This window comes from Haliaeetus leucocephalus, unplaced genomic scaffold (genome assembly GCF_000737465.1).
Source record: "Haliaeetus leucocephalus isolate CR32 unplaced genomic scaffold, Haliaeetus_leucocephalus-4.0 Scaffold915, whole genome shotgun sequence".
Classification (NCBI taxonomy): Eukaryota; Metazoa; Chordata; class Aves; order Accipitriformes; family Accipitridae; genus Haliaeetus; species Haliaeetus leucocephalus.
Window position 1 is genome coordinate 1,469,077 of NW_010973351.1, and position 72,089 is coordinate 1,541,165.

Below are 72,089 nucleotides of genomic sequence, written 5' to 3' on the forward strand. Positions count from 1 at the left end.
TCCAAGAATAATTCTTATTTAATTTTTTTTTTTAATTGTGACTTTTCTTGATCAGGTTCCAGTTTTCTTTTTACTTCTGTTAAAAGAGAGAAGAAACGTGTGGGGAACATGTATCATGAGATCTTGTCTATTTCAAGAAGTTTGGTTGGGTTCAGACGGACGGTGCATTAAGATGTTGGTATTATATGTTAAATTGTGAGCTATGAGGTTAACATTCTCCTCTATTAGACCTATAAATGTGAGCCCAAGTGTTGGCTCTATGCATCAGTGTTTTTATCTTTGAAATAATATGAATAATCAAGAGTTACATCTATGGTTTCACGTATGCTTGCAGTTATGACTGCATAATGAAAAAATGCTAGCAAACTAGCCACAGGCAGAGTAGCTCATTGACATTTCCATACAATAACCTGGTGGTTTAGTTTTGGTTTTCAAAAGTGATGTAAATGTAACGTGTCATATTAGATGACTATATGAAGTACCTTACCCTTCCTTTGCATTGTAGCTTTCCACCTGCGTATAGGCTCTTTTTTAACAGATGTGTGTGTGTATGAATGCACATACACACAAACATTATAAAGCAATATACACCGGTATACTCTGATTATTCTACACAAGGTACAGCCATTCCCAGAGCAAGGTTAAATTTGAGGTAGTCTACAATGTGTAACCAGAGTCAAACACTATTCCAATCCTTCCAGAAGCTGTGATTAGCAGTACAAGCATTTTTAAGGTAAGTTGGTTTTAGGAAGTGTAAGACTTATTAATGGCCTGATCACACCATCACCAAAACGGTCACACCATTCTCAGGAATCTCGGGGAGGGCCAAGCTTTAGGATTAACTCTTCTCTCAGGCTGCCCAACCAATATATTTCACTCTCCTCTTTCCTGCCTTTCCTCTGGGAATGTTGCAATCCTTTAGGCTGTGAGCAGCCTGCCAGCCTTAGATCTTGTTATACCTATGAGTACTGACACAGTAATAGTGTTAAGCCTTGCTCTCAGGTTTCTTCTGTGCCATGCCCTTTGGGTGAGGGCTTGCCCTTTTACCTTTCTGCCCAGGTGCATAGCGACAGTGCTGTTATTCTGCCTTGCCTGACATTTTTTAATGTGGTGCTTTTTAAACCTTAACGCCATGTTTCCACAGTTAGGCAATAGCTTCAGATTTTGCCTCAGTTTAGCAACCCAAAGACAATATATCATTTTAAATATCTAAAATAGTTTCTGATTTTTATCCCGTGGCACCGTCTAGAGGTGTGACTTCTGATTTTCAAATGCTCAGAATAGGCAATACTGCAACCCAGCTCTAATTACCAAGAGGAGAGTGCTCCCTGTTTACACGCGTTTATATTTCTACATAAACATATTCCATAAAACATGCACCTTCTCAAATGAGAACCGTACTTTGCCACGCTCTTTTAGCTATATCTATATAGCTGTTTACAATTATTACAGCCTAAGCACATCAATCAATTCATTGTCAGACCAAACTCTTCAAGAAATCATACCAAATATTGTTTTAACCTCATTGCTTTAGAAATAACCATTGGCAGTGGAGTAATTTAGACCCCAGAAATGGCAGTGCAAAATAAAACACCCTCTAGCTCTGATACAAGAGCACTCTGTCATGTCTACAGCTTCACTCTATTAAAATAATACATCCTCCAAAGCACTTGTTTTGGCCTTCTCCTGCCTTATCTTATATCCTTTAATGACGGAAAATGGAAAGCACTTAATTTCTCTTCCAGGTTTGCATTAATTCATTATGAGTAATACCAGTTTTGTCTTTGCTGTGAGCAGGCCCCTGACGATAATGTAAAGATGAACCCTTTGCATGGAATTTGGAGAGGAAAAAAACAGATGCAGCGATGTGCCAGGTTTGTTTGTGATTCACTGTGCATTATGTTCTCTAAAAAACACAATGGCTGGCAGCTGGAGCAAGCTGCCTTTTACCTGGTCTTCACTAACTCTCAGAAATCAGAGGGAATGCTCTGGGACAAAGGACTCCCTACTGTGTCTTACCTGAGAGCAAGTGAGTGTCTGCAGCTGGGAAAAGCTTTTAATGAAATCTGTGGGGCAGGTAGTGTGAGAAACCCAACAAGCAGAGAGCCTGCAGCGGGAGCAGTGGTTCCTGAGGAGCTCAGGGACATAGATATAAGGGGACAGAAAAAAACCAAACAAAACACACAACCAAAAACCCAAAACAAAACAAAAAATCCCCACCTTTTTCTCAGGAGAGGATTGCATTGTGTTGGTTCAAGAAGCCCCTGAAAGCTGCTGGATTCAGAGCAAGGCTGGAAAGAAGCAAGGATACAGTGGGCAAGGGAAGATTTATTTTTGTATTCTCTTAGTTTTATTGTCTTACAAAGCAGGCCTTGCTTGTCTCTTTAAAAAGGTCCATTGTTTTAGTCTGAGCTAAAATAAACTATAACTTCAGAGTTACATTGGATGTTTTTGGTGTGCTTGCTGTAAGAACAATATCTACCTCAAAACTCTTGCTGACTCAGGGTCCCTTCCCTAAAAATACCGCTGCGTATCCTGAAAGCTGCAAGAAACAGCAAACTGGGAGACAATGAATGTGGATTCTAGCTATTTCACAACCAACTGCTATTAATCTAAACTTCACATGTAGAAGGGATGTAAATTAAGGGAAAAGAAAACTCAGAACAAAATTCTAGTCCTTAATATATAAAACCACAGTCTGCATCCTTAACACTGACTATTTATTCAAGTGAAGTGTCCTGCATTCTGTAAACCCTACTGGCACAAAATGGCTCTCTGTCACCTTTGGGCAGTCAGACTACTGGAAGGGGGGGTTATGATGTTGTTGCGGTAAGTATGATAAGAGGTGTGAAGCTTTATCTCAGGTGATCAGTGTCCTCTTCCGCAGGTCTCAGGCATAACACGGCTAGAAGTGGTTATTATTTTTATAAAAATACAATGTTTCTAGAGACAATGGCTCCCTAGATTCCTCCTGGGAGAGAAGGGAAAGAGAGGAAGAATATAGCAGTGTGCATCTTCCCAAGTTGACGCTAAAGCTAACGTAGAAGTAACTTTTCTGGATCTGTACTTAGACTTAAACTACAGCATACACCTGAAAGCTTAGAATAAAATGAGACACCAGTCTGCTTCCTTCACCCCCAGCTCTGACTGCTGTGTTGACATGCAGCAAGGTGAGGGGGACTTGAATATGGGAAGCAACAGGCAGTGCCAAAATGAATTTTTTTTACATGAGTTGCTTCACTGTGTTTGGGAGGCACACCTGCTAAAAAGGATGACATGCCATGAAGTGGGGGAGATGTTAGAACTGTAAACATATAAAAGTCTGGACCAACACTAAATGTGCCTGGGAGGAGGAGACACTCTAAACTGAAGGTAGTAGGATGCCAATTTGAAGCACAAGAGTTAAAGCCTCAGGAAAAAAGGAAACACAACTTCCATCAAAGAGTATTTTAGGAATGGCAATTATGTCTGCAAGTAACGCGTGTCTAGTGCCTGCATGCTACATGCTCTCAGTGACGAGTGAAAACAGCAAAGCTACAGAACATAGCTAAACCTAAAATGATGACATTCATTTGGGGAGTAGCAAAAATGGAGCACTAGAAAGTTCAGTTTCATTTCCCCTGGTTTCTGAATGAAGGTTCTGAATGAGATGGTGTTCATTAATTAAACCTAAGTTTTGAATTGGTTACTTGTTCCTGGCAGTCACATCCTGGCTAATACGAGGGAGAAGTGTATCACTGCTTATTAATATAGGCTGAGAGAAAAGTCTTCCAGCCACTAGGTATCTTTAAGTTTGCTGACTATATCTTTTCAGACTGAAAGTATCCATACAAATATTTGCTTCACACTGAATTATTTTGGACAGTTTCAGCCAAAACAATTTGGGGAATGATACAGGGCAAAATACAGAGTTTTGCCTGTGCTAGAGGAATTCTGATGACCTTTTATTTAGTCCAGTATGTATTCCAATAAATACAACCCTTTGGAAAGAAGGAATTTGATGGAAGGCAGACCACTTGGCAGACTGTTGGTTTACGCCAGGTTTTTTTTATAGAAACAAATAATTGTGATGTTAACATCTAATTGAAAACTGTATGATAATGTGCATAGAGTAGATAGCAGGACTAAGGTTATGAGTAAACATTGGCATTTTTGTACCTGTGGTAATTCTAAGTCTGTATTTGAAACAATATTCTCAAAAATATTTTGTGTGCTCATACATCAAATTTTGTGCAACTGCTCTGAAAGAGCTGCTGAAATAATTCCACATAGTAGAACATCATCCTTTGTTGCACAGGTAGATATAATGCTAAGACATTTGTTATATCACATACAATTACCTTTGGTTACTGGTTAACCCTTAGTAAGAAAATGCTTCAGGCTTAGCAAGTAGGAGATTTTGATATTTAGTAGAAGAACCTGCCTTTGTTACCGTTACAATATTCAAGGTATAAATGCGTAAAATAATCTCTTCAATAAGAATGTACAACTCTGAAAGGTTCAGTATTAAATCTTTTGGGGGATTAAGTGGCACGGTGGTGCTGCTACAGATCTAGGGAGTCATGCTCATGTGATGTCCCAGTCGTCAGCCTGTCCAGCTCTGCAGGAGTTAGGGATACTCTAATCTGTATGAGATGAACTTGGTGAGGATCATTTCCCACTGTCAATTGCAAACTTACTGTCATGCATTGCACTGAAGCACATCCTTTCTCAACTGTAATTCTTCAATTATCAGTTGCAGAAGGCCTGAATAATGGAGAATCTGATCTCAGCTGGGCTCTTTAAATCAGAATCCTCAGGAAGCACCAAATGAATCATATTACTCACTATAAACTAAAAACAACAACAACAACAAAACAACAAACAACCCCCCCCCCCAAATCCAAACCAAGAAAAAAAAAACCCAAACCTAGAAACACCATAATTCTTCTAGCTGCTTTGGGTAGCAGACAGTCAAAAATGAGGTGACTCCAAACCAAATAATTTTATTTTTATTATTTTTACTTTGACATCACCATTTTTGACCTCTCTCAGTAAGCCATGGAAGGGAAGAGAAGCTGTTACTCAACCCCAGCTTTCTCCTGCTCCGCAGGCATTCAGACAGCACAGGAAAAGGACTGAGCAGACCCTGCCATAGTAGTCTCAGAGGCAGCTGCAGGCCAGAGCCACAGCTGTGGCTTCCTCTCTGCCCAGCAGGTTGCTGGAGAAGCATCTCGAGGTGGATGGCTCCCACCGTGGGTTTCTGCAGCCCATGGATCTCAGCAGCTAAGCAGCTGATTGTTGGAGACAGCTTAACTATGTGTAAAGCACAGCCTTTGTAACGGCCTCAGATTCTTTCCTTTTCTTACTGCTCAAGCCTGGAAATTAAAAAAAAAAAAAAAAAATTAAAACCATGGAAAACCCTGTACACTGAAAACTAGGAGGTGATCTCTTCCAAACCCTTTTCAAAATTTGAGTTTTGCTGCTTGGGAACCACTTATTTAGCACTGTGTTGCTGCTTCAGGTGCTAGCATGGAAGACTGATGTAATTGTGTTCCAAATCTCATTCATAATAAAAATAGACTAGTTTACCAAAACTGTATGTAAGACAACCACGTGCGATACTATTCAGCAGTCAGCGGTCCACTTTGCAGCCCCTTTGTATATGCTTGCCTTGGGAATATCTAAGGTATTTTATGATATCCCTTTGCCACTGTTGGGTTCAGTAAATTAGAGCAACTTATTTCCAGCAAACTCACCTTAGAGCGAGTGATGTGCTTCCAAATGCTTTCTGTCAAAGTGCTTGAGATACGATGTTAGGAGACTTTTAATAAAATATTTGTTTTTTGTTAAAAATAGCAAAGGCAAACACACTGCTCATTAATAATAGGATATACTGTAAATGATAGCTTTCAACAGAGTAACAGAGCATAACAAACAAAGAAGAGCAGCAGAGGCAAGTAAAAAGGAAAATAACTTTGAAACTCTACTGATTAAGATGCTAAAGGAGTTTCCAGTGTTTATTACAAAAAAGCTAATTAAAGAGTTTACATTTTATCATGCACAGTAAAGAACTCCTGACAAGCATTGTTATAATATGAAATGCTGCAGTCTCCAGTAGAGTTTAATTTAGAGCAACAACAAAGAAGGGAAAAAGAAGAAATAAAACAATTGAAATGTTGCAAGCAGACTGCCTTAAGCTCAGGGGAGGCCTTTCAGAAAACCGTTTGGTAAAAGCAATGCAAACTCAGCTACTACCCTGGGAATAATATTTTTCCTGAAATTGTTTCAGGTTGAAGTGTTTATAGGAGGCAGTATATAGGTTGTGTAAGCCACCAGCTAAAAGATTGGGGAAATATAGCTTTTCATCAAAGGCTAATCACGCTGATTATGCGAGAAGATCCACAGATGCTGGTGTAAACCATTCACTGGAGAATTAGTGATTCCTGCATCATTACTGATCAGATCAACAGATGTCTATACTGTCACCAATTACCAACGTTAACTTGCTAATAAACAGCATCATGTTTACTAAACTTATTCAACTAGAGCAAAATTTGAGCATCTTGTACAGATGTGTTAATTTCTTCCAAACATATTTTTGGCCTGAGAGCGCTTTGGAAACAGTATTGATTTCACTCTTGCCCAATTGCTTGGTGACGAATAATGATAGACTATGCGTATCAATTATTTTAGGCCAGTCAACCACTGTTTGATTACTTTAACCACAACATTTTGTTGTCGTATCTGCAGACTTGAGGTTGAGAAGATAATTCTACTTTTGGCTAGTAATTTTTCTACAGGAGATATGAGAAGGCAACTTTTGTCTGTCATTAGCAGCCCTTGGGATCTTCATATTTTATTTCCCTGGCAGTCAGACGTATGAGCTGTTACAGAGGACGGAGTTGAGCTATAGGACACTGAATACACAGAAGACACACTGCTCTGTCTCATTTTCTGTCACCGATATGGCTGTATGATTTGCTTTCCTAATGTTTGACTTGGTGTCACGAGTTGGAGGAAAATTAATTGGCAGAGAACCAGCTCAGATAAGGTGGCAGCATGAGGGAGGACCACAAATACCTACTAGCAGTGTTTCTTGCTGCATGTGTTGAGGAGGGATTTCCCATCCCTTGTTCAGCACATCATAATGAGAGGAGTTCTGGGACACTAGACTTCTGCTGCAATCTCCTGGAGCCCAAAGAGTCCAAATATATATGATTATAGCCACATGATATATGGCCACAGACATATCATTCTTCCTTTCAGATTTTAAATTTTAAATTAGTAGAAATTAATCACTTCAGTATTGCGTGCAAGACACCAGTATGACTCACTGCCACAAGAGAGCATTCACACTTAGTACACATTTTATTTATGAAAAGGTTTCCTCATATAAATGGAAAATAAAACACCATCATTTTTACTAGGTAGACTTTCTTCTGTTTCTAAAGATGTTTTCTTCCCATAAACTTTTCTACTGTCTTTGCTAAAAAAGGCTTTCTTCTTTCAGAGAAGATCTTTCTCTGAATTATGGCTGGGCTGCTTGTTTCTGCTAGAAGACAGTACAGATCTCTGTGAATCACAGTATATATCTTTTTTTTAATCACCCAGACATTGCTGTTGTAACTTGCAGATTGAATTATCAAATGTATTCTACACTAAGACTGCTTGAAATAGCTGGGCTGTCATGTGGGTGCTTGGCTGTGGAGTGATATTAGTCACAACATACTGTCCCAGACCTCTGAAAATTTTTTTGTTTTCCAGACATAATTCACGGTTTTGGCTTTTCATCTGTAGTCTCATAAGTGGCATCTTTCCCTGCCTTCTTCATGTACTGTAGCAGTGTTGGGACACTCATGTTGATAAGATCCTCTGTTTACATTTCTATTGACTGTAGAACAAAATTTTTAATAAAATGAATTTGCTCCAATGAAGCTCAAGTCAGTAGATAGTCACGGCATGGCACAAAGTCAATTTGTTCACTCAGTCTTTTCAATGAATTGGATTTGAGATGGTTCCTTTTGTGTTTTTATCGGAAACTGAATGCTCTCCTTACAGCAAATACACTCATATCTCCCAACAGGTCTCCTTTATTCTTGGATAGTACATTATGCTGCCTTGCCATTCACGCCAGCTTGCACTGCGGATACCTTACATTACCCACTACCCAGTACGTACCAGCACTGCGATCAGCACTGATGTGTAGTGCTGTACACCAGCAAGCCCAGAGCTGATTGCTCCATTGGCTGTTTTTCCCCACGGTCGAACATGGGGTTTCATGCTCCTGTTTTTTTTTTATGGAGTACTCCAGTTTGTTGTTTAGGGCCTAATCCCAAATCCGTTAGAATCAACAGAAATTTGTTCCTGTTGTCCCAGTTCATTTCAGGATATTTTGTGTGTATTTACAAAGGTGTTCACGTTGCTTTTGAAAATTTGCCTTCTCCTTGGTGACTGTAGTCTATAAATAGCAACTTCTTATTCATTTATGTCTTTATTTTCCTAAGCTTACATATGAGGAAAATTAGATGAGTCTTCGTGCAACACTGGGCTTAAATATACCCATTGCAGGGCTGTATTTCAAACAACAGAATTTCCTTTACTCTTTTTCACTCTTGCTGTCTGTTTCCAGCCTTCCCCATTCACATTTACCATATCATCATTTTACATGAAACGGAGACTTTCTTTAGCACTGGGCTCATAAAAATAAAAGATAATACAATGAATGAATATCACTGAGAGCCAATTTTTCTCAGCTAAGCTTTAATGCAAGTTCAGGCTACCTAGAGTGAGCTGTGATAGAAGACAGAAATGAGACTTCAGGCAGCTTTGTAAAGAATGAAAATCATTCCTCTCTTGCTGTATTGTTTTTGCACAGGGCCAGCAGGTTAATGGCAGGGGAGCTTTATAGCACATAGAACTCACTGGCTGTGGAAGACTGAGCACCACATGACTGGGGATGTAGCCCATGGATTTGTGGGCTGGTGTTAAATATCCACAGGTGCCTTGCTCAGCAGCAGAGAGTAGCGGCAGTTGTTGGTACTAGACCATACTGGAACAGAACAGTATTTTGTCTCCAGCAATGGCTGTGGCCAGATGTGTATTTGCTTGGCTATTTTGGAGAGGAGTTTTGGTTGACTTTAATTTTTTTTCCTCATTTATAATACTGGATTACATTTAAAAAATAATATTAACCAAGCCCACTGCAGCTTTTCTGATTGATTTTTATATTAGATCCAAGCAATTTGGTTTTAGATTTTGCTAGACTGGTAAGAAATTCATAACTATTACCAACTTCCAAGAGGATATCTATGTCTCAGCGCAGAATTCATTCTATTTATTCCTATTTACTGGATGTCTTTCAGAAAGGAGGTGTCATTGCCAGTGACTCTTCACGTACAGACACTATTTGACTATGAATTGCAACCCCAGCCAATGCTATTTTGATTTTACTCTTATCTTTCATTTCAAGGAACATTCCCACAACCTTTACCCCTCCCCCTACATAGTCAGACACTCTGAGGCACAGTGTCAATCATTAGACACAAAAATATTTCAGTTATTTTAAAGCTGGAGTATTTGTCACAGGCTCAAAAGATAGAGATCTAATGACTTACCGGGGGCTTTGCTTATAAACACACACCTATGCTATTCTCAGAGCTCGGTATTATTATTATTTTTTTCTTATTCTTTCCATTCTCACACTTAAAACAGAAACACATTTTCTCCTAGAAAATGCTGACAGCGTGTCTTGGTATCTCAAGGCAGAAAGGTTGCTTTCCCCCAGGCAGTGTGCTGGCAACTTTCACATGGACACACATGACTGAGCTGCCTATAGGCACCCTTGCTTTCATTGTTTCCATAATTCAATATGTTTAAAAACAGCCATGCTAACAAACAGTAGAAAGAAGAGTGGGAAGTGAAACTCTATGGGATTGAACTTCAGAAATGTAGTACAGGTAGAAGAAGAAGGTGTTCAGAGTAAAAATACAGGAGGGATTTGTTATGCAAAAATAGGACCTCATCTGAAGCTGAAAAGTTACTACATGCAATCAAAGGGAAAAGCAGTGCTTAAAACAATAAAGCAGAGATTGTTCTAACACTCTTTAACATGCAGTTTGCAAGTAAATCTTTAATAAATTACATATTATCACAAATAATTCACTGATTACTACCTTTTGCTGCATCTTATTAGTTTATTCTGTACCACACACAAAAGCAATCCTGAGTGAGCTACAAGGATTTAAAGATTCTGAGTGTAAAATATTTAGCAAAATTATCTTGGTCTCTTAAACAATTTCAGATTATGGTAAAACCACGGTTAAAAGAATACATTTCCAAGCTGCCAAAGATAAAATTCAGGAAATACTGTGCACATTAGATGGTAAATCTAATAATGGTAAATCTCCCATACTCATGATGAGCAAGAATTTTGCCTTTGTGTAGCTGCAGGAGGAAAAAACTTAACATATATGGCAGAAAAAATTTTACTTCAGTTACTAACTACATCTTTATTACTAATTACAATCTTCTGAGAATTAGATCAGTTTATATTTAAGAAGTGCAGATTTTTAAGAGCAAGCCAGAGTCCTGTGAGATAAAAGGTATACAGGCACAAATCAGTATGATTCCTTAACCACTTAATGAACTGATAAAGGACATGACAACAGAATGATGAACTGAGATATAGAGAATTTGCTTCCCTTCCAGTATTGGACAAGAAATTATATCAATCCCTGAGGTAAGTCTGAAATATGGTTACTAATACAGTCTGTTAAGGAAAGCCATAAAAAAGACGTGATGCTCCCTCTCACCATATAGCTGGTGAAAGAGCAAAGAACATGAAGACCTGTAGGAGCTGTGAATTTCCACAAGCATTTCTAGCTCTGCAAGAATATTTCTTTCAAGACCTTTTGAATGCACATGTGCTCTGTATGGTGTAGATGACTTGCATCTGAACAGCTATATATCCAGCTTTCCTGTGTCAGTATTGTTTTGCTCTTGCACATACATATGACAGTACAATAGAACCACATCATGGTACAATTGCAAAATTTGAGCCCAACTTGAAAGCTGTGGCTGATGATTTATTTTATTACAAGAAGAGTTGCTCTCTTCTTTTATTGTTTGACTGTGCAGAACATGACACTAAGACTTGACAGCCTCTAAGAGAATTTTGTTCATCCACAGAGAAGCTGAAAGATCACCTGTGACTGTGGAATGTATTTTTCCAGCATTTATGTTATACAGAGTACTTGTTAATGCTTTGGAAAATGCTAGTGGAAAAGTTCTTGTGCGATGCTTTAGAACTAGCTTACCAAACAAATTCATTACAAATCGCTGCATTTTGTGAAGTAACATGAAAAATTGCTAGACAGAATAGGCACTAGTACAGTTTCACCAGGCATTCGGGACACTTGTTATGAAAAGCACTGGTTCAGTTATTTGCATTCTAATATACTGCATGAGCTTCCTGTAGTAGGTTTCATAAAAACCTTCATTATAACATTAAATCTGCTGTTAAACCCTAGCTACAATTATGCATTTTGATGAAAATCATTGTGTTTGTAGACCAAGAGTGCAAACTAGCTGTTGGCTTTTTTATTCATTATGTAGTGATTAAAAAATTTGTCAGTATTTCAAACCTTCTGCATCTCTGCTATCTCACCATGGCGATGCTGAGCAAGTCTTATTACTGACAATACTAGCCTTCATAAGAAGAATATGAATATCTTAGATGAAGCAAATCATTAAGAGTCTTTTCCAGTGTAAATGATTCTATGATTCTGTGATTATTGCCAATGGTGTACTGACATTATATGATTACAGTTTCATGGAGTTTTAATTTGCTCATGTGGAAAGAAAAAAAAAAAAGCTTAATCAAAATTAAGGTGATCTAGCACATACGGTTTTAAAAGTATCCACAGGAGATGATAGTATTTTATGGGAAATACAGTTGGGATAGTGCAAATACTGTACACCACCATATATCAGCTGCAAAACCAATGCTGGTCTTACTGTATCTTAGAATGACGGTTGAAAACAAGTCAGGTATGAAGTACCGAGCAGTAATTATGGTGTGTAAACTTGGAAGCAACTTATTTTTCCAGTGCAATAGCTCATCGTACTAGGAGAAGCTTTCAGTCATTAGATAAGCTCAAAATGTAACACTTACACACTGACTTTGCTCTGCCCTGCAATCAGATGTGTGCATATTATGTGTTTTGGTGTGTTTGCTTGGCACAGAATTTATCTAGCGATATACAGCCTTTATATATTACTAATATACTGTAGTATAACACCAGGAAAGCATGAGACAATACTCTGTCTAATTGTTTTGATCAAACATGACATAGACTTTGTACTCGCGCTAGACACATATTTCTGTAAGTTATAGCTTTCACAGTACTTGCTTTCATTTTTTTGTAATCCTGTCTGTTTCAGACCCTGAAGAATGCGGCACAACCGTTTCAGTTTTCAACCTGTCAAGACTTTGCACAAATGATTTGTCAAGAAAAAGTCTAATTATGTCTGGCTTAAGGCTTCCATGTTAAACAGGAACAATTGTGGTGACTGTGAAAGAACCGCCTCCTGGCACTTGAGCAAAATGTGAAAGCAGCATGATTGTCCTGCCTTGTTTCTTTCCATCAACACCCCGTGGTCAGAAAAAGAAACCACCAAATACTTCACTTCCATTTCTATCAGTTTCTTGTGACTGGCAGCAGCTTGGCATTTGCCTTGTACTGTATGTGAAGCATACTGCTAGGGCAACAAGAGAGCCTGTTGAATACAAAGTCTGAAACTAAGCAGACATCAAGCCAAGAGCTGCTACAGCAGCAATCAAGCAGATTAGCTTAAGTAATCCTGATGAGCATATTAAAGCTCAAAATGAATGAGAATGTTTGGAGGAAAAACTTAAATCAGGCCAAGTGTAAGTGACCTGGTGCTGTGAAACACTTTATATAATATACCTATTTTGCTATGGCTATTTTTTCAATATTCTGACATATCAGCAGCCACTTAACTTACTTTATTTGTCCGTTTCAAAAATATTACTTGACTTTCCTTTCCAACAGAGTCTATGAACAGCAACAAAACTTGTCTTCTTTATTGAGGATGTGATCCACATGATCATTCAGTGGTTTCATCACTATTATCAGTGGAAGACTTCCAGAGACACTGTGGCTGGGTGTTTTGAAGTAAAATCCTGTAAAAACAATACTGATACATACCAAGTAAGGAAATGCATGGCAAAAACAACAGAGCACAAATAGATCGCTTCTATGGAAATTTGGTCTACTTTCAAAAAATGACTGCAGCCTTGGGTGCCTTCATTTTACAGTGGCCATCTCAAGATGTCTGCTGAGTTTTTAGAAAGGACTCTTCACCTACACCCTGAAAACTGTTTTTAAAGTCTTTAAGATGTACTTAAACCAGCAAGACCACAAGCATCACTGGAGGCTATCCTGTCCAGAGGGAATGTTTGCCACAACTAAAATGCTAACAAAACCTAGAATCTCACTTTGCCACCTGCCTCATGAAAGTGCCCTGACATAGCAGAAGCTGTAAAGTTCAAAACTTGTAGGCAGCCACAGCTTACTTCCTACTCCTCCACATCTGTTGGTTACCAGGTCCTGCTAGTCTATAACTGGACAGGGCATAGGAGAAGACTGAAGGTCTTATCGACACTCTTTTGTCCTCTAGGACTGACAGCTAGGAGGATGAATTCTCCCCTTTTTATTATCAGAAACTCACTTCATCCTTTACCTGCAGAAAAACAGGGAGATACCAAAATACTGGAGAAAAAAAAATGTAGTGTTTTCATTTTGTGAAAAGGAAATAAAATTAGCTGAACATTCCATAAGAGCTAGAGCCTCATGAAAGCAGGCGTTAAAATTGAAATTTCATGATCTCAAATTTCAGAGTGGTGACAGGAATCTCTGTAGAATGGGAGATTAATAGATGCATGATGCCCACTTCACACTGTGCAAGGTAGTAGTTCCTGTATTTATGGGAAATCTTCTGGAGCTGGGTGTTGTAACTTCTTGTATAGACACGATATTGCTGATCTATACCATAGGCCATTTGTGATCAGCATCAACTTACAGAAATTTCCTTAGCGGGTCCCAAGGAGGACCTGCGGAATGAGTAGCTAACAAGTGATGCTTAGACAAGTTGTCACCAATTGGTAATGATATTAGTACTTGGCTTTTGCATGACTTGATCAGAACAATGAGGCTAATAGCGATTAAAAAGCTTATAAATATCTCTGTTAGTCTTTCAATATCATGAGCTGACACAAATGTATAGATTTCCATCCAAGCAAGTATATTGGCCCAAACGTTTAAAAACAGCCTTTATCACTGCAGCATTCTGGTGTGTTCCCTCAGAACAACCAACAGATAAGTTCGTGTCTCGCCAGACATATTCCTGTGTGTTTCTGCTGCTAGGTATCAGCTGATGTACTATGTCAATTATTATCCTATTCATCTAATTAGAACACGGGACAGAATATTCCCCTCAGTGGTTCAAATCATCCTATGTACAAAATGGTTTCGAAGGTGGCGGCTTAGGTCCTGCATTAGGCGATTGAGGTACAGGGTATGGAGGGACCTGAGTTATTGTCTGAGGGCTGATCTGGTGGGTGTACTCAAAGGGCTCAGCTGGAGCTCTTCTGCAGGTGGTATAGATTCAGATACATTAAGTCCACTCCCTTGCCTAGCTGCTCAACAGGAACCATTTCTAGTGTTTCTTTTAGGAACCAATGTGTAGTCAAGGATACCCGCTTATAGTGTACAAAATAGTCAACGTTTCAAAGTCAAGTATTTCCTGTGCAAAGTCCACACTGAGAGTCCATACAGTGAATTTAGTGTATTGTGCCTTCACATCCTGATGTGCTATGCACTAACTTCCCCATGCCACAAAAACCTTAGGGCAGGACGAGAGATAATTATCCGGCGTTAGGCCCACAGTGATATCTGAGAAAATTTCATACAGATTAACATAGTGAAGATAAAAAGCCTATGGTAGTGGCTCAGGAGACTGCTGGCTTCTTGGAGGAAAAAAAAACCCAAAACACAAAGCCAAGGATTCATTTCTTCAGTACTCATCTGGAGAGGGAAGGAAGGGTCAACAACGGTACAAGTATCACATAAAGTTGTTCTGCGCTCTTTGCAAGTTTGGCACTTTGGCCAGGAACACATGGAAGGATAATAGGAAACATTTTCTCTGTCTTCTGCAAAGGAAACTCGAAGCCACTGAGATCACAGAAGGAAACTACTATACCTTGTTAAAACAGATGAGCCACAGGACTGCTGAAACAAATGCGCTTACCACATTCAAGTAACAGTGTTTGACAGAATACCAAGATTTTAAGTTCTCAGGAAATGCTTTTCTGGCTCTTGCTCCCTTTCTAAATTTAAGTTGCAATTAGTATTGTGATTCTTAACAGAAAAAGAATTCTTCAATTTCCAGATGATTTTCAGCAAAAGTTATGTGGAAGAAGAAAGTCCCTTTTTTCCTACCAAATCCACAGACTGTTTTTTTGAATATCTGGTATTTTATCTACACACTTCAGTAAAAAGATTTATATTTTCAAGCACCATATTTTATAAAGGCCAGACATTTCTTCTCTGCAACACCTTACATGACCATCATAAAAGCAGATTTACATGATTTTGCTTTTTTCTTTCTTTACTAGAAGGTTTTTTAAAAATGTTGTCTCCATTTTGGCCACCTAATTCAGATTCATTTGGGCCAGTAATTGTATTTTTAAGAAGAGCATTTAGATGCTCCTGATTAGTTCAGGTTGTTTGGATTCTCTCTTCATATGTTTGAATAAGTAGGTGAAATAAACGATAGCACTCCCAGGAAAAAGGGCTTGCGGTTCTCAGAATCAAGTAACTGCCTTACTTACCCCAGTTACTTGCCTCTTCCTCTTCTCCTTCTACCCCGAAGTCTGGCAAAAGCCCCGTCATATTTCAGGTCGTAGTCATACAAGATAATTTGGAGGTCTGTGTTAGTAACAGAAAAGAGTGTTCAAGGATTCAACACTGCATAGAAGCTAGAAAGAATGAGAGACAAATGTCACAGGACGTAAAGCCTGATAATTGCTTTATGGGAAGAAAGCCACAGGACACTGTTTCTTTCAAATGATTCTGGGGAGCATGGGAATTTGCATAGTGTGTCTTATATAAGCAATGTTTATTATGAAGCATGGATTGGCTAATATGAAAAGGAAGAGAAAAAGAGGTTCATATTTATTTGTACTTGTTCTGTTTTTTAAAAAGTGAATCCTGATTTATGTCAAATTCCATGCTGAGTTTTTCCCCCCCCCACTGTTGTGTTATCTCTGGGACAGAAAGTTTGCATGCCTTTGGTGTATTATGGTGACTGTACAATGTCCAGTAAAGCTGACTACAGTAAAAAAACCTTATTCTAAAACTCAAAAAAAAGTTAAAATATATATTTGACTATAGTATATTTCATGAACTTGTTCTCATACAAGAAAATGTTATATATACAATTAGAGTTATTTAACTTAAATGAAACAATGAAGGGATAAAAGAGAAAATGCTATATTTGGTACTGTGAGTATAAATTATAATCTACACAGGAATCTCCTGGTATTATATGCCTAAATGCAACAATAAAGTTTCTGGTCCTGTCATTGCATGGTGGGACCCTCATCTTTGACTTAGTTATGTAAAATTTATAAAAGCAGTGGAGTAAACAATAGCAAAAAAGACTCTTAACAGAAATAGGCATAACAAGTTTCAAAGTGCAGATGTTTATCTTGGAAATATATATCTGAAAAGGCTCTTCTTAGCAACTGAAAAGATAAATGATGTTCCTTGAGAGCTTTCTAGCCATTTATCATTTAGATAATATTGATCACTTTTTTGAGTGAAACTGACTCATGAGCATATGGTACAGAGCCCTCAATTAAACAAGGAATTTAAGGACTTGCTGAGCTTTGGGGATGTGAACGAAGCAAAAGATAGAGGTGGCCTATTTGACAAAAACCACAGTTGGATCATCCTTATTTGTCCATGTGCATGATTTAAGCCATAAGCAGAGGAGGGTTTTTTAAGCTCTGAATCCAGTCTTACAGGTGTATCAACTGCAGACATGAGTTGCACACGTTAAGTGTAGGCTCTGAACATTCACTCCCTATGCAAAGTTTCTTCAAAGGTAAAAGCAGTCAGTGGAGTTATTGCAGATTTATATCAGATAGTAGTTCGATTTAGATATGATTCATCTAGAGAAATTTAAAAATCTGTATTTGGTTTTATCATTTATTTACAATTGTATTTATCAGAACAAGAGCTGGATATATAATATTTTAAATATGCTATGTTAGCTTGTTTAAAAATACATAATCATATTAACTGATAAATTGTCTTATTATTAAATAATTCAAAATCCAAACTGCCTATTGCTATAGTATTTCACTTTTCTTTTTATGTTGTAAAACAACTGAAAGCACTGCAAAGTATGTGCTTCAAAAATGTTCTTCTTGCTCCTCATAGGGAAGGGAAAGGAAGGGAAAGGAAGGGAAGGGAAGGGAAGGGAAGGGAAGGGAAGGGAAGGGAAGGGAAAAAGAATCCAGCATAAAAACGCTTTGGATGAGCAGTCCAGACTTGGTGTGCCGTTCCCAGTGGCAGCGCTGAAAGCTTACTATCTTGCAGAAAATGGTGTGGAATGTCCAACATTCTTAGCAACTGCAAGGCTGAAATCATCATGCGTAGTCTGCAACATTTTGTACCAAAAACATTGTCAGAGAACACAGTTACAGGACCCCATTTCTGTAGGGTGTGTACAGACTGGTCTATCGCTGCCTTAGAAACTGTTTAAGAAGCAGGAGAACCCAATGCACTCAGGTTGATCCTTGATCCCTCATCTTTTCTTTCTTATCACTCAAGGTACTCTGGTGAAGATGGAGACAGAAAGACTTTAGGCATCAAAAGATGCCTTCCCAAATATAAAGACTTTCCCTATCTATTCTCCCAAACCTGGCCTTGGTTAAGTGACTTACTGGAAAAAAAAAAAAAAAACCCAACAAAAAACCAACAATAAAAAACAAAACCACTCCAAAAAAAGCAAGATTGATGTACCCAGTAGTGCACTGGTGACAAATTTGTTCAAGTCTTAGAAATTCTAGGCTGCTGCTACCTGCTTCAAGTGATCCAATATCACTAGAGTAGCCTTGTCTACTGAAGGAGCAAGGGCTGCAGACAACTGAGAAGCCTCTAAACTTAGATAGAAATAGCTCAGCATAATTATATCTCACTCTCCGGCATAGCATGCTGACATGTAATTATAGCATTTTGATAGTGGGTTGCAATGATACAGTGTTTCAGATGGCAAAACACAACAGTGTCACAGATTTGTCCTTTGAAGAGTGCTAGGTCCTAAGAGTCCTGCAAATCTCAACTGCATTGATTTCATTTCTGTGTGCAGGCTAGCGAGTTTTGCCTGATGAAGCACTAAAATAAAACTGAGTAACCATGTGAGGATTTGAATATTTTTGTAATAATTACAGTTGGTATCACATAAGTTTACATGAAGCTTTGCGATGTTTTAAAGCAAAGTTTCAGCAAGTTCCATCCAGGATAACAAAATCTGTGAAAAGCTTTGTTAATATGCACCTCTTATTCAATGTTATAAAGCATTAAAGATGCAAAATTATTTGCAAGGGAAGCCAAAGCAATTCAGGCTCTAGAAATCAGTTTCTCCATATAACACTAACTGTGCATTTATATCTCAGACCGGTCGGTCTCCAACTGAAATAGGCTAAAGGAACTACTGTCTGCTGATAACCATGAAGAAATGCTAACAATGCTCTGCCAAGACTGGTACAACTGTGAAATAAATTTTCCTGTTATTCAGAAATCAGAGATACTCCATCAACTCTAAGTCATTACTGATTTTTAAAGTGAACTAAAAGGAATGTCATCTGTGACAACCACAACCCAGTAACCATTTACCTGCATAGACACTTGGGCTCTGAAGGAGAAACTTTTAGAGTCATATTAGATGGGTTTCAAGCTAATAAGGTAATCTGTGTGGGATGGTAAGATCTATTACTGTTACTGCGTATCACCATATGTTCCTCTCTCTCTAAGTTCTGAAATAAAATATTCTGGTGGGATTAAAGGTTGCCTGCCTACACAGTGATGTGTCTACATTCACTCTCTTTTTCTGAAAGGTAAGACTTCACCTATTCTACTGATTGTTCACTGTATCCAGTGATAGGACTCGTGGGAATGGTTCAGTGCTGCACCAGTGGAGGTTTAGACTGGACATTAGGAAGCATTTCTTTACCAAGAGGGTGGTCAAACACTGGAACGGGCTTCCTAGAGAGGTGGTTGATGCCCCAAGCCTGTCAGTGTTTAAGAGACATTTGGATAATGCCCTTAACAACATGCTTTAACTTTTGGTCAGCGCTGAATTAGTCAGGCAGTTAGACTAGATGATCATTGCAGGTCCCTTCCAATGGAAAGAGATCTATTATTCTATTCTATTCTATTCTACTGGCCTCTCTATTTAAAAATCCAGGACAGAACGACAGTTTTAAGACATATGACACTACATAATGACAGTCACACTTTTCAGGGACTGTCCCAACTCCATGACATGCGATGCAACACAGACTCTCCAATGTTGTACAGAAGAAAGAGAGAAAGTGTGGGATTAAGTGCAAGCTTTGGTCATCCTAGACTTTTAGACCTGGAAATACACCTTCATTTGCCAGGAAACTATTTTTGTACTAACTAATGGTGTATCACTCAGTGCAATACCTGCTTTCAGAAAAAAGGAGAGTTTAATAAGCTTTTAGACAAAGGAATGCCATTGAATATTTGTTTCATCCTATCTCTGGTCTCCAGGCCTCGTCTTAGCAGTCATTTGTTCATAGCATAGAAAACGCTTCAATTGCAGGTTAAACTAGGTCAAAAGCAGCCCTTGAGCAGCAGTCCTTGGGTGCTGGAGGCACATAAGGCTCCTTTTTTTATTACTCCTCCTTTTTTATTACTTATGGGCATCTTCAGTGCCAGGATGCTGTATATGTCTTTGGCACTAAGTCTTAGTCCCACTGGTATCCACACTGCTTGCAGAATGCTTTGCACATGGATTCTGCTTCTGTGTGAAACAGATACTTCCCACACTGGAAGAACTCAGCTATTGACAAACAGACCGTCTACTCTGTGGTCAAAAAAAAAAGTATAGTATGGATGTGGTCAGCACTGTGTTTGGTATTCCAAGAGGTTTAGACCTTTTCGGGTGAGGTGGGAATAAGGTGCACGCTGGAAGAGCACGTGCTGTCGGGAGCAATGATGAGGGAACTCTTGTCCCAGGGAGTGTTCCTGACTCTATACAATCTGAATACAGCCTGTCTGCCTTGGTGGATTCAGAATAAGAGTTGAACAGAATGGACGTGAATCAGTCTACATCGCCTGACCTAGGGATTCAGTGGACCTGAATGGCAGAGTTTCCAGAGATACTGTAAGGAAAAGTCTCAGTTTGCTGCAGATCTCATCAAAACAGCAACATTAACATTACTGGAAGGGTAACTGCATCATCTGAAATCTGCAAGTCCTCCTTGAAGCTGAATTTGGTCCTGCTTTCAGGACCAGTTCAAATGGAGGAAACAAAGAGAGTGAGGTTTGCTATCAACACTTTTCCTCAGAACCAACTGATGCAGCAGACTATTTCTTTCTCTACATCTTTCCATTATCCTCAAACCCAGAATTAATGCAAAGAAGAAATTCTTAGCTAGCATAATCAAAAATCATGGAAAAAACCCTTTTTTTTTCATATGTGTATATATATATATGCATAAAATACACTTAGACAAGAGGAGTGGAATGGAACTGGGACCTGACTATTTGATAACATTTTTTCGGTGAAAAATTCTTCTAGCTTTTATGGCTGTAAAATAGTGTTTGACATCTATAAATTCTTGAGTTGCAGGTAAGAAAATTTTGTTATTTCATATAAATTTTGTAACGGAATGAAAAGATCAAAATAATAATTCTGCAAAATATGTACTCCTGAGAAATGTGACATGGCAGCAAGCAAATAATAATGAAAAAAAGATTCAGAAACTGGGATTATATTTGAGTTATCTACATTCGAATTGTACTGAAGTTATATATACCTTATAAATATATAAAGCTCAGGTTCTCCCAGAATTATACTAGTTCCATGTTAACATTTTTCAGTGTAGGATAATGCATTTATAGAAAAAGGTATCACATTTGATTAGCACTGAAACAAATAACAAAAATAGGTGATAATTTTGGAAAGAGGTGCCAGCAAATTAGTAAATCAGAATTATAGATTGTAACAAACAGCTTTCCTTCTGATACATTGCTTAAAGCCCTTGTCCTAAAGATCTGCTTGATCTCATTTGAATTACTGGACCTTCACAAAGGTGCAGCAGATCTTCCACAAAGCACTGACTGCAGAAGCAGGATGTAAGTGCAATCCACCGAATCTCTACTATTTTTGTGATGAACTGTTCTCAACTTTCTTATTATTAATTTAGATAGCAATCTGAAAATAACCCTTTGGTACGTTTTAAAGGTGGATTAAAAATGAAAGTTAAACTTTTAATTGTGCTTCTCTGCTAGATTCATTCTCTGCCATATAATCTCACAAGTACATACTCAACACATTCCTGTGTGGCCTATTGATGTGAGCTAACCCTGATCTGGACTTACAGTAACTAAAGAACAATATGTTATGATAGGGATATACAATAATGTCATATGTATACGATAATGAATATCATCTTCTGTAGCACTCAAATTAAACTATTTTTCCAGTGTAGCCAGAACTTGATGTCATCATCTCCAAGAAGTAGCTCAAACCGTCAAAGTACAGTTGATCACTGAAGTTCCTGGAGCATATCCTTTTTTTTTCTTGAATTGGTGAGTAGCTGAAAGGTTAAATTGTCACTGGGTAACGGACAGCTGTTATGGAAAGGACTTATGGCAATTCTAGCATGATTACTGTGTTCTTTATGTTATTGCATAGATTTTGACTGAAATTCACTCAGGGACCCCGTAGCGGTCTGGAAGAATAACATCCTTCAGTGTTTTAGCCTACTCAGGACAAGTGCTGATGTTATTTTTATAACCATAGTTGTATAATTACGTTGCTCTGGTGAATGTGGTGATGCATGCATCCTCGAAGGATGTCAGACAGACCTGCTAGTCCAGAAATGTGTGCAGTGTAACATCTCCTTTCCTAGAGCCTAGTTCCCAACACACTTGTGACTGAGGGAAAACATGAGTAGATTTAAATGTGCAATTATCTTCAGTGACTTCAGAGGAATCAAAGCCAATTTATACAAGCTAAATCTCTGTTTCCACCACTGCCAGCATATATCATCTAACCGAGTTGTTCTTGGGTAGCCAAAGTGTCCTCTGTTGGTTTTGATCTAAAGAAATGCTGCTATTATTTCCCTGGCCTATTCACCATTCTTCAGGTAGATTCATTTTTTCCTCCTTATAGTTCATAGTCTCAGATTTATATGCTATCTTAACTCTCTTCTAAGTGTTCTCTAAATCTCACACTCCTTGGACATTACTTTTTATTTTAAATGTATTTCTGCTGTCCTACCAGAGCAAAAATCTGTGCTGATCCAGGGAAGGGCTGTTTTTACAGCAGGAAGAAAGGTGATTTTCATTTCAATATATATGAATTTAATAGTATTGCTCCTTTTAACATGACAGTTTTGGTTCTCCCAAGCTGACCTGTGGAGATTCGGAGCCTTGAGGTGTTGAAAACGGGTATTTATTATTGCGTATCTTTATGGAGATACAAGAGATTCACTTATCTGCACCCATCCTTCTGTGTAAGTGGGTGAGAAAGAAAGGCACTGTGCTTAAACCTCCTTTCTTCCTCCATCGGGGTACCACAAGCTACAATGAGAGCCAAGATAATACTGTCCCTGAACAATTAATTTTCAAAAAGATACAATTAGAAAGGCATATTCTATTTTGCATACTTTCTCACCAGGACCCCAAATTCCTTACGTATGTATCAGGCAGAACCTATGCTCTGTATTTGCTTTCTCTCTGCAGGGCAACATCCTGTCTACTTTTCTTTTTCCTTAATAGTTTAGCCCTTTGGTATCAACATCTTATGACAACATAAGAAGGAAAGAAAAGCTGATTTCTGCACAAGGCAAGCTTAGCTACAATCTCCTCACCTTTGTGTAGATGTCCCTGAAGACTGTTCCATATTTGAGATATAGATGTTGAAAGGAGGTTTCTCAGCACACTGCATGTAATCCAGTGTTTTTCAATCAGTGTTTTTCCTTGTCTTCTGTACTTTGTATTTCTCTCTCCTGGACATTTCAACTCACCGCTTTTCTATCAGGTTAAATCCTTCAAACTAGGGGGGGAGAAAAAAAAAAAAAGAAAAACACTTTAAATGCATATGGGAGTTTACAGAAATAAAGGTCAAATCAATGATAATTTTTATGTTAATTCATTCTTACAGGTCTTAGGTCCTACCTAACTTGCCCTTTCTGGATGACAAAGGAATTGCATACAACCCGTTTCTGAATATTAAGGAGAAAGTGGTGCTAAGCAGCAATATAGGATACCAGTTTGCAAAAACTTTCTTTGCACCACCTTTTTCCTTCATACATATTGGGTTCAAATTCTCCTGCTTTTTCTTTCTTTCAGTAATATTCTTTCTTATGAGTGTGTTCGCAATATCATACAGTAGCAATCATTTTGATCTTTTTCATACTTAGTCATTGTCTGTTTCATATGCTTTGAATTTCTGCACCATTTCCTCTGTCATCCTTTGTTGTAATTATCATGATGTATTTCTGAGGCTGGTTTGGTCTCCTAGGAAGAGAACCTTATTGTTTTGCTTATCAGGAAAGTAGGTGTTTAAAGAGTTTCTTTTCTTAAGAGCTGGGATCATACCTCTATCTTTACTTCTTGAACTCATCTTCATGTTAGTGGAGAGAAGTGTTAGCTTTGCCATCACTCACAGCTGACCCACAATTTGCAGATTGACTGCATCCCTGAGCTAGCGTGCATTATAATAGTTCTGGTCAGAATACTTTTGGGATTTGTTCCACCATGAGTTCATGTGAATTGTGCCATTGTTTCTACGCAACTTATTTCCCTGTTGGCACCTAGGAATCATGTGTGCACTGTCCAAATCCTCATCCCTGGGTTATCTGCTCTTTGTAGAAGGCTGTGTTCATACAAACAGTGATCTTTAGGCTGAGTTACTGGAGAGACTTTTCACTCTCATGCTAATTCAATTAAATTCCCTGAACTATTCTGAGTGTAATAGTTTTCACATAATGCCACCTGAAAACTTCTCATACTTTAGGAAATAATGGTAAAGTATGAGGAATTTGTGCCCTGACAATAATTCATTAAAAACATATGTATGCCTTCACATGGTAACTCACTGAGGAAACATAAGAACCATGGGGTCATTAATGCCACTATTTCATCAATCTCAGTATGCATCATCCTGGAAGACTTTGACCTTCCCAGTGTAGAATGGAAGAAATAATTCTTGTGTTGCCCCTGGCACAGCAGCTGATAGACATCCTCTTTAAAAAAACATTGAAAGAACAGGAAGAAATAATGAGATACAATTTTGTGATGTAGTCACAACGCAGTAGCATGTCCAGCCATGTTGGTCTATCTCAATAGTATGAAAGGCTTCAGAATGGTACTTGAAAGGAAGAATAATTAAAGACAGAAAGAAATAGAATATGAGATTAAATACAATAATAAATAAGATAAAATGCCAGATGGGTTTGCAAATACAGATTGTGCCAAACTGATTAGATGCCCCTCTTGGATAACTTTTTTTTTTTTTTTTTTTTTACACAAAGCAGATGCCATAGAATATTTCTAGTTAGATTTCAATAAAGAATTTAAGCAGGATTTGGAATATTGTAAATTAAGCTGTGAGGATTGGGATTAATTCATTTTTGGTCACTCATTTGTAAGAAAGAGGAATTAAAGTGAGAGGAGAGGCACAAACGATGAAGATGGTGTTGTGCATGTTGTATGACAGGATGCTACAAGAGCTTAGTTTGTTAGCATATCAAAACAAAATCTAGTGTGGGATGTTCTTGCTCTATCTCTATCCATACACCTCAGAAAAAAGTAGACACTTCAGAATAATCTGAGCAAAGGAACCACAAACCATCAACTCATCTGAGTCAGTACGATTCTGGAATGGTAGGAGTAATGAGGACAAGAAAAGCATAACAAATTTTAATCAAAGAACTATTGAGGTTGGAAGAGACCTCTTGAGATCATACAGTCCAACCCAACTACTCAACTCAGGGTCAGCTTGAGCAGGTTGCCAGGAACCTTGTCTAGTTGGGTTTTGAATGTCTTGAAGGACAAATACACCACAATCTCTCTGGACAATCTATTTCAGTGTTTGACTACCCTCACTTAGCATGAGAGTGAAAAGTCTCTCCAGTAACACAACAAAAAGATATAGAGGTTAAACTCATTATGAGAGAGAATTTAGGACATGACTGCCTGTCATGCCATAGAACTGGATTTACTGACCTAGAGTGTGATTTCCAGCCCTAACTTAATCTTTCTTTTTTATTATGTCCTCATTTCTGAAGCTAAAGACTTCTTGATCATAGTCTTCTTCTCCTACTGCCTTGCTAATCTTCCTTTTTGGATGCTTGGGCCTTTCCCTCTTCATTCACTCATGTTGTTCTTCCCTTTAATAGGTTTTTCATAGTTCCACTAGCATGCAGTGACTCCTCTTGCAACTTTCCTGCTGTAACTTCATGGCACCATGTCAGCCTTAATTTATCTGGGATTTCACTGATTAAATAGGTTTTGGGCTCTTGAACTGATCTTTTTCTAATGTTTATATCTTTCAGTGTTTAGATAAAAGGTAGAGGTGAATGAGTTCATAGTAAGAGAACTTTCCTGAATAAACTAGCTGTTAAACAGTTTCATCTGCACTCGGATGAAATAAATCTTACTCAAACTAGAGTAACAGCTGGGCTTCCAGTCTGCATCTGATAAGACAGAAAGAAAATCCGTGAGAAGTTACAAATTTCAGGACAACGTACATGGGGTGAGGTCTTTCACTTTAACTCACTTTTGCAGCTTTAATTTAGGATTCTGCTAAAACACAAAAGACTCTTCGATAACAAGTTGCGTATAGCTGCTATTTTAGTATTGCCAGTATATAAACCTTCCTGAGAGAGTTTAACATTTGCTGATAGGCCACCTTGAATGGGTGAAACTTAGATAGTGCTTTATTATCCTTTTTCCTATTTCTTGATCTTCCTCTTCACTTCTCTTCAACCTCCCTTTCTCTGCCCCAGTCTTCCCCAAACAACCCATCCCTAACTACCTTTTCCCTGTTGATCCCAGTTTTGCTACATCCATACCCAAATTTCTGATACTGTTATCTAGGGGATCTTGGCCTTATCCGGTACTACTGATGGGGTTACCTACAGATGGGATGTTGGCCTTGCAAGATTTTACTACCCAGAATGTCCCCAATACTCCAGTTTGGTTTTCTTTGGGGTTTGGCCCTTTCTCACATAACTCCCTATAACCCATGAAATCCAGCCATCTGTAACTTCTGTTATCTTCTAACACTGTAATGCATTATGTCCAGTACCTTCTCATGTCCAGTAGTTTCTCATATACTGTCCATGTAGCCAAATGTCAGATTAGGTCAGTGCCCTAGCCTTTCACCTAGAGCCCTGGTCACTTGCCTGCAGCCTTACCACATTGTAATTAAAAATATTATCATTTTCATTATGAACATATGAAGTCACATGCATATAGGTGCATTTCTCGCAGACAAAGAGTGGCAGCACCTTTAGTGAGCGATACAAGGACAGCAAAAGTGCAGAACCAGGTCCCAAGGAAGGATTAAAAATGTGGAAATCTGGTATCAGAATAAAAAAAAAGTGCTATTGTAGTAGTAGCAACATAGCAGAGACAAGAAACAAACTAGTTATCTTTTTGCTTTCTAATAATCATATTGTCTTTCCTAGTGCATCTGTAGCCCTCCAGCATCCTTCCTAACTTTCAAGTTCTTTAACTTGCTACCTTGATATCTCTCAAGCCCTGCAAACCCTTTGGGCATTCTTGCAATTCTTCCCTTGCTCAAATAGTTGCGGTGCATTTGAAGATTTTTAGAAGATCTCAGACTTTGGCAACAGATTTCCTCTTTCAAAAGCAATCCCATCATTTCAGGTGATCATTTTGCTTTCTTCCTTCCCCCTCTTTCTACCTCTGCATGCACACAGCACCCAGTCAAAAAAGCAGCAGTCAGTCCTTCGACATGAAGACATTGCTTTGAAAAGGAAGCCAGACGTGGCTGTTTGAAGACAAAGCAACGAACATCTGCTATACTTTTGAGGACACTGGATCTGTAGACCTATATTTTATCCAATTAGCATCAAAGAACTTGAGAACGTGTTTTTCTTTCATACAAAAAATGAAGACAAATTTCTGAGAGCAGTTCAGTCTTTCCCACCTATATTTAATTTCCCAAAACATTTAACAAGTACCAAGCCTGTAGGCAGGAGCGCCATGCTTAGTATTTTCTTCTTTGCTCCTCAAGATAAAGGCCAAGCTCTGCACTTTTGAAAAGCAAACGAAAGAAATGGAAATACCTTCCCTTTCCAAAGATCTGCAGGTTTTAAAGGATACTAGGATAAAAAAAATCCTCAAAGCTGTCTGCATGGTGGCTAAACAAGATTAGGTAAAACACATCCTCTCCAATGCACACACAGAATATAAAACATCTTAATCCCTCTCCAGTATGGTACCATAAGCAGTTACTATGCAGAAGAAACTCGCATACAGTAAGCAGGCCAACAAATACATCCCCCTTGGTCAGACTTTGTACCCTAAATCTGTGCTGCTGGACTCCTAAAGGAACTGTACAAAACCACTGCTAGCAGAATAACAGAAAGAAAGTTTTGCTCTTAATTCTGCTAAAAGGAAAATACTTCAAGCGGCTTCAACTGATAGATGATGTTATTAAAATATTAATTCCAATGAAGATAGGGCATCTCCATCACATAAAAGTGAAAGATTTCTCCTTCTACCAGACTAACTACAGTAACAAGTTTTTAAAATATCCAAAAGCCCCCCCGATGATGTAACCACTAAAGCTTTTGTGAGCTTAAGGAACCTGGCCAAGCCTCTTCCCAAATATGCCTGTCTCCCTATCAGTTGAATTAACAGAGAGCTAAATCCCTTCACTGCAAGCTACCGCTGTTAGTTCCCAGTGAGTACATCATTTACATGTATCACCCTGCTCTTTCTTTTATTGTGTTCTTGTTTTGGTTCACTGTTTCCCTTAATTTGAAATGCCAGTTTCCCTTGCTGTACATTTGGAGGTATTTGGTAGCAGGACAGAAAAGGCTTGTTATTGAAGCTGAATTAACCTAACAAAGAGAGAGGAAAAAAAATCAGAGCCGCACACAGAGCCATTAAACTTCAACCACGGTTTCAATACTTAAACACATAAGCTTGATACAAACATAATGTTTCTTTAAGTCATGTTTCTTTTTCCTCCTATGCACATCATATATCTGTATCTATGGAATGGATATGTTTGATATATCCAGTTATAACAAAGGTAGAAAGCATGCTATATATAAAAAGGTATTAAATCACAGCTAATTCTGGTTTCTTATTTGTAACTATAAATTAGTTCTTTTGTACCTGAAAAGACCGTTATTATCAGTGCAAGGACACATCTACAGTACTTCAAGTGCAAAGCTCAAATTGTACAGATTCGGCATATACAGTACAGTATTTGTTTCTTCAAAACCCACTGGGATTTCAAGTCACCAAGCATTTATTATGCTGAAACAGTCTTTTAAAATGGATTATTTTGAAAGCTTACAAGGAAGAGCTCCTCCATCTCTATTAGCAAGCTGTGGACTGGTTCCCTTTGTAAGAAGCTGCAGGGGATGGAAATACTTGGCATCACATTGCACTTTGCTCAGGAAAATGTTCAATATCCTAGTACAAAATACAATAAGAGAGCTGTTTACCATGGTGTCTATCACAATATCTGTTCAGAACCGCCAAAAAACCAAGGGTCTTACAACAGAGATAACAAAATAGCCAGGAAGACAAAAATCTACTCAACACTTGATTTAGAGAATTTCTGTGGGAATCTGTGGTTCATGCTTGAGGGTACAATGCTTCTTGTTTAACATAGTTAATGTCCATTGACTATTCCCTGCACCACTACAGTTACACACATATTGTACACAGAAATGGGACACAAACACTGTGGATTACCACCTATGGTTTTATTAACTGAAGGATAGATGAGGGGAGAAATACAATAAAGGCTTATGCTAGCCCAAATGAATGGACTTTTTAACAGCAGTGGGGAAAAATAAGGGGCATTGTCTTTGTAAGGTGTTACAGAAACTTAATGTGTTCTAGAAATAGGAAGGTAACAATTTTCATTACAGATCAATTTTGTGCTCTCCAGATTAAAAATCAAAATGAAGCAAATCTCTTAATCGCCTCGTAAACCAAGCTCTTTTTAAGGCTGATCTGAGACACACCATATCCAATGCAGCAACAAAGGAAACACCCAACAGACCCCCAGGTACTCTCATTTATCACCCTGCATTTAAAATTCTGGCTGTAGTAGCAATATTTTGGAATGAACTCAAGTGAAAAGCAAATTATTTCAGGTTTAAATAAAATTTTTAAAATGCCAGTATCATTTGTTAGGATTCAAAAGGCATCAAAAAGACCTCAAAAAATGCCTATGTAATTTTTCATATCATGAAACAATAGATGAGATGGGAACTAATGCTGATCCTTAACAATAGATCTTTGAGTATGCATTTTTAACTATTTCTATATAATTAGGTTTCTTCCTAGAGGATTTAGCATTCTTTTTCAAAAGTTCCAGGAACTCCAGCATAATAAAGCAATATCTTTTAGAGCTTTGGGACAGTTCAGGATTCCTTTATGGAAAACTGTCTCTAGACTGTCATAGTCTGTACTATGTGTTTCAGTTTTATCAAAACACAGTTGTACCAATCACTTTTTAAGAACTATTTGAATACTTAAAGCTGAACACATATATGTGTCTGTGGTATCTCTCCCTTAAACAGAAACTATATTCTGTACTGAGTGCTTGATGTCTCTGGGTCCATTATGTAATTTCTCAATCTTTCACTATTTTGGCATTCAGAATGAAACTTTTTGTCAAAAAAAAAAAATGCTTGACTTCCATCTTCCCTAATGTAGAGCACTAGAAGTAATATTCAGTGGCTACAATTACTTTCACCAGCTGAGGTGGTAGGCATTCTCATATTAGAAGTCAGAAGGAGGAGAAGTAATTCTGAGGACCTTGTGTAGCTCTGCATAATCAGTGGTATGTTAATGTGGCTTTTTTTTTTCGTGGTGGTGTTCTGAATAGATGAGTCGTCACAACTGACATAAAAAAGTAGCTTGAGAGCTGGCTTGTACCAACTGTTTGGTATGACCACTGAAGGTAGAAGGCATGAATGTACTGAAATAATTTTTGATTGAGTGAGCCATTAGTAATTTGAGTCAGCATAATAAAAATACTTTCAAATAGTAATTTCATTTCTGTCATAAGCAGTTCATTACAGAAGCTTTTCTCCTTCTCCCTCTCCCTGTCCCTACTAACTTGTTTTATTTCCAGTTTTCGGTTTAAGGCTTTGAAGCCATTGTCACAGCTTTGGATTTGAATTCTCTGAAGAAGTCCACTACATGGAGCACATGACATTAGAAAGGACAAATTCTTATCAAGGTGCAATTCTTCTCTACAAAAAGAACTTTGCTGTGAATGTTTAAAATACGTTACTTTAAATGTTGTTGGTTTTTTAAAAAGAAAAAGATAATGCATAAAACAATGAATTGTAAGAGGAAAAAAGTATGTCACCCAGAGTTGGCCATTGTCCACTGATAGAACATGCTCCAATATCCTTTCACTTGTATTATATATATGCCAATTTTTAAAAATCCATTAAACAGGTAGTTTGTTGAAGGAGTGCCTGTGAATTGTACCTCTTAAACCCACTCTTAAAATCCCTACTTTTTCCTTTTTTTCTGGTTGTTTTCAGGGATTAGTAAATCTAGAATGATAAATTATAATGAAGCATTAAAACAGAATGTAATTTTGACGAAGTGCACAAAACATTGACTAATTTTGAGTGTTTTGCATAAAATCCTTCATTATGAGGACAAATTTTGCCTAGGGTGAATGGGCATCACTGATGGCAAAACTTGGGAAATAAATAAACTTATTTATTCATCTGTCTTAACAAGAGGATTCCATGACTTGCTTCCTATCTCTGAGGATTTTCTGGCCTGCTGGGTAAGAACAGCTTTGTCGATGCCATTTGATCAAGATGAGGTCTTTAACCTATTTTCCTCTTAGTACCACATCTTTTTGGCTGTCCTAGTCTTCTTACCAGAAACACCAACAACTTGAAACACCAACACAATGCCATTGATTAGAGATAAAATTAATTTAGAAGCAGAAGAAATGGTTCAACAACAGCAATAAAAAAACAACCAATCTTATTTATGATGTAAAGATTACCTTCCTTTTATTGAACAAATCTGACTAAATTGCAAACATTGGCCCTGAACAGAATAATGCACTCTGAGCATGAAAGAAAGAGAAAATGGACACTCATGCAGATTCAAAGAGTTTTATCATCACCTGCAATCATTTTATCCCTACATCATTTCTAGAATGAGAAAGAGATGATTTTCACTCCATTATGCTTTACATGTCTGTTAGAGTTCAGTATCATAGTCTGTGGGGGTTACTTTCTCTTTGCAAAGTCAAATCTTCTGAATTACTATGTCTGGTCACCTCATACACTGGGACTTCCCTTTACTTTAAACATAGTACTTTGCTGTTCATTCTATGAATCTCAGCACAACCTGTAAACCTATTTGTTTTCTGATGACAAACATTTTTCTCAAGGAGCTAGTTTCACCTAGATAAAATTATTATATATTTTTTTAAATTAAGATAAAACTCTCCTCCCTTGCTAATTTTTGGCAGGCTGTACTTGTTCTGTTATAATATCTAAGTAATTCATGTTAGTATTATTAAAAAACCTCATACAGGTATGTATCAGATAAAAAACTATTTATTTGCTGGCGTATTTAAATAATATTGCTCTATCAATTCAGTCACAGGAAGTTTAAATCCCTTATGCAGATATAATATTCTCCTGTATTTTAGGCAGGGAGTTGGAAGGTCTATGTCTTTGTCCTGCAAAATTTTGAATTCCTGTTCCACCTTTCTTAATTACTGAAGCAAGGGGCTTTCTGCATGTGTGTATTACAACTGCTTTTGCAAGAACAAACTCTGCCTCACTTACAACCCTGTGTAAGTATTGTGGTTTTGCCTTGTGTTGGAAGTTACCTTTATGGTGAAGGGTAATGTGGAGGCGACAGTTGCGGTTCATACGTACGTGGTTCACAAACGAGGTCTGCAGACATTACTCTCCTGTTATAGGAAAATAAGAGCCTTCATGAGGATCGCAGGACCTCTTTTGCAAGTAAAGGGTCTTTTCTTTCACTGCCACAGTGCTCAAGATGCCTGCATCTCCTTTTCTCCTGTCTTTAGTTGTTCTGTGGCACACTAAAGCTGATGGGTGCAACCAGTTGTAATGAGCCATGCAATACTGATTCTTCAGTTTGTCTTCCAGAGGGAGGAATTCCAGTGTTTGGAAGACTGTTCTCTAGAATTATCACCAGCTATATCATACTGAACAATCTGACCAAGTTGTGAATGCTGGGCAGAATGCCACTGCAACAGATGGGCATGGATGCGGTGAGCCAAAAAATCATGTATATGTATCAAATGTGAGAAATGAGGGCAAGACTCCAAAGACAAAAATATAGAAGTGTCAGTCTTGATCTGATACAGCTTTCATTCAAAGATGGTTCATCACTAGGATCTTGGCAGATTAACTAAAAGAAAAGATGCTCAAACTGTGAAATAAGAAATGCGGCCCGCTTAACCAGGTAGAAGCGTGGCAGTAATCAGCAAAGCAGTCTACCCTCTCTCATCTTCTTGCAGTGGCTACCAAGGAACGGGCTAAACCAAGCATAATAAAGTCACACACCTAAACTTGGTATGCTTATCTGTATTTCACCTTTACAATGCCATATATAGAGCCACACACCTCTAAGAGCTGGATAGAAAGTAACAAAGAGAGGAGTGGAGGTGAATCCCATCCCGTGTTAGAGTAATCCTGGACATCTGCCAGCTTCTTTCTGTTTTGTGGAAGTGAGATTTATGAAGGATCCTACTAGCCTTGTGATGAGGTTTGCACCTAAGCTCACAGCTTCTCAAGTATTACCATTGCCAGTCTCTATGCTGCTCTTTTTCTAGCCCCCACTTTACAGAATTAAACAATGCAAACATTTCAAGGCTTACTTCCACCCAGTGCTAAAGAACGAGCAATGCTTACTCATGCTTTTCCTCCTGGTTAGTCTCCACTTAGACATCCCCCCAAAGAGCAACAGTTTTCCCTCAGCTGCTGTGTATGCTTGGCAAGGTCTTGCAATATCACAGCCTTTATATGCAATATTACAATTCTTCTCATATAAATATCTTCTTTACAAATGGTGACTATCATAAAAATGCTCAGCCGCAAGCAATAGAAAACTGTAAAGAAATTAACCTGTGCAGATATACGTATGAAAAACTAGGCTATATTATTCATTTCAAAAGAGAGAAAGTAAAGGTGAAAAGTGCAGCTAAATCCACCTCCAGATCTCTCACAATACCTGTTTGCCTATCCAAACTTTGATTTCTTTCCAAGACCCAAAATGTAGCAATTCATTAATGTTTACTTGTTTTTTAAAAGTATTTTCCTCATCAAAATATGAGATAGTTGTACAGCTCGTATGACTGAAGAAAGGGAGGGAGGAAATCTTTCAATCAGCAGGTTCTAGAGCATGAGTCCGCAAATTATCCCGTTTAAACGTTTATTCCTATTTATAATGCACCTGTAATTAGACCCATGGTGACCCTGAGCTTGTTTTGCTCTCCACTGGAGCCAATGGAACTCCATGTAGGAACACAGGTGCCCTCTCAGATCTTCCTGAAATATGATGGTCAGAAGGTAAAACGACCAGGTCAGAACGATGAAATGGCTTTCATAAAAAACATCCCCTGTAAACTTCATGGGTGTTGTGAAGTTCAGCAGATTAATGAAGCACGCAGCGCAAAATCCCTACGCCTCACTCAGAGCATGACTTAGGGAGGCACATCTATAGTCAAAGGCTGGGGTAGAGGAGAAGACACAGTATCTGTAGATGCTGACGCTATCAGGGCGTTAGACGGGGTCTGTAGATTTGTCTTGAAACACTCAGACCCCTGCAAACTTTCTAAGCAACTTTGTGGATCCTATTCTTAGTGAATAATTCATACAAAATATTTTTCTAAATGCATATTTCAGTTCATGTACATTTATTATTTAAAATTCTTATTCTTTTGAAATTAATTGTCTTATTTAAAATCTGAGTGATATTGCATATTCAGAATTAGTCTTATTGGACATGTAAAGCTGTTTCTGTTTGGGAGGATTAAAACTGTTATGAATAAGTTTCTGTTTTATTGCCTGCAGAAAGCAATAAAATGAGTTTTTCCAATTCTGTCAAGCAGTCATGTTATAATTAGCTTTCTGCAAACGTAACTACATAACTCAACTGTGGTCACTTGACAAGTAATGTGAAAAAGATCAAAATGAAAGGTTAAGCTCCAAGTAACTTTTTTCAAGTAAGAAATTATTTTCAATATTTGCTCAAAAAGTCCTTGAAATTTTGACATAGTTTTTCTTCAGTACTTGACATATACTAGCAGAAAAATCAGGAATTATTAAGTCTTGATAAATTTTGCTATAATTGCTAAAAATCATTTCTCTGAAGTAAAATGTTACCAAATTTTATCTCCTGAAACTTCTGAATGTTTTGCATTCTCAAAATTATGTTTAAGTTGCTGCTCTTTTTTTCCTTCTAATATAATTCTGAATTGCCTATGCAAGTTTATTCTTTACGTATGAATGTTTCAGATTGCTTTTTATCATTGGTTTTGGTTAGTTTTGGTTTTACATAAAGATAAATCTTTTACTGGTACATATTAATATGGAAGGACCTTATTTCTTTCAGATGTGTATGTGTACAGAACTACTCATAGACTTTAGAAGTTGCTTTCCACAATGTATATAAATAGTGAGTTTGCACTCGCTTCCCTCACTGTCATCTTTGTTCTCTCCATATTGTTTTTCCCTCTCTCCAGTTCTCCACTACATTTGTCTTTCTTTCTACTATCTTCTTCATTTTTAGTTTTCCTGTTTCACCTGACTTAGAGGCACAGTGATTTATAAGTTCAAATTTTACTTTAAAAGTGCTCATGATCAAATGTGTTTAACATCAGGCCAAATCTGTGTGCAGTTTTTGGTAGACAATCAGCTGGAATGGATGTATTTAATAAAGTAGATAATTCTTTCATCTTCATACCAAATTTCAGTGAATAATTTAAAAATGGGAAGCACTAGATGAAACTGAAAAAAGATGCAATTTTGTTACACCGTAATTCCCACATACATTGCCTGCTAGTGAAAATTCAAGCTAATCAGGAGATAGTATTTCATGAGGGAGGATATTCATACATGATTCTTACCCAGACAAGGTTTCTGCAATTGAATTAATGATGGGACTATCAAATTATTTTATATAAGATCTATCATTTGTAAGCTGTTTAAAGTATAGTTAAAGCCAGCATTGTGGAAAGAGACTATATACTGTAGGTCTCTACATCTTTAATGAGGAAGGATTTATTTTTTGTTAAAAAGAAATTCAAAAGGGGGCAGTGTGCTTTAATTAAATAAAACACAATGGAGTTTTTTTTCATGGTCTCTGCAGTAAAACACACAGTGATAAAGCCATGTGTGCGTGTCTTGTTTCCCCCTCCAGATTCCAGTGCTAGCAAAAGATTTTGCCCTTGATCATGCGGTTTTAGACATGAAAGGCTTCAAATCTATCCAAGCTCAAGATGAACACAGAATGCTAATTTGGGTTCACATGAAGAGCTGGACAAGCAAAGTCTTTTATTTTAAATTGTTAAAAATGCACTCTTTTTGAGGTCCTTTTCCTACTATATGTTTCTGAAGTACATAAAAATGATTCACTGATCCCTTATGGAAGAATAAATAAATTCTATAAAATATATATGTGATACTAACATGCTTCCCTATATTTGAAGAAGCTTAAAATGTTTTCTAATTAAAAAGTATATGCTTTTATATATACTCTATACTCTTTTTTTGTCATATTGTAATTATACATTGTTAAAAGGAAATAATTTTGCACACAACAACGTACACTGAAAAAAAATAAAAGGCTTAAAATCAAAATACAACAAAAATCACCAAAACAGGACACCTCCTCAAAATATATCAGTCTGGAAAAAGTTATTTGGAGAACACTGATGAAGAGAACAAAGGAGGCGTTCACTGAATTAATAATTTCCTAAGCAACTTTATATGGAATCTATGAGAAACTCCAAAGTTATGTATTACATTTATAATATATGATGGTACCATGGGAAATAAAATGCAATTTTTATTGTGATGAGTTTGGTATGGCAATGCACCCCTCTCTCTCTCTCTCTCAGTCCAAAAGAGTGTCAAGTAAATCTCTCTAAGTAGAAAAATGTCATAATTTGAAGTTCAGTATCTGGGGATGTGCTACAAGCAATTACTTCATATCTCACTGGAACACAGAGATTCTCTCCCTTTTTAAGAATGTTATGGTTCAAAACTACTAAATTTGTAAGGCACAAAAAATTAACTTACCATTGACTCATCCATGAACATTGTTCATTATTGTCACTGAACAACTGTAATTAAATTTGGGACAAAGAAAAGGGAAAGAAGAGGAGAGGAAGAGCTAGTAGAATTATTACTACTGCTAGATACTGCATCTAACTAGAGACTGGATGACATTTCTCTGCCACCTGGAAAACAATTACCTTGACCCTTTAGACTACTGACCTCTAAATCTGACTAGATCAGTCTACTTCTGAAACCATCTATTTCAGTTGTAAAGTGGTCAGAAGCATGTCTCTTCAACTTAACTGCGATTGCTTTTGCTGTCCAAAATTGTTGTTGTTGGAACCAAAATTATTTGCTAGCAGAAACATTCTGTAACTCTTAGCTGTAGATGGGAATAAATGGATGAAGAGAAATCCAGTCCAATGAAAATGACAAAGAATGAAGGTGAGAACTGGATCCTTCTCCTTCCTGAATTAATTTTCTTGTGGTTCATGAAGTTTAGTGTTCTTGAAGTATTTTGATTTTTTATCTTTTCTGGAAACAAGATTAACAGTAATGTAGCATTCTGGAATTACCACATCACAATAAAGATAAAACTATCATCTCCAGGTACTCATACAACCAGTGGTAAAACACAGGAAGAATCAGTATCAGAAAAAAATCCTCAGTGTCCCAGCTACAATTTTTTCTTGCATTTTGAAATTAGTGGAAAAATTTTAATGACAATGAAATCTGAAGAATGGAGCACTATGATGTCTTTCATTACAGATAACAAGCCTTTTTACTTTTTCATCTACTACATTCTATAAGCTATGAAATGCCCTCCAGTGTTGATCGACCCTTGTGCACATCCTTAGAAGCTATATAGAGAAGAGCAGAAGAATGATTATTCAAATTTGACAACAAGCATAGAAATACAAGGGCAATTTTCATGTAATGTATGAATCCAGCAGAAAAGAAAACGGCTCTCCATAAGATTTTTGGGCAAAGATTTTTGTTTTCTTCAGGACTTCATGAACACTTGAGAGCCAGGCAGAGGGTAAACCACATGAAAAACAAATCACTTGTCTTGAAAAGTGTCTTGAAAATACCATAAAGTTGTACTAAAAGGAGGTGAGATCAATTAATTGCATCCTATCTTAGAGATCCTACCCTCCATCTCCTTCTAACTAAAAAATACTCACTAAATATATAAATATTATATATATATATAAAAAGATCAAGAAAAGCCTGAATCTCTGTGCCTGTAGTATCAAACAGATATATTTTTGTTGATGACCTGTAGTTCAGGCAAACACAGTTGATTTAGAACAGAGCTGGAGATGTGCTAGCATTTACAACATCAGCAGTAAATGTTACTCCAACCACTGAATGACACAGAGTAATGACTAGTAAGCCAGTAATACTCTGATGTACCTTTAAACTGCTAAAAAGCTATTGCAAACCTGTATTCAGACACCATACTGGATTCTCTATTCAGCTGAGCCATGTAACAATATTTCACTAAAAATTTTCTTATATTAAAAAACCTTCACATAATACTTTAATTTTTGTCTAGCCAAAATTAGAAAAAAAATGAGCATTGAACACCTATGATAATTTTCCATTTTATATTTATTTTTTTATGCTTACTGTGCTAATTTTAAACATTCTTATAATAGCTGGTGAAAGTCTAAGTATTATTATGATTATTTTATTTGCATACCAAATGTTAATACAATTTTTTGGTGGCTACACTGTCTAATTAGATGGATTTCCCACTGTGAATGGCAACATTTTAAGAGTAATATCTCAAACTAAATTATGAATGAGTTTTGGGTAATTTCGAAGATAAATCCTCTCTTTTCACCTGACCCAAAAAGAATACATTATTCTTCCACTCCCCTAGCCCCCCCATGCAACCCATCAGAAGTAGTAAAATCAGGTACAATCACATCACTGAAGGAATGCTGCATAGCATGATGGTCCCTAAGCTATTTTTATACTAATCAAATCCAATGTATCATTCATCTTCTTGCTGTTATTCATCCAAATTTGGCTAATCACTATAGATAAGCTTCATTTAGCTGTATGTCATGAAAGCACCTGGAAATGGAAAATTTGCTGACATTTTCACTGCCAATCAAGAGTCTATCACTTCAGCACCAATACTACCACTTGCCTTGTGGACAAAAATACACTCATCAGATTCTGACTTACTACAGAAACACCCAAGGTACAGATTCCAGATGCAAAAATACTATTTCTGTTTATATGTGTGTTCAGCAAGTCTTATTTAGTTCTTATGTATCAGCAGCAAAATTAGCAGCATAATCTAGAACCAATTCTGAAATCACCAGGTCAGAGGTGACATTGTTAGTGCTTTTGCTGTTGCCATCATTAGTGTTATACCTGTGTGCTATCCATTTCCCACAATCCCATGGTCAGACGTTTTAAAACACAAACCAAAAAGACAGTTCACATCCCAGAGAATTTGTGCACCTACTACAGTACAAGAGAATGGGTGGAAACACACAGTTGAGATTTCATAAGAAAATAATGAGACAGCATATATGCATTAGTAAGTCCTCCATAGGCATTCTGGCAAAATATAATTTTTCGAGAAATCAAAAGATACTGATTTCTGTTGACAATATAGGGATATTGAACTGCTTTACAGAGGATTATGAAGACTAGCTTAGTAAAGAGCACAAACATAATTATTTTTAAATCTTAAAAGTGGCTGGTGAAGACTTGTCCGATTAAGACAAGAGTTGAATGTCAGTAAATTCACAAGAAATTATAAAAGTAGTAGTGGCAATCTACAGTTTGAAAATGAAAACAATCATCTGCTGTTGAATATAATTACCAAATTAACAATAGTTGTATCATGGAAGTAGTAGAAATATTCACAGAAAGAGATACAGGACAAAAAGGACATGTTGAAAGAATTATCATTCTGGTGCATTCTGTGTGGATGTCAGCTGATGGGATTTCTCAGAACCAGAAAAAAAAGATACTGGAGTAGTGGATATATGCAACATTCAACCGACAGAAAGGACTTGAGAATTATGAATGCGCAGGAAATACTGCATCACAGAGAATCAGCTAGACATAGAGATAATTTTCACAATATCTAGAGGCATGGCCAAATTCAAGATAATAATAGAGATGGACATCATGGCCATCATAGTGACATTGCTTGTGTCCATTATAAAGGGTGGAGGAACTCCCCTGTGTGCTTCACACTCCTGGTCCTACATATGAACTTTTGTGTGTCTTGATTCTTGCCTTCCCCATTTCTGACTAGAATTTTTTTAAGGATTCTTGGATATATAGATGAAGGGGTATCTATGGGGAAAAGGTCTTCTTCGCAGTGTTCATGAGGGTTACTAGAAGGCTCCTTAGGATTTTGTCTCATCGTGCAATCCAGCACTGACTGCAGTGTGTATCTCTGAGTGCACTTCTCCCACAGTGTAGGCACAGCTCTTCCCAACTGCAGGGGAGGAAAAAAGTTTTGTGAAAAAGTTTGAGGATGGTTGTAGAAGGAAGCAAAATTTTATCATTTCATCCCCAGGCAGGTTGACCTGGAGCTGGCAGGTGGTTATTGACAAGGTTTCCTGAGAAGTAGGCCACTATTTCGTTGAGTCAGAAGATTAAGAGTCTGCAGATCAGAACAGTAGTATGAGAAGGAATGCTGGCATCCAGATCAGCTCCCATGTCTGATGTTTCTCCATTATTCCCCTTCCTCACTGGGCTGCAACCCACAGGAAATCAAACTCCTGGGACAGAGAGACACGAAGAGCAACCCTTATCACAGAAAGGGGCAGGTCCTTGCCCCAGCTACCATTAGTGTTACTGAAAAGGAAACAACTTGGGTTTTGTGGCACCCTCAGAAAGCTGTAGGAGGTGATAAAGACTATTCAGTCCAGGAGTGGAAGATGAATCGAAAAGGAAAGATGAAAACCAGAAAAAAGATGAAATCAAGAGAAGCCCACTTGCAAGAAGAAAATGAGCTAGCTCTGTCAAGATAAGACAATAAATCAGTGAATATGTACTGTTGCAGAGTTTTGGACTTGAGAAGGTATTTAGGGAATTAGATGAGAGTAATTTCAATTGCATTGAAAATACAGAAGTGGGTTGGAAAAGTATAGAATATGATTAGGAATTAATACTGATAAAAAGAAGGTCAAAGTTTGTAGAATAAAGCAGACTCAAGCAGACTTTTTCCCGTGACAGGAAAAAATGAACCATTTTGCTGAAGAGTACTGTTTTTGCTGAACAGTAATGCACTATGTGGTACTGTATTGTAAAATGCCATCAGGAAAGAGGGAGAAGATTGGAGTGGGTGTATTGGAACCAGTGGGAGAGAGAAAGGAGATATTCCTGGGATGCTGTGAGGAAAAAAGTGGAAGCAGAAGGAATGAAAGGGTTTGAAGAATAGCGCCATGGCAGCTCAGTTTGTCCATGGAGGGTCCAGTTAGTTAACCTGGATAAGATTTGTTCAAGTGGGATGAATACAGACCTGAGGAGCAGATCAAGTACAAGGTGAAGGAAGTCAGCATAGCTGTGATAATTGCAGACATTTGCTTCTTACTGAGAGCAGGAGCCCAGGATGTAGACACTACAGCTGGTGATGATGGGACAGACCCGCAGAAAGAAGAAAAAAAATAAAGTGCAGAAAAACCTTGTTGAAATCATTAGAAAAAAACAGGAAGAGAGGGCAGAGCTAAGGAAGCCTAGAGATTGTAAGAAGGCACAGAACAGTTGAAGAGGAGAGGTTGAGAAAAAGAATATCAGTCAGAGATGGTAGGAGTGGGTCACAAAATGGTGGAAGAGGAACCAGGAGAGCTGGGGTCAATGAAGACTGAATCAAGTGAACAGCCCATGTGGGTATCAGCAAAGCTGGACGAGTAAGGGACAGTTGAGGAGGTGTAAGAAAAAGTTCAGCTAAGGTATCAGATGAATAATCAAATACAACTGAGTTACTGATACTATTAACTGTAGCTCAACTCTTCCGTAGCTATCTGTGAACCTCAGTCCTTCAAATCTGCACTAGTAATAGATATTTAACAGTACATTTCTGATTATTTGAAGCTTACATAGAGACTTCAGAGCTGCTCTCTTATACTGTAGCAAGCTGGTTTCTTCCTAGAAGAAGTGTATGAGAGATGATGAAAGCAATTTAAAGGATAACTTTTTTCCTGGAGCCAACACTGGCAATTTTGTTTGGATTTACACATCACTCTATGGCAAGAGAAAACTAGATTAAATGGGAAAAGATATAAACAAAATCATTTTGAAAGAGTACTCGAGGATTTACGGTACTGTACTTGACTAGGAGTGATTGGCAGCACATTAAATAGAGCTTTGTGTCAGCTGCAGAGTGGACTCTGCAAAGACAGGATGTCAAGTTACGAACTGCAGACTTTGCGACTCCAACTTAACTCCTTGTTACATTTTGTGATATTAGCTGGGAGAAAGTTTATATCTACAGTGCTGGAGAAATTAAACACACACACATTGTCATGTTAGCCAAGCAAAATTTTAACTAAAATAAAATATTAGTGAAACAAAACTAGAAAGAGAAACAAAACAATCCTGGCATTTTATAAGTAGGTTATTTCAACAAGAACTAGATGGGTTGCAGAGGCCCTACGCTAAGCTGTAACTTTGTCTTTGAAATAAAACTATTAGCTCTCCCTGTAGGTTAGGGCCGCTTTGGTTTGACAAACTTCACTTAATTGGTTTCTAAAGATTACTTGACAATCTGTACTCCAGCTTTTTTTCTCCATTAGTGCTTGTGACACCACAGTTACAGTACAATATCATTGCCACAGATAGAAAGGCCTGGTTTATATACAAGTAACCAAGTTTATTTTAATTTTTTTCTACTCATTTAACAGATTTTCTCAGGAAATACCTACTGGGATCTAATTGAATTCTGGAAACATATGGGAGCCTAAAAGATGTGGACACTGAAACCAAAGTCACAAATATTCCCTACTGGCAAAAATAAATACTTTGAACTGCTATGTTCCTTTTATGTAAGGATCTCAAAGTGTTTTGCAAATATTAGTCAGTGATTCTACATTCACGTTGGCCCTGTGAGAGAAGTAAGCAGTGTTTTAATGCCACTGCCTACAGCCCACAGACTATGGTCAGAATTCCGTTGCCCTTGTAAACTATAGACTTCAAGGAGGCCTATAGACATCCTTTAGTATCAAATCCTTCTAATAACAATTTTCAGGAGAACTTAATAAGTACTCTGAAGAGTTTTACTATATATCCTGTTACTGCAACACTTGTAACATAGTAGTTTGAAAACATATAGTGCTTTGTTTGCCTTTGTTTGCAAATACTGTGTATAAATGGCAGCTGCAAATAAGAACAATTTTGTCCAAGGGTCTCTGTGAGAGAAAAATTTAAACTTTCGTATGGTCAGAACACAGGCTGTGCACCACAATTACATTTTCCAAGATGTGACTCCTCTAGAGAAGCAAAATTAATAAACTACCTGTATCGTAATTAATCAGCAGTTTCCTGAAGAAAGGCCAAGCATTCATCAGAACTATTTATTTTAAAAAGTTGCTTTGCACAATATTTCAGTATTACTGAAAAGACTGATGAAGCTGCACATATTTGGTACCTCTGAAGATCGGATCCTAGCATTTTTTAATTGGTCATGAGCAGAGTTAATAGGAGTATGGATTTGTCGTCAATCTGTTCCTGTGAAGATTTACAGTGAAACTTTCATTTTCCTGGGTGATTTCACCAACCATAGGGATAAAGTCCATGTTCTGTCCAGAAAAGACTCTGTGTTCCCTATGCAGCAAACACAGAAAACTGTCTATTGCAGTGTTAAAGGTGTCTTGTGTTTGATGTCACAAGTCTGCCACGTACTGAGGAGGAAAGCAAATCAGGAGAAAAGCAAGTCCGGAAGGAAAAAAACTTAGAGCATGAAAAAAATTGAAATTGGGACAATTACTGATGGAATTAATAGATTAAGAGGTAGTCTACTCTCTACAGAAAAAGTCTTTACCCAAGTCTTTATTTTATGATATTTTATTTCTTATTTGACATGAAGCATGAGAATTTTTATTTAAAATTATGTGGTTTAGTCTCATTAATTGCTTCTCTTGTTTATGCTACACAATGCATAAATATGCTTACATTCACACATAGAATCACAGATTCATAGAATTGTTTATGTTGGAAAAGGCCTTTAAGATCTTTGAGTCCAAACGTTAACCTAACACTACCAAGTCCACCACCAAACCATGTCCCTAAGCACCACATCTAAGTGTCTTTTAAATACCTCCAGGGATGGTGACTCAACCACTTCCCTGGGCAGCCTGTTCCAATGTCTGACAACCTTTTCAGTAAAGAAATTTTTCCTAATATCCAACCTAAACCGCCCCTGCCGCAACTTGAGGCCATTTCCTCTTGTCCTATCTCCAGCCACCTGATAGAAGAGACCAGCACCCACCTCACTACAACCCCCTTTCAGGCAGTTGTAGAGAGCGATAAGGTCTCCCCTCAGCCTCTTTTTCTCCAGAATAAACAACCCCAGTTCCCTCAGCTGCTCCTCATAAGCCTTGTGCTCCAGGCCCCTCACCAACTTGGTTGCCCTTCTCTGGACACGCTCCAGCACCTCAATGTCTGTCTTGTAGTGAGGGGCCCAAAACTGAACACAAAACTGAACGCATCTTCATAAGCAGATTGTGACAGGTGCGCTATATCCTCCTTTACATCATACAAAATTTACAGTCAACTATGTTCAGCTAAATATATCCCTTTTGGGATATGCTAATCCTTAACTTACAAATTTCAGACCACTTCTATACACGTAATGATGATAATAAACTGTAAGAGATGCTACTGGCATCTATCTAGGAAGGAAGTCAAACATAAATGTCACTCAAAGGATTGGTTCCTAGGATTTGAATGTTGAAAGAGACTGAGATTAGATCTCTGTAATGCTCCAAATCTGCAGTAGCCTTCCAGAAAACAAGCATCTAAAGATTATTCTTGACCTTAGCACCCGTATAACAGTGGAACAACTGTTCCATAGCTGTCATTTCTCTTATTTTTAATTTCTAGTTAGAAGCACTAGAAAATCAAGTTTCTTAAGGAAAAAAAAAAAGGGGAGGGGTGTCTATAGTAAATCTAACTCTGCATCTTGATTCAGTTATTAAAAATCTGATTATTAAAAACATTCACTGAGAGAATGTTATCTTGGTTTGCTCAAGCTAGAAAAAAAATAAAAAATTAATAACATGAGAAAAGCATATTTGTTAACTGAAGATGTGGTTTATGAAACAAATCCATAACTTCTCCCATATCTTTAACATTTGAGATTTTTTTTCAACTGCCTCTCTTTAGAGAAGCACAACTAAGGTATTGTATATTTTGGATAGAAAAAATTTCCATCCCCAAAGGACTCACATTTTTATTATTGGCACAATCTACACTTAAGAAGAGCAATGAGGCATTTGCTATTTCAAAACAAAGAAAGAAAATTTCAGCATTCAGCAAAACTTCACCAGAACCATAAGCAGTAAGACTTTGCCTGAACTCTACTCCCAGGGATTTCTTTCAATGGCCTCAACCACTTAGCCAATATTTTAAAACCAATCCATCAGCCAAATAATATTTTTCTTTCAAAAATTCCCAAACACAAGAGTTTTCCACTCAGAGAATGTACTTTGTCACAGAACAGGTAATATTTGCCACTTGATCACTGCCATTTATCCCATGGAGAAAGAAAATACATACTTTATGTTGCAATAGTGAAGACTGCTTATTTCTAATCTTAGAAGACTGGAACACATCACACAGCACACCTTAACCTCTTCCTTCACAAACACAGGTTTTTAAAGAAATTCTAAAATACTCCCAAATCATTATAGTTGTGGATAGATTAGGCCAGTTCATCTTTTACTACAGGGGAGAAAATTTCCATATTATTTCCCTTATAGCCCCTCATCTCTCTGGAGATTGTTGTGGGCAAAGGACTCTCAACTTGGGCTCCTCCATAGGCTGCAGTCCCCTCAGGGATGTCCCTGCCCCAGCACAGGTCCTCCACGACCTACAGTCCTTTTAGAGGGCCCTCGTCTGGCATGGAGCACCTCAACCCAAGAGCACATCTCCAGGCATGTTCCCCACTATGTCCCCTTCCACATGACTCCTCCGTTTCGTTTCTCCAAATGCATCTCTTCACATTTCTCTTCAAGTGAGCCCTTTTTGTGTGTCCTCCTATGTCTCCACTCACTTGTCCTTTTTGTGTGTCCTCACAAGCATCCTCACCTGTCTTGTCTTGTTCTTCCTTTGGTGTCTCCACTTCCTGGGTCTCCTGTGCCGAACAGCTACTACTGTCACTCAGATATGTCTGACCAGAGGCACCACGCGATCCCCAGACAGGTTAAAGTTTTGACGTCTGATAGGCCGCCTCCATCCATTGCCGAGCATGTGGAGCCAGCTGTGACTAGCACCAACATCACTCCTACTACCTACCCAAACTCTGCCAGTTATGCCCAATACAGAGATCCATTTTTACTCACCAAGATGACTAAGCCAGATGTCTCATCTGTAAATTCTGGAGGATGCAGTTCTGCTCTTGATTCCACTCTGATCCCATCAGGCCTGCCAACCCATTCTTCTTCATCCACAGCATTGCTGACTCACTGAACCGTCATAAATGTTGACCTGAATGAAGATCTGACCTTTCAAAATTGAACCTACCACAAATACCAAAATGAATTTTAAATATTTCTCCTTTTCTACTCAGATGACTGTGCCAGACTTCCAGAGAATATGAACTAATAGAAAATTATTCTGCCTTGCTGAGGAGCTGATCCACTATCTAATTGAATATTTCACCTCCCTTCCTCCTAAGAATGTCAATTTACAAACTAACAATTTGCCAACATCTAAATTTGGTGGACATAGTCTGAACTTGCTGTGTTTTAATTAGGAAAAAAAGAAGGACACATTCTGTGGCATTACATACATATTAATTTGAAAAATGCAACCACTGATGAACAAAGACCAATAATATAGACTTTGTCTTTACTTCTGGCTTTTTCCTGAAGGAAACATTTTCATTGTTCTTTGTAGAGAAAGTAAACATTGTTTCATCTACCACCATCTATCAATGAATAAACAGAAAAGTCCGTTTCAGTCATGTCAATGAGCACATACTTTATCATACTTACAGATTAATTACCAAAGGTTAACTATACATATATATGACATATTAAGAGAGTGTACCATATATATTTTCATAACAAATTCCATGGATTGCAAATAAAATTGGCATACAATTCTTTCTTACATCCAGAATTCTTAATAAATTATAACGAAAAGGAGAAAAGAATATAAACCAGCAGTCTACATTTTTTAATATCTTTTTTCTGCTACTTTATCTAACATACATTCTAAAGTTGACACCAGAGTAGTATCATTAGAAAATAAAGCCTATAGGTTGTTACCAACAATATTCAGTTACACTTCATTGCCACATAATGTACACTAAATGTGACATTCCTAAGGTTGTCAGTTTTGAGAAATTGTTGTTACAAATTTTGTCTTTCATATAAATTTAAGAATGAAACCTAATAATTTCCCAGAGTATTCTTAACAAGAAAATATTTTCAATGAGGCCGAAAATACTACATAATATGAAGAGCTTGAACTATGGAAGTATTAAAAAGTGTAAATTTTCCCAGTAAGAATAAAGAAAAATAGAAGGAAAGAGACCTTTGCTATTATTAGAAATTAAAAATGATCCTCTCAGATAATATTTAATAGTTTGAGAAGAAATGTTTTGATACTTTTCAAATAAACCACACATATATAGTACGTAGAACAATAATAAAACCCAAATGACACTAAAAGCACTATATTGTTCCCACTGAAGTAGTTTCATTTACTCAGTTTCCTTATATTGTTGAATTTACTGTACTTGTGTGGCATATATGATATACAAACAAACACAATACATGCATTTTTACATTTATGTTTCAATTATCTGAATAAGGCAAATACTCAGAGAGGAAGCAGACACTCTGAGAGGAAGGTATGGCACTCCTTTGTCTTTAACAGATATTTTTGGTGGATAACTTTTCTAAATTTCTGATCTCCTGAACAGATTGCCAAGATTGCAAAAAAAAGGATGTCAAATATCCTCCATTCTTTCATGCCAAGAGATACTTTTATTCAGGTGCTTGGCAGGAAGAGAGGGTTGACTATATGCCTGCCTTCGCCACAGCCATATTCTTTTCAAACTCACTGTCAGCCTCCAGACCCGCCCGATGTTCCTTTGCATAAACTCTAAACTTATACAAAAAAGTTATTAAAAACACATAAGGTTCTTTTAATATATTTGTTTTGCTCTCCCTCATGTATCACTATCTTTGCTTTCTGTAACAGGATTTTTTTTCCAGTTTCTATTTTCTTCACATAATAGCTTAAGAATTATTCATTAATGTTTAAAATCTATTTTATATTAAGTTAATACATAACTTACTTTTTAAAAATATTATTTCTGGATTATTTAAGGTAGCTCAATCTTTAACTAAATGATTGAAAAGGCACGTGATCCACTGCCACAGCCTGTGTCAAATCCTATTACCATGCTAAACTCAATTGTTAGGATAATTAGGTTAATGTGCATTTATTGATCTCTTTTTAATGAGAAGAAAATAACTTTTCATAATCTTGTGCTTTGATAGAGCGTCTGGGTTATTTCTGGGTTTGTTACATTGGTAAAAGTAAAACTAAGCTGAACTCACAATCTTTCTGTAAAAGAAATATAAAAATAGTACTATTTCCAAGCTGGACAAAAGCATGAAAATGGCTGTCATGGAGAGGTACAGGAGTAGGAAGGCATTCATTGAGTTCTACTGTGATTTATAATCAATATTAACTACATAATATACTGAGAAGCACAATACTCAGAGAAAAGGCATGGTTGGTACTGTTCTTTTATCCTATGAAGGTCATAATAAGATGGGTGAAATGACAAGAAAAATTGATGGAAGATAGTTTAAACTACAATGGAAAAAAAACCCATCTGCTATGATGAAGAATTCCCTCCAGAAATCTTGCAAAAGGACTGACCTGTGCTGTAAATTTGCTTGAGAACTAGAACGGAAAGTTTAAATGAGATCTTTAGTGATTTCTGGCCTCACTGAAAGCTGGAAAATGACAATTATTCAATTTAAGAGTCTCTCTGTCTCAGAAAGGTAGAAAAAGGGTCTGGCTTGATGCCTCGACAGACTAATGCTACAGCCTGTAGACCCTCTTGCTTCTGAGAACTGGTGTTCTAAACACCGCTAATCATGTCAATACATTTGTTTCTTGTGTCAAGTAGTGGAAGGCTTTGTGAATTGATCTTGATTTCAGTTGAAGGGGAAAAGAGGAAGAAATGTTGATAAAATTCCCTAAGGAATTTCCAGGTAGATGTATGTAAGTAATTTCACTGAGTAAAATTCCCATAGAAGCTTTAAAGTGCCTTAATGTTTCCCCTAGTTTTGCTCACCTCTCTTAATGACCCCCCGCAGATTTCCTTTTGGATAAATTTTGAAATACTCTAGGCCAAGGAATGGCCAGTAATATGAACTACCATCTTATATTTCTCAGTAGGGAAAGGAAGCTAACAATAGCATCAATTCTCTTCTTTTTATTACCTTCTCTACTAATTCTACGTAATGAGTTGCTTGCTGTATAGAGCTGCCTTTCTTAAGCAAATGCTACCATAACGAACATTTCTGTGTCATTCACAATGAATTAGGGAAATATAGTGTCATCCTGGTCACTCATAAGACCTAACACTAAATATAGTGAAAGTGTGAAGGTTAAATTAAAAAATAATGCCTATATGTTTCTAATTTCCGTGATGATTTCATCACGATGTAGAGGTACATTTCATGAAGTCCACATTCACAGACATAAGGCTGTTGGTACAAGCGCTCCCTGCTTTTTTTAATCACCAGGCCTCCTCATTATATTTTCTCCTTATTTCAGTACAGTTTAGTTGTTGATATAAAGGCTTGTTCCTGCTTCCCACCTTCTGGCCTTCGAGTTTTAAAATAGCATTAAGTAGTATTGCCTTTTCCTGCCATTCCCAAAGCAGCAATCTAGCTTCCGTTATTATCTGAAATGAAGGTAGATTGAAGACACAGAAGGAAACGTGAATTGTCACAGTTAGATTAATAAATTTGATTTCTAAAGCCCAATCCCAAATGCTTAAAATAAAATACCAGAAATGCTCTGAGGTACCGCCAGCTCCTTTGCTAACATTTATTTTAAAGATAATCTCTGGAAGCAGTTTCCCCAAGGCTCGCCAAATAATTTTGTGCTGGAAAGGTCACACTATTACTGAATGATGATTAACAAGAAATAACTATCAATAATAACTAGGAATTGTAAACAACCCTATCCAATTTTAGCATTGAATTCAAATACTTTGCAGATACCTTGGAGGCGGATTCCCATAAGCACCAATTCATAAAAGGCAATAGAAGATGGTACGCTCATTGCTGCTAGAAGGAAAAGTACAAACCTGTAGGCACCATGGCAGTGAAACACAATTTAGCAGCCACTCATCTCAAATTCAAGCCCGTCTCCTGCTTACGTTTCCTGCTCCAACCTGCCCCTAACAGTTGCTCACGTCACATAGGTCTTGTTCTCATTGCAGCTTTTCTTTCTGTCTCTTTTGCTTTCCTGGTTTAACTTACATTGCCCACCTGCACCTAGTATGCAAATGGAGATGCTCAGAAAAGGGGGGGGTGGGGGGGCAAACGTTGCAAATGATCTTTGACAGGTGTGAAATAATTCTCATTCAGCATTAATTTATTCGACTGCTTTTGCAAATTGAAAACTGTTGCATTTGGAAAACAAATCATTTTTTCCATTGTTATGCTTTCATATTTGAATATTAAAATACCAATCCATTTCTTTGGGGATTTTTCTTTTCCTATTTGCTTTTTTATCAAAGCTTTTCATAGATTCAAATAAAACCATAAAATGAATGAACAATAAGAACAACAAAAAATTCCACAAAAATTAACAAAATAAACTGAAACTCTGGAAAATTATCCCTTCACAGTTTTGTAGCAACTCATCCTCATATAAATTGAATGTAGCCCTACAGCATCCCAAATGGGGATTATGGAAGCCATCAAACATCAGAAGCATGCCAATTATTCAAGTGTCCCATTTTCTGCTTGGACAACAGATTCAAGAGGAAAAAAATTCACTCAAATTAAATACAATGGACACAGATATACAAGATGTTTTCTTCTCTTTGGTACAAAAGACTTAACAACATTTCAAGCATTTTATCTTTTAGTTCAGTTCAAGAAAAATCAAACCCAGAATATTTTCCATGTGTTTAATCACTTTCCACTGCATTTTCTATATTCATATTTACACATCCTAAACACCTAGAAAGTTTGTTTTGAAAGTTTGCTTAAAACCATCCTTGCAGCAGACTATCAAAGGAAACAGATTTGAGCTTGAACACTACTTTAATTTCCATCTGTTCTATGATACTGCAAATATTTCAGAATGCATTTGGCATAGAACATTGCAAACATTATTCTGCAATGCCCTTTATGCAACATAAATATGCTAGCAATCCAACAATAAAGTGCCACACAGCATCTGTCTATATTCCTGTACAGTACATAGCCCAGCTCTCAAAAAAAGAGGATATTCAACATCTGGTGGAAATGAACTGTATAATTTTACTGTTTCAAAGATTCTCATTTTGCCAAAATAAACATCCTCTTTATGTAACAATGACTTTTTAAAATCTCAAATTTTACACATACAACAGTAACAATACATACTGTAGGATTTCCACTAGAATGTACAAGGCAAGATCAGCAGGTGAAAATGAGAACATTCCCACGATCCATTTCTCCATGTTAAATCCCCACACAACACAGCACACTTAAAATACTCGTATTGTCACTTTTTTTTCCATTAGGAGCTATAAAAATCTAAAAAGATCTTTTATTTTACTACTTTTCTAAGCAGCCTTTTTAAAGGACAATTTGTATCAACCATGCTTGCATTCTTAGAGTTCACATAAGACAGGATTTCCTTTAAGTTCTAAAAAATGGGTCCTACTTGCCCCCTAGAATTTTATAGTGTTTACTTCTTCGTGTTACTTGTTATACGTCCTGACCCAAATCTGAAAGATTAAGTTCCTGCAGCAAAAAGGAATCCTAAAGTTTTGATAAGAAAGACACAGTCAGAACAAAGCTCCTGCTGCAAAGAAGTTAACCTCTCGGCGGGGCTTAATATAATTCTTCTTAGACTTCAGGTTGATCGCAAGACGTTGTTTTATGCCCTACAATATTGTCTGCTAGCAGAGGTCATGTGTCATGCAGATATTCTTCCTTGTATCGAGTGGCCTTTTAATTGTCTGTCAGTTCTGTCTGGGGTCCCGCCTGTGTACGCTCCAAATGCAAATATGAAAAGCATGAAAGGTGGAGCAGAGCCCGTGCTTTCATCTGTGTATCATTTTTCAGACTAACTGAAGCTAGCTTGTCATTATATTACGGCCCATGCATTAGGCACTCTTGTTTCACAGTAGCACAAATCATAGTGGGAATAGGGGCCAATCTGTCAAGCAAGGCTTCCAGGCAAATTCTTGTTCAGCACAATGGGAAATGGTACAAAATTCCTTTCTTCAAGAAAGGTTGCAGGACCTCTACCAACGCTGACAGTTTGCCTGAATATGATGCCCTCGTGACTCATACCACGGTGCCTCTGTCACGGTGTCTCAGGGACAACCTCGAAGATTTTTTTGTTTCCTTGAGTAAAGGGCTTTGCTCTTTGGCATGTTGCAACACTGAACTCACAAGTGTAAATTGCTTTTGCACCACTTTAAAAAAAAAGTCCAATTGTCTCTCAACCCATTGTGCTTTCAAATTGTCTCAATAGGATATGGCAAGAGATGATTTTCACATAGCTAAATCAATCCATTAACCATGCAAAACCAAAGAGAAGTATAGCTCACTAAGGATCGCTACCTACCAAACATTACAAATTCTTATTCTGAAATCAACGTGAGGCTTTCCTTGCACCCCGTGTAGTTGCACTCGCTCTTTTCAGCGGACCTGAGGTAAGCGCATGAGAGAGATCAATTAATGCAGGAGATGAACTTTCCTGCTGTTCTGTATATTTGCTGCAGCGAGGCTGTGCCTCTAGGCACGGGACTAGCTCTTGCGTATGAAACGCGCTACTCTGGGGTGGCCCTGCGTCTCAGAGAATTCCCCCGAGGAGGCTGGGGGTTGGATGCTATTTGCAGAGGCCACCACCAGTGATGAGTCCTCTCGTGCTGCTTCTAGGCCCAGCACCCACCCTGCCTCACTTCTTGCTCATGGCCAAACCTATACACCTTCTCCCTGAAACAGTCGGTTGGGATGGGTGTCTGGGGAAACGCTCTGGGGGCAACGGATCACCGTAGTCTGTGCCACCACTGTCTGGTAGGGGAGACGTCAGTCCATAAATATTCGCACTAAAGTCGGACCTGGGTGTTTCGCAAGTCGGTCCCATATGGGCAGCATGTGATTGCATCCAAACCGCAAAATGTCGCTTCACCTCCTATAGGCAATTTTAAGCATTAATGAATAAGAAATTGCAGTGAAATTAGCCTTTCACTTGAAAGCCTTGAGTCTGAGTATGTTTTCTGGTGACATATGTTGAAATTAAAAGAAAATAAAACTCAGGAAGTTGTCACTTATGACCTTTGTCTGCCCTTTCAAAAAGTGATAAAGTAAGTGCGTGTATTTGGATTCCTCCTAATAATACACAGACCTCTGCCATGTGAACAACTGCATGATTTTTGTGGGTATAAATTGCTAACATGTGTGTTCACATACTCCACTATGTCTAATGAACAGTATTGTGTGATAAATATAAACACTTTTATAGCTACTGATGTGTAAATTTATATATATACGCAGTCAGTATTAGGCTGCATGATAATGAACAGTTGATTTGACAAATTGTTTGGAACAGGCATTCAGAAAACCATTGTCTAATGAATTTCTGTGGGTTGAGCCACATGTCTCCTTTTTACTCAACTTGTTTCTAATAACTTATGTCTTTGGACTATGAATTCTGTACTTGGTTCATATCACTGAGAGGAGTCTCACTGTTGAACTAAAATGGAAACAGCAGGCCCAAGTTCTGCAGCCTTTTTTCTGCCAGATACCACAGTTATTTTAAAGGCGTTTGCCAAACCACTTACGAAAATTTCCATACAGGAAAAAAGGGATCCAGTAAAGTTGTAAATCATAAGGCAAATATTCTTCATTTGACAACTTTGGTCTTCTTGTGGTCTGTAAGAGAGCAATGAGTGGTTGAAAGAAGGCATGATGATTTGACTTTTCATTGTTCGAATCAGTTCACTGGCAGTCAAAAATTTTCAGGAAGCCAGCACTGATACATGTACGAATTCTCTTCAAATGTAGGGAAAACTGTCAATTCGAGAACTTTACCGTGGCTTCTCTGGGTCTAACAAACTCCAGATCAATTACAGCATCAACATAAATGGTCAACTCTGGGCAATAGGTCATGTTTCTCACTTTGCCTACTAGCTGGTAAATGAATTCAGTCCACTAGAGAGAACGATAAAGTAAAGAATGTAGGTAATTTAGCAGAATGATGAAAAGAAATGACATCAGCAGACTAAATCAGCTAGCGGTAGCTTTTAATTTCCACAGAGAACTGTTTACTTTTTTAGCCCACCAGTGAACACAGTCTTGAATGACATATTTGGAGCACACCAGAAATCTTCTTGAGCACAGCACTATTCCTAAAGAATAAACTTTCAGTATTCACTTACATATTTTGTTTCAGATGATAGCATTCTGATATAAACTGAAGATGACCATAATTTTCCTTAGAAAAGACAAACTTGCTATCAAACATCCACCTAGCAAATTCCTCATTGGAAAGTTCCCTTATCAAGATTGTATGCAAGAGACAGAGCTGTTTTGAAAGTCAATGGTTTTAAAAAAGCTCTACTGGCTGTGTGTTTTTTAGATGCAAGCTTCAAACTGTCAGAGTGTTCTTATTGTTGATAAAGCTGGCCAGGGATTGATGCCCAGAGGGGGGTCTGAGTTGAAATTATGAGGCAAAGCTTGAATTTAATTCTCTTGGTAGGACAAGCAAAGACAGGAGAGAATATGACCCTGTTGCCATCATACTAATGGCTAATCTGTGATGATTACTGGTTGCTAAATACCTTCATTTTCTAATTTAAAAGACATATTTATGCTCTGGTTTTCAGCAGAACTATATTTACACCCTTATTAGCATTTTTCATTTAGAAAAGTGACTATCAAATATAGAAACGGAACACCTAAATGTCCTAAAATACCTTACTGTACTATGAGTAGAAAAAGCTTCAAAACTGACTGTTACATCACTTTCAATAATTATAAAAAAATTTACATTAATATTTGTGACAAAATCTTTATTTATGTCTCTGTAAAGAGGGTCCATTAGATTGCCATTTCAAACTGACCACTGTAGAGGTTGTGAAAAAGATATCCTTGCCTGTTAGTCTCCTAACTTTCTAGAGTACAAGACAGACACCCCAAAAAGGTCAGCATAAACGAATCTTTGGCAGAAAAAAATATATGGAAAAATATTTTATTTCTAGGAAATGTGGAGCCCTAACTTACTTTGGCTTGTCAGCACATATACAGTGTAAGTCAAGAAGGTAGTCTTATTTCAGATTTAGGCACATTCAAACTATTAGCACAAAGTGACATTCCAAATTACTCCCCACCATAAATGCACCTCGGAACCAGAATCAATTGAAATATTTTACATTAAATGTTGTAGTTCATTGTGGCCTTTTCACAAGATTGTAATAATATTGTGGTATCTCTTCTGGGGATGTGACACAAGTTCAAATACTATGACCTCACCGTACAACTTGATGTGAATTTCCTTGTCTCAAATTTATTTTCCTTTCACACCACAAAGGAGTGTGAGCGTGAGTACCGAGTGAAGGTTGCTGCTAAAACTGTACTTTTGAAATGCTGTCTCTTCCAGCATTTTCAACCTCCTATTAAAGTATAAAATTCCAGGCCAGCTTATGCTTTACTAGTTCCACCCACACAGGGAGGTAGGCAGAGCACTAAGAAAATCCCTTGCCTTTCTTCAGCTGTCTTTGAGATGAGGTGTGATATTACCGAGGGAGAAAGGGAAGGAAAAAAGATTTTTTGCCATCGTACTAGCAGAGTCCAGTTTGGCATGTACACATGAGGTAAGAGCAGCCATACAGTATCCCAATACGTTTTGATAGATCAAAAGCAGTTGCTGGCAATCTTAGACACATCCACAAGGAATTCCTTCCCCAAAGTAGGATCCATCCCCAACATCCCTTGTGTTAGTGTGACTTCAGCCAAAGCAAAGTTTTCATGAGTGGCGTAAGACTCGGTGACTCTACTCCTATGGATCAGGCTTCTGTTGCTTTTGGTACTGTATAAACATACGTATAATTTGCTACACATAAATAATTTATATATGAAATAGAAGAGTCTGTAGAACAGAGGGCCTATGTAGGACAGAGTTCACGCAAAATATTCTGTTTTTTAAAGCTATGAATATCTCCACACCTTCAAAAGCAAGGAAAAGCCAAAGTCATTGATGCAAGCAGCTAGTAATAAAAAAGTGATATTAAAGCAACTGCATAGCTTTTTTTTTCGATCTTACTGGACACTGTCATCTCAGTCTTACTGTTCAGTCAGTTCACCCTATGGAATAACTTATCCTTGGAATTCACGTGAGAGCAAGTTTTTGAGGACTAAAATTCAAGCCATGAGAGGAAGCAGCAAGAGTGAATACAGCCCAGTTTGGCACACGCACATGAAGTGAGAGCAGCCACGCGATATCCCTATCTGTTCCGACAGTGCCCAGAACAGTGCCTGGCACTTGTGGATGATGGATGGAAGTGTTAAATGGGGATCCTGAGCCCAAGGTCATGGGTGAGGCTGGTCAGGACCATTAAGGCTTATTGGTGCACTCAGGGACCCGACAAGCCAACCTTCACACTGGCAGCTAACAGATGACTTACCTTCCTCCAAATAATCAAACACGTAGGACCCAAGATGGCAAAAATCTAGCTATCAGTAACTTTTCAGTGGTTGACTTAATTCGTAACACACATAAATTAAAGACGCTAATCTAAACCACTGGATAGGAATTTTTCCTTCGTGTGTGTAAATAATAATTTTATACACTTGATTTATTTTAATTCATACTACTTTTATGTCATTTTCAAGAGCAATAAATTTTATCAGAATCTCATGGCTGAATCTCTAATAGAAGTACAAAATCAAATATTAAAAAAAAATAAAATAAAAGCCTGCTACCCATTAGTGTAGGATTTAATGTCACAGTTTCACTGGAACAGAGCTTGCACACTCAGCCAAAGATAACTGGGTGGAAATGATTTTCAAAATGTAAACAGAAAAGTCTTGGTTTGTGGTTCGGTTTTTGCTAATTTGGCTGTGACTTTTGTTTATCTGTGTTTTCTCTACAAGGGCTTGGAAAGATATAGGAATAAGAAATAGAAAGTACTTTTTTTAGTAATTTCTAATCCCTTCTTCCTTTTCTGTACAGGCACAAGCTCTGTCACTAGGGTGGGACTGAACGCTAATCATGGCTGTGTTGTGACTATCCATTATTAGAGAAGCATTTCTTAATTTTAAGATAGGCTTAAAGCACAGAACAAGATTTGTGACATACTGAGATATGCTATGAGTTTGAAATAGTTCTACAAAACTGTATGTAGGTGATTAAAAAATGCTGGATTAAGACATACTGAAATTACAAGGAAGAAATATTTCATTAGAAACAAAATCCTTAACTGTTACGCTGTTTCTATAACCCAGAACTCTAGCTATCTCAGCTGCCTCTCAGCTGCGCATCCGTATTTATGATAAGGAATTCTTGTCTCCTGTAGAAAGTAGAATAACATACCCATGTAATTAATTCCATAAATAAGCACATTTTTTAATTTCTACCATATTCATGTGCGGCAACTGTCTTCAAAATGGGGCATGTACTCTTTCACTTCCTTAACCCTAATTTATTTCCATGCCCATAGGCAACCCAAAATGTGGTTTGTGAGAGATTTTTAAAGGACTACATATTCCAACTGACTGATGGGAAATCATAAGGCAAATTTTATGTTGTCTGGACATGGATATAGTGAGAATGGAAAAGAAGTGAAATATTTTACCAAAATATGAAGGAAACCTTGTCATGTCCCTTGTTACTGTCTGATAGCTCACTTTTTTCTCATTTATTGGATGCTTTTGTAATATATTTTCTAATACTTGATACTGTCAGTAAAAGTAAACATTTTCTCATCATTTTAGCTATGGAACCCTAAAATATCATACCTTAAAGTCATAACCCATGGCATATAATAAAAAGAATAAAAACAAATGTGACATCAAAATGCATCCAAAATCATGTACATTATTGGCTACTTTTTATAGGCCTTCTGTGTTCTTACCATGCAACTTCAGTTGGTGTCATCTAATGTCAGTGCAGGCAGGACAACCATGGTCTTTCTTCAGATTTCAATGAATATAGCATCGAGACCTGTTGGTCACCAGTTCTACAATGTTCAGAAGCACACCTCATCCCTCACTTCGAAATTTTGTAGGATTGGTCCCACATTCACACTTAAGAAAATAATACATAAGGGAATAAGAGCTTTAAAATCAAACACTTTGTAGTGTCGTATTAAAGGGATGACAGAAATTGCTGAGGCAGAGAATCAGATAATTCAACTTTCACTACTACACTTAGTAAGCTTGTTACAGAAAGTGCAAATGGATTGCCTTGGGCATGGATGGATGATGGAATCTGGAATGTCTTTTGTCTGCAGAAAAAATTAAAAGCTTTGCTTACATGTGAAGGCATCTGAACAACAGAACTCTAGTAAATTTATTTGATCACTACTGTTTATAATTCTTCTACCACATTACTATTAGGATGAAATAAGTACACTTATAATAATGAATTAGTTTAACCTTTATCAAGTCAGACACCTTAACTAAATGCTTAGTTGCAGTGCTGGAGGCTCTCAGAACAGAACAACTGAGCTAAATGTGGAAGAGACCGTTTCCTCACAGAATGCTTTTATTTACCATTTCAGTCATCTCACTTACCATATAGGCCACTTAACAAGTTACATTCATAAAACGGTTCCTAGTTTTAGAAACTTATCACCAGTATCTTATAAAACAGCAGTAAGATTTAGCAAACTGCTAACATAAGAAAGCATTCAAAAATATAAAATTATGCAGGCTGGTATAAAAAAGAAACAAAACCATGAACTTGTAAACTGCAAATTGTGAAAAAGGGTAATCATGCTAAATAAACAGGACCCTTTTACAAAGAGCAGCAGCTGAGAACTGAAGTACAGAGAGGTATGACACTAAAGCAGAAAGTCTTGTTGAACTAAGGGACTTTTTGTGTCCTTGTCTCTAACATATTTTTTTCCTCAAGCCATGTTAAACACTATTACCATTGCTAGTTTGAAAAACGTGTTTTATTAAAGCTTAGGAAAGGCTTACCTTCCAAAAGTAGCTTTACTGGAAGAATGATCTAGAAAGTGTTCTGAAGTCCTTAAGTGACAAACAGTTTAGTATGCTCAGGAAGCAGCCTGTGAAAGGGCCATTGCATTTTGGCTCTAATCATCTTATTATAAACACTCTTGTTACACTATTCAAATGTCACTAACCATTGTGTTTGTTATCCCATTGTGATAAGGGCATTATTGCTGTACATATAATCATGCTTTTGTTTGCTTTAGGATTTTGAGGTTCCTATTTAAGTAAAAGTATTTATGAAGGTTACAATTTAAAGCACTGTACTACTGTTTCTTCAAACAACAGTAATCAGTATATAGATTTAGCCCTAACAAAGGAAGACAACATTTTTCCTGTGCAAATATTCAGCCATGTTTTAACCTTGGCAATCGATACAGCATAGTAACAAAGCTGGTCTATAAAACTTGAGATTTAAGACAACAAATATTTACTGTAGTTGCTTCAAACCTTTCTGTATACAACTGGCAATTACAACTTTACTTTGATGTTTTACTCGTAGCATTTGAAACTTCATGCTTAAATAGTTACTCTGAAATGGAAAGATTGGTTTGTATAACTTTATAGCAGACCATGCAAGCAGTAGTCTGTTGTGAAAACTGCTTGTCTCCTTAGGATTCTTCATATTTCTTTGCATTCTGTAATTTTAATGATATTTCACACTCTCCTTTTAATAACATGGGCCTCAATCTAGCACAGATCTCGAGTTAAGTATGTGCTTAGCTTTAGCTATGCATGTAGTACTTCAGAGGAACAACCTGCAGGGTGGAAGTTAAACATGCGCTTAAAAGGCTTTGCTGGATCAGGGCCATATCTGCTAATCATGCAACTCCAAGGCTACAAAGTGTCATTGAAGCTTAAGGAATTTTCTTTCTATTTACGTCAATAGGTGTTTATTTTGTAATTATTAATGTACAAATACTGTACGCACAGGAGGGAGAATGCAGTGTTTCTCTGCAGTGTTCACTTCTTGTGTTCATACATGAGAATAACCCAGGATTAATGGGACTTCTACATGTACATGTAGACGCATATTATGGGAAAAGTGGTAGTAATGTGCTAACACATTATTAGTTTATTTTTCTAATCAGTTTGATCCTTGTATCATGGATACTTTATACATGAAACCTCTCTATTTTTCATATGCTCTTCTGCTGTCCCTGGATATAGGCATTACCGGAGTACCCACGTCTTTTGCTGTCAGCACTCATAAGCAGTTTCCTGCAATCATTCAATCCTGCAGTTACTTAAACAATGACCAAAACATTCAAAATAGGTGTTGATTCCTGAATCAATTTTAAGCAGTTAAATAAATATCTCTAACAATTTTCAATAGTGCTTGTCTGCTTTCTGTATCACAACAGGGTAAGTGGGGCTGTACAAGGATAGAAATTTACTGGAGACGTAATTATAAACCAGACTATTCATAACAAAATTTCACCTTTATGTTTCTTCAAGATGAATGTCTCCTTCCCAAAAATGTGTTCTGCTAGGGCTTGTCCCGTCAGCAAGCAGAAACTCTTCACTGGTATCACTGACACAAGAATATACTAAAATGTCTTCCCTAGCGATAGCCTATGAGATAAATTTTGGTGAATATTACAGAGAAGTCATTTCTTTATTTTGGGACTGGACAAGATGGGATTTGTGTGCGAAATGAGAAGTTTCTTTCCTTCTCTCTCCATTTGTAGGAAGAGTGCACACACACATTTAACTACAGATAGCCTGTCTAAAGGAGTTCAGCCAGAAAGGTGCTGAGTTCCTGTGGTCCTTGCTTAAGTTGTGTCAATGGGAATTACAGACGCTCCCTGGATCAAGCCCAGAGTGTAAGGAGGATTAGCAGCAACTTTTTCCAGAAGAAAGATGAAACTGATTCTCCTCCACTCTCAATGTTTGAAAGATTTACAGTAATGACACATGCCAGGCCTAAAAATCTATTCAAGTACCAGTAAATTCAAGTCTTTTTTGTGTGCTTTAAGAGTATCATGATATCAATTTCTTTTGGCAAGAAATACCTAATGGTAATCTTTTCCTGCATTCCATGAGAGTTATTAGTCAAAGTAATAGTTTATTTTTTTACCAGAAAAATAAACCATAACGCACTCAGGGCTGCAGTTCACTAAACCATAATTCTACTTTGTTTGACTTACAAAGTGCTCTATATTTTGAAAAATTGTTCTGTAATGGATGAGGGATCTGTGAAAAGTTCTACCCCACATTAATTGGCTAGTTCTATTGGAATTGCCACTGAATGAGACCACCAAGAGTTATCTTCCAAGACTGTGCTACTGATGAGATAGCATAATGTATAAAAGAATTCATGCTGAAAACAACTTTAACTGCCTTGGCTAATCTTTGGTAACAATGTGAAAGCAATGCTGAGTTAAAAATAAGTCTTCTAGAGAAATTGTAGATTCTCCAGTGACAGCAAAGCTGTAAAGCGATACATAAGAAAGGGCCGTAACAGGTTAATAAAAAGAAAACAAATGTTAATAAAAGTTACGTTTACAAAAGAAGACATATAATGTATATGCTGTGCTATATAAAGTATATGGCATTCAAAACATTCCTTGCTCTACCTTAATAATTATGGCATAGACATGAAACTAATTCAGTTTTTATAATAATTAAGTAATAAAAGCGCTAAGTAAAAGACAGATGTGTATGTATGGCATGCAGGTATACAATATATACCAAAAAGCCTATATTCCAACATCATATACATTGCTCAGGAATTTAATTAGGATGCCCTTTTTTCATTTCTCAAGAGAAGAATTTTTCATTTTTGTCCTCTTAAATATTGCATCACTGTATTAATAATTTTTATTTCCAAAATCTAAGGAAATAACATACATGTATACATATATAAATATATATATATATTAGTCTACAGAGTATAGAACCAAGCACTCTGGGTCTATCTCTTTAAATGACTCCTAATAAATTCATCCTTAAGAAAACTCATTGTTTCTTAGATAGAACAGATAAGATGTGGTTGGAAACACAGCAGCAGTGGATTTTTTTCTCTGAAAAACAATTATATTTGCTGGGGACAATGCTGTAAATCTTAAGAGCATCCATGGTAAAAGACAGTAACAATACAATAGTCTTTAGCACATCAGTCACGAGATGGCAAGACACAAACAATAACGAAAATAATAGGATATGTGCAGCTTTATCATCATCTATTTCATATGCAATATTTACAATGATCCTCCCCACAAAATGACAATATTATTTGACAAATGCTCTGAGCAGTTTTGTTGTTTGTGTTTTGTAAATCTGGATCACTTTTCCACCCACTATATTTTTTGTTTACATATTAAGTTACCCTCACAATAGCTGTTTCTCAGTAATTTTGCATACGTATAAACACTTAGTTACCAATGATAATGTTCTTGATGCAAAAGGGGTTCAGGAATTCCAATTAATAAACATTTTCTACCAAATAATTTAGATCACTCCAAATATTTACTATAATCATGCTTTGTGAGCATTAAGTGGTCTGTGTCCTGTTAAGAAGCAAGGAAATTTTCCTTTCCCTTTGGTAGTGAAATTCCATGTTCCACTGTATTGGTTAGTGAACTATATCAAGTCTTTGACATTATAGTTCTCAGAAATTCTGTTACTGATCTAGAATTGAGTTTCTTATGCCCTTACTCTCTTAGATAACTTGGTATGACTTTAAGCAGAACAGAAGAGAAAAAAGGGATATGCCTCTCGAAGGGGACTTTGAAATACCACCTATTTGAAAGTGCTATGAGGGTAAAATGTTAGAGTAAGTTTCAAAAGGGATATATTGGTGAGCAGGAAGCAGGAGCTCTGATCACAGATGCGTGAAAATTCATGGCATGGCTCTGCAATTTACTATACAAATGTCATTTCTATATACATGGTGTGCAAAACAGAGAGAAAAACCACCTCTTCTTCTTACCCCACCAAAGACAAACAAAAACTGAACCCACTTATGTTAAAAGAATGTTATTTAAATTGTGAAATGAAGCACTTGAAAGTTAGGAAATGCCAGAAGGCAAGTTATCCATGTAATGTTAAATATGGCCTCCTACAATGCATGCTTTATAATATAGGGTACAGTTTAGAAGTACTTAGATGTCTTATGAGCTTGCTTTTAATGGCACTTAGAAGCCTGACTGATTTCTGCATTGGTAAAAGTCTCATCAACAATCCTTATTTACTCATACAGTATTTTTGTCAGTAAGACTATACCCTTATCCAGGGCACAAAATTCACATAAGGTCAGAAGAAGCCAGTTCTCACCCATACAAGATTTTCTTTTGTAGTACGTGAATCCTTCCCCAAACAATACACTTATTCTCATGGTTATCATATTACTACAAATGTAAAATAAAAAACCACTTCTTCACTGGCTGAAAGTATCACACACTGTGAAACTTATTTAATATTCTGTAAGCATCAATTTCATCCAGAGAATTCCTAACACTTCCAAATTTTATGTGATTACTTTTTTCTCCTCTCTTTGCTTTCCACTTTAAACTTCTTCTCACCAACAAAAACAGCATTAATTGAGACCAGTACAGCAGCAGTAGTGTATCTACAGCTTTGTGGGGTTTTTAAACAGTGAAGCTATCCCAATGCCAGCAATTTTTATGATGATGTGAGTTAGTTCTGTTGCAAAAAGATTTCACACTCAGCTAAATATGTTGGTTTTTTTCTTCTCTATACCTCTACTCTTGAAGAAGATTGACTTGCCTGCTGTTTAGTAGAGGATTAAAAATTCACTGCCACTGCTAGAACTGCTGTGAACACAAGTGTTTAGATTTGCCTAGACCAGAACTACGTATTATGGCAATGTTTTCAGAAGTAAGCACAGAAACCCTAGTCCTTGTCTGCTTTCCAACAGCAGCAAGAGAATGTCAGATACATACTTTAATTACTCATTATTTTGAAAATATTATTGTTATTCACAATTATTCAGCACAGCTTGAGATACCTTCTGCTCTGTAACTCTGGGAACCACTGTGGAATCAAACTGAAGGCTCCATTAATGCTTGGATAAACTGTTCAAAGAGATGGTGGATTCAGGTAGTTTGCTTCACAATATGAAACAAACCATCTGATATTTGTCTGTCCCTAGTTAAAATTCTGTTCACTCACTTTTCTTTCAACCTCTCATCTCAGCTGCTTGAGCATGCTTGGCAGGAACTGTGACAACGAAACACTGACAAAATTTCAATAAAATATGACTGAATCATAAAAGAGATGAAAGAATGAAGTTGTACCTTGTGAAGCATATATTTGAATGTAAAAGGAACAAGCTTACCTCTTGTATCACTCAAATTGTTTTAAAATATATCCAGCCAGGATCACCTATGGAAAAAAGAAATGGGTTGGAAGAAGGCTGCATTTGAAAACTTTGCTTCAAGTGTTTAACGACATTATCTTTTCTGAATAGCTTTTTTGAGAACTGCATCATTTAGATTTTTGTGATCATTTTCTTTATTAAAAAGGGTAAATAATTCAGGGGTTGGGGTTTTTTGTTTCTGACTTACTTGAAAAAAGAGGCACTCAGCAGTGTTGGAGGATTACTGGAATCTATATCCTGTTTTCTGAAGACAAATAATTAGAGGTGGACAAATATTTCCATGGATGTATCAGTTTCAGAATGCAACAAACTTTGCCTCAGTGTAGTGCAAATGGTGCTATGCCAGGATTTTTTAGTTATATGTTTTTTTCCCAATACTTTTAGCCACATATTTACAAAGCCTAACGTACTACTGTGGTATTTAGGCGGTGTTGCAACTTTTGACAGTTCCGTATAGGTTAAGCCAGTGTGAAAGTGGAGCAACAGAATGAATCAGGTCTTGGAATTTATATACAATAGATAAAATTCACCTAAGCGCTGGAGTTGAATGAATTCATCTTATTTAAGCTCTTCACAGAGCCTGTAGGACCAGTCTGCATGCTGGTGTAATGGTCATGGCATTGTGCACAGGATATTTTTGCCTTTCGTCTTTCTTTTTGTCTCCCACTGCCAGCCTAGCACTCACAGAAAGGTCAGGTGGAAACTCATTTAGCTTCTGGAAAATAGTGTTTTCCAGGTATTCAGCCATCATATTTTTACTTTTGCCTATGGCCTTATGTTTTTAAAATTGTACAGGCTCGAGAGTACTTCTGAATCTAACCCCATCTTCAAATCAGATATATTCAATTCAAAAGTAAAATCCAATATGTTTCTAAACTTTCCTGATACAAGTCTAGGTAAAAAGCTGAGGTCCGTGAAAAAATGTACAAAAGTTGCAATAATGTATTGCATCTAAATTAACAATGATTAGGCATTATTAGATTAGACAAAATAATCTAAAAATCCTCTTGAATTTGGACTGAACTGTGCAGTTTCAAGTTAAAATTTGTCTAATTGACCATTCTATCTAACTGAGGTGTGACTAATACAGATCCAGGTGAATATCTGAAGCAAATAATATTTATAGTGAACAAAAGGAAGGTGATACATAAACTTGACATTGAATGATATGTCTTGATTTTATGTATCTTCTGTCTCTTTTTGATTCCTTATTCATGCTTTTTTCAAAGGATAAAGGTACGTGGTTCTATATAATTATGCTTTGAAAATACCAGTAAGTAATGCAAATAGGAAAGAAATAAATTTAGTACTCTAAATTTCTAGAATTTAACCATTTAACCAAGAATCTTTCCTTGTCATTCTTCCTATAGAGAATAAACTTTCAGGTGAACTAAAAACATTCTTTAATTACAGGAGTGCTGTGTACATTGCTCATCGACCCCTTGGAAACTATAATCAATGTTTAATATATTTTATGTTCTCCAGTAGGATCTTATTCAAGAAAGGAGCAAATGGTTTGCATGAGTCAGTCAACACTCACTGTCACACATGAGGGGTTTGAGACCCTCCCTGGGACAATTCAGTGGCTGGTGTGTAAGGTGGCTTCCTATATTGTTTGTGCACATCTTTTTGCAAAGATGACCTGCTTTGTTCAAGACTTTGATCAGCATCTGTCAGCCTCCAAGTCCTCAGAGACATTTTATTTTAAAGCATTACTTCATTATATCAAAACCCATTATTACATCGTGTTATTTTAGATTATGCCAGGAGGTGACAGGATGTCAACAGATGGAATAGTATAGTGACAACTCAAAAGTCAAAATAAAAAGGCTGATTTAGACTGCAACTCGTGTCAAAATTATTTGATCTGAATCATTATGGACCAGAATACGAGGACACAAAAAAAAAAAAGCACACGTTTTCTCCCCTATTGCAATCTAATGTAAATGTGAACAGTAGCATATCATTACGTCTCACATGGTGAACTGGAGCAGAGAGGAGAACACTCTAATAAGCTTCAGTGAAATTACAAGTCAGCATAAACCCGTCTTGAACCAGTGGTATAGCCTTACTATAGACAATTTACAGTAAGCATTACAAGGAAGTGCTGATACATTGCAATAAAAAGTTGCTAATAAGACAAAGTCAACTAATGTATTTTGATGCCCTGTTCTTAAATAAAATTTTCAAAACTTGAAGCTATCTAGCAGCATCTAGCAGTGATGGGTACATCACCAGGAGGCCTCAAACAGTTCAGCTGCAGTAAACAAAGAAATGGTCAACCTCTGTAAAAACAGAAAAGCCAGATACTCATCTGCAAACCACTTTAGGCACCATAATTAGAGTTGAATGCAGGAACAAACACATAATAGAAATAAACATGTAGGTATTTTCTGTTCTCTACAGGTAATCGAAGGTACCTCCAAAGTAACCAACCTGGCAATGCCTTAAGAAGGAAAATAGCTATTTTCTCATCAGCTTTTCTTTATGCACTGCAAATTTTTTCACAGCAGTTACATAAGAGGACTTTGTGATTAGATGAAATAACAGTGCTAAGAAATTATACTTTAGAACAAAGAGACTGAAGGAATGTCAAGTAAGCAAGATCCATAAGATGACATTCAGTCTCTGAGTTTCCCAGTACTTGAAAATATTTCCCACATGACAGGTTGCTTTGGTCCTCTTCCATTCTTCATAGCCCTAGGAAACAAAAAGCAAACAAAAACTTCATTGCTTTATATATATGAAAAGCCAAATAAATAAGATTTGATAGTTTTCCCCAATGTGTCAGCAAAATTGTTTTCAGAGGGAAATTTGCACAGGCAGACTCTTATAGCTCAATGTGTGTCGTCTTAATCATATTAACATGGAAACATAAAAGTTCATAAAGCAATACATACTCCTTTAGAAATAAAATCCACATGAGAAAGCTAAATCCTGAGGCACTTACTCTTTTAACAAAATCTTTATCTGACAGTCTCCTACTGAAGTCAAAGGAAATGTGCTGGAGTAAAGTATTTAGGATTTACTCAACAGTGTGACTTAATCTGAACACACTGATATCACAAAGACTAATTACATAACCTACAGTAATATCATATAGTCCATATTTTTTCATTTGAAATTCATATAAAGATCCATATCTTTTGCATACTCTCTATTGAGAGAGATGTTTCTAGTACTGTATGTCTACAAATTATGTTACTGGAGCTAATTATAATCAAAAATAGATCCCAAGGAAGTAACACTTTTGAATGAACTTGTGGTTCTGGCTCCTTTTGCTGGGCTGGACCCTGTGGACTGTGTCCCCCTAGACATAGATAGTGATTTGTCTCCACGCTTTGCCAGATGGAAAAAGGGAAAATCCTGCCACATCCTGGAATTTTAGCTGGGGAAGTCTCTCAGGAGCATGGGGATGACTCCAGCTCACCCTCCTGGCCAGGCGCCATGGTATGGCAGACAGACATTCTGTCCTCCTCCTCCTGGCACCACCTGCACTTCCAGTCATGGGGAAGGGCTTACATGTAGACTACGGAAGAAAGAAGCTGTGCAGCATATATACTGCCTATCCCTCAGCCACAGACATTGCTGGCAGCATCTCCACCGGGCCCCCAGGTATGTCTCCTCTGAGACCTTCTCTCCCAAAGCACACACATGACATCTAGTGATCTTTCTCACTTGCACGCACAGTGGGCAGAGCCCACAGTGGATCAGCGCAGCTCTTCCATGCAGCTGGACCTCTTCAACCTTTTGTTTAACCCTCCAAGAGAGTCCCAAATGCTCAAGATTCAACAGGTATTTTACAGGGTGTTTTGGCCCCTTGTCGAAACACCCGTCTTCATGGATTCTAACCATGCACAAAGCACTGCCAGGAGACCTTCCCTCTGAAGTTTCTGCTTTTGGTTTCTCACAGTTTGTTGGATGGTTTTACACTGATTTTTTTCAGAAGAATCATTTATTCTTGGGCCATGTAATACAGGGGGAAAAGAGGAAGAAACGTGGCCTTAAGAGACAGGCTAAAAAACTCTACTCAGCCAATTCTAGGTCATCTGGATGTGTTAAAATAGCCCACTTTTATGTTTAAAAGGTAGACTCCAAGTGTTTCTATCACTCAGAGTCATATGTGCAACAGCACATATGTCTTAAAACTTCATACTAGGCTATTTATTGTCTCAAATAAGTAATTTGAGCTTTGTCTTATCTGAGAAAACTTAACTTTGAAGTGGATATTGTTGCCTGCCTATGTAACGGTGGAAGATATCTAGAGCCTTCTGAGCTGCCTTTACCATGGAAAAAGGAAATGGATGGTGGGCAATTTGAACCTACTCTGAATGTTTCTTGGTTCCTGCAAACCTGGCGCAGGGTTGGCACTGCTGTGTGGATTTAGAGTTCCTCCCCGTCCTGTTCCCTTCAGCTGGTGGCTCTGCACTGTCTCAGTGAGACACTTGCACTCAACACAGACCGGGAAACAAAGATGCATCAGGACAGTCACAAAGAGTCATCAATCAAGCCTGTGCCTAGAGACCTCATATGATGTTCTCAATGTCCTCACCTACTTTACATAAACGGTACCTGGAAGATCTCCTCTGATGTTGCCACTGAAGATACGTATGTGCGTGCATGTTGACATATAAATGTATTCACTCACATACACGGCAACTGGAAAGGCTGTAGAGGTGTCTACTGTTAACATACATTCTCAGTATACTAAAAGAAAAAGTATGAAATGTGATATTTTGTTATACTTTTACATTTTGTGAAAAAAGATATTTTTGGGTGGCCAGCATCCATTAGGATAGCCAGTTGTTTTACACATCTGTTCAGGCCCTGATGGCCCCTAATCTTTAAGTGAAGAAGAGACCTAAACATCAGTGTAGGTGGGACAATATCGATATTGGCAGGTTACAGCGTTTCTGGATGTACATTGAGGACCCACTGTAAGCTGTTGGGTCTGTTTTGGGAGAGGAACTGAATAGTCAGAAATGAGTTAGAAGGAATCTGGATGTAACCTTTCTTGGATGACCTCAGCACAATAGCTGTAATGGTTCTGTAAAGGGCTAAACCAGAATATACGTAAAATCACATCTACCTTTCTTCAGTTGCACCAGAGTTCCCCTAACTTCACTGAATTGGTCTGTTTAACAGTGAGTCTACTTAATCAATTAGGTTTGCTTCTTAAATTAAAAAAAAAAAAAATTATTTCTTTGAATTTTTAAAGCTATTGGTTGAAGATCTTAAAAGACATGAGGCTATATGTTTTACATTGATATGACCTTATCATATGACCTTACATTTCATTCTCCTTATACACATCCACTTATACTGAAACTTGATTTTAGACTATGGATACCTTACACATACATCTTCACCTATAGTAATGCCATATGATAGAAAAATCTTATTTTATTACTCACAGATTCTCTGTTGCCCATTATTCTGTTACAAATAATTTTTTTCAGTGCAAGTGTTTACAGTTTAATACTTAGCGACATGTGTAGCCATATTGCTGAATTTGTATTAAAATTATAGTTCGTTTTAAAAATTACAATTTAATATTGTATGTACAGAAAAGTTCCCTGAGCAGCTGTACAAGAAAAAAAAATTATCTCCTAATTATGCATACCTCTGTAAATCCTGAAGGCCTTCCAGCATAAATTCAGTTTCTCAATGATTACACATAGCATCATTTCTTTGAAAGAAAAAAAAAAAGTAAAAACAAATTACAGTATTAGCTGTACTTCATACAGATGGAGTAAATTTTCAAAAAGGAATTGTCACAAACTTTGACAGAGAAAGTTTGCTTGCCTGTTCCATATATGTAAATGTAATATATAACCAAAGCATTTGTCCAGTATTATCTACAAGAAAGAGCAAGAAGAGAATTAGCAAAGCAGAGATTACTTTTCCTCACCAGCTTGGGCAGCGTAGATTTTATTGGCAATTAGAGAAATAGGCCCTTGGAATGTGGCTTCTCCCCTGTTCTGGCTTATCTTCACATAGCAACAAAGCACGAACAAAGCTGTTCAATTAAAGGAATGCACATTAAAAAATACAATAACTGATTTGCATCATCCCAGTGATTTGGGATTGATGTCTTGTACCTTTTAATAGCACAGCTTGATTATTCAGTACTCATTGGGTCTCTTGCCAGTCATCGGGCTTTTCCAGCTGCAGACTGTGGTCATTTACAGTTTTACAGACACTGGAGAGGTCTGTCTGAAGGATAAGAAAACACAAATTAGCCTTTGCAGATTGGCCTCAGTCAATGCTGGCTTTGTGCTACAATATCCTCATTCAAACAGTTGGATATATCACTTTAGGCATGTTGTGTCAAAGAATTATCCAGAAAATGACTAGAAGGATGGTTTCCCTTTGTGTGTTATTGTGTTTTTGAAGCTTTTGAGGCTTTCTGAGCATCTTTGAAATGCAACGCTATATGTATCTGTTGCAAAAGGCAGCGGTAGCCAAGTTGAGAATTTTAGGCCAGACATTTTGCAAAGAAACAAGAAAATGCAAATAATCGCTTCATTAGTTGCCAAAGCAAAATGGCAAAAGCCCCTTTTTATAATTTTTCTCCTTCTAAATGAAACCGTGATAGTGCAGATGATATGTTTCCAATACACAGACATTCCCTAAACTGTGTGCTTTACAGAGAAATCACAAAATCTTTGACTTGATTCCCCAAATTTAAAATAAAAATAATGATATCAGTGAGGGGGTTTTAACCTAATAGTGGAAAAAATATTAATATTTTCATGACTGTAATATCTAAACACATGCAGTGAGAACTTATTCAAATTTTGGTGTCTTTTTAATTCAAGATTTCACAATTTGAAGCCCATTCTTTGTTCATTAGTCACACATATCATTTGAAGAAGCCAAAGGGCTATTGTTTGGTCTCTGAATAACCACTAAAATGTGAACTCCACCTTGGGCATGGTGTGTAGAGCAAAAACGTTTCACTGAACATAGTACATTTTTAATTCAAGACATATAGCTTGAGAATGTCAAACTTTTTCACAGGAAATTTGCCCAAACATGTGGCATTCATTATCTAAATAATTCATTACAACCTATTCACTCAGCTTTATTATTAATAAAATTTTCTTTGAAATAGTTGAAAATCCTATGGATTTTAAATTAGTTAGAATCTGAAATTTTTAGAAGTGACTGCATTACTGTTCATATTTGACAGTGTTGATACTGTCTTTTTCTGGTGGAATCAAAGAAATGATTCTTTCCTCTA